The sequence below is a fragment of the Phytophthora infestans genome, genomic scaffold, assembly GCF_000142945.1.
Source record: "Phytophthora infestans T30-4 supercont1.9 genomic scaffold, whole genome shotgun sequence".
In the NCBI taxonomy this organism is placed as follows: Eukaryota; Oomycota; class Peronosporomycetes; order Peronosporales; family Peronosporaceae; genus Phytophthora; species Phytophthora infestans.
The window spans coordinates 586,677-657,245 of NW_003303750.1; the positions used below are offsets into that span (position 1 = coordinate 586,677).

Genomic DNA, 70,569 nt, shown 5'->3' on the forward strand with positions numbered 1-70,569 from the left:
TCATCGAGAAAACCATTGATCTTGTCACTTGTGGGCACCTCCTTGAACTCCCCAGTACTAGGCAGGTAAAATTCTCGGAGAGGTGTCGGACACGGTAATCCAGTAAATAACTCAACGGGGGCTCTATTACCCAGCGATGGCACTGCTGTGTGGTTGAGGCTCGATTGTACCATTGGTATCAAGTAGACCCAGTCGCGGTGAGCAATCTTGTACTCCAGGATCATTGTTCGGATCACTTGGAGGATGTCTCTGTTTACGCGCTCTACCGACCCGTTGATCCACGGGCAATAGGCAGGCGTGAACTCCTGCTGCGTTCGCAGGCGGCGTGAAAGCTCACTCACCACTTCGTTTTTGAAGTGGGAGCCTTGATCTGAAATCCAGTTCGGTGGCAGTCCAAACCGAGAATGCCAATCAAGGAACGCTTCGACTGTCACTGCACTGTCGGCTGTGTCTGCCGTGACCAGCTCACAGAAATGGGAGGCATGATCTTTAAGCACCAAGATGTACTTGGAGTCTCCAAAGCCATCACCCATCGAAAGGAAATCAAAATGTAGCAAACCATTGCGTTCACTGCATTCAAACGTTTCACCCCAAGGTCTGGGGATGATATTCCCCCCCTTTTGAATGCAGGCACAGACGACACTGGCGGACGAAAGTGGACGCTAGGGGGCGCAGGTTCTCCAGCGCAAACAAACGTCGAATATGTTCCACCATGGCGGCAATTCCGCGGTGGCCTTGTGCGCCACAATGTGCAATGATGAACAACCGCGTGATGAGGTCCTTCGCCTCTACAGGAATCCAGACCCGATTATTGAGCGCAAGAACACCAGCCTCAGTACGCTCGACGCCTTGTGGGGGTTCGTATCGGGACTGAACCAGCGAAATCTCTGAAAACGTAGGCCACACAAAATTGGCATCATCCAGAGGGCGAAACGCCGAAAATGCTCAGCTCCGTCGCCTCCGTAGTTGACTCTTGTTGAGGTGCAGTTGAAGGCGATCGAATCCTCATGATCGTGGCGGTGCCAGTAGCGTGATTTCCGGCCCACCTGCTGATCATGTCGGCCCAAACGTTCTGGGGTCCAGCGATATGTTCAATCACGTAGTTGTAGTTCATCAGTTTTAGAGCCCACCGTAACAGTTTTCCTTTCACATGCTTCTTGACATGTTCGTCCGGCGCGAAGACATGGATCAAATTACGATGGTCACAAAACAATCGAAAGCCCTGGGGTCTCAGCAGCAAGTAATCTAGTTTGTCACAGGCGAAAGCGATTGGAAACGCTTCTTTCTCGATCACTGTCCAATTGAGTTGGCTCCCAGTGAACGTCCCGCTCAAACATTCAACAAGCTGGTGCTGCTGGTCCTGGACAGGGACGTTAGGGTTGTAGCCCTTAATTTGAGTCACGATTAGCGCCCAGCCAATATCCGATGCGTCTGTTAGCAGGCACGTAGTTGCTGAATCATCAGGGAAAGCGAGCGTAGCAGATGAAGCCAGCATTGCCTTCACTCTGTCAAATGTAGCCTTCTCATTAGCGCTTAACTCGATCAAAATTCCAGCTGCCGCTCGCTTCGTACGGCGGGTTTTCGCCAAAGCTTCGTCCAGTTTGTGTTGAAGAGGAGAAACTTGACGGGCATAGTCAATGAGACTCTCGCGCATCCAGTTTGTGGCGCAAAGAAATTGCTGCAGCTCCCCAGCCGTACTTGGATATGGCATTGCACAGAGTGTTTCAATCCGGGCAGGGTCGTGACGTACACCGTTGGCATCAATAAACTTGCCGCACCACTTCACGTCCTGTTGGTATAGACTGGACTTCTTCACGCTGAGCTTCAGGCCAAACTCATCCAATAGTGAAAACAACTCCTTCAGTTTCTCCAAGTACGTGTCGATGTCTTCTGCATAAAGTAACAGATCGTCAATCCATACAAGAAGATGTTTGTAGAGCAGTGTAGCAAAGCACTTCTCCATTGTCTTCTGGAAGTAGATCGCAGCATCACCGCAGCCTTGGGGGACACGTCGAGGAGTGTAGATCTTCTCATCAGTCATATACGAAAGCCATTCCTGGCAGAACTCAGCAAGAGGTAGCTGCCAGAAACCCTTAATGAATTTGAAAAGTCCAAAGTGTTTGTTTCCACGTGGATTTTCCATTACCAAAGAAAGTATCGGCATCACGGCAGCCATAATGTCCGTTCTTGAATTAAATTCGCGGTAATCCGTAGTCTGACGCATGTCCATTAGCTCTTGAGACTTTTTGACGGGTAGTACGGGGCTTGCCCACCGGCTTGTAGGGTTCTCGTAGATCCATCCTAGTTCAACAAGCATAGTGTTAAACTCCCGTAAAAATTGGCGAACATGCGGAGGATATTTGCGGGGCTTACATTTGCATGGCTTAGCCCCCTCCTTCAAACGCACTTCGAGCGGCGGGACACGCGCAGGTGGATCGTCACGGAGTTCCAAACGCCACACATCGTACATGTGTACAATCACTCGCAACTTATCCACTTTGTCCGGTGGAAATCCATTCTTCAAGGCCCTTTCTATTAGAACCTCAACTGCAGCACGAACTTCTTCGTCACTGGCCACATGAATCGGATTTGCAGGGAGTTCGTCAGCTTCCAACTTGAAAGGGTCTCCACTAGTTTCATCATCCACGTGAGAGGCAAGTTGTTCCAATTGACGATCCACATCAATACCTAAAGACGTTAACAGATCTCGTCCAATGATAAATTCATCATCATCCACATCCATGATGAGGCACGGCACAGTTTCCGCTAGTTGTACCGGTCCAGCAGCCGTGTGAATCAAAACATGTAGCAGTGCCTTTTTCGTAGCCGCGACCGGGTGAGAACCATACGCTAGGCTGCGTACCGGTGTGTCCAAAGGAATTTCCGGCGCCGTTGGGTCAACTTCAAGCAATGATTTCCACTGCGAACGGCTAATCACGGTATGATCTGAGCCAGTATCTGGGCAACAGGGCAAATCCAAAACGCCATTAATCGTCACAGTACGGGAAGTGGACGGCATCAGCCTTTTTAATCTCTTCGTGCGAGATTTTCTTGCTTTGGACGCCTCACGAAGCTTCCCACGTAGTACGACCTTCTCTGCTTCAGTCGCTTTCGTACAATCGCTGAGCCAGTGCATTTCTTGGCATTTTGGGCATGGAGAAGGTGGCTCTTTACGCGAAGCAGGTTGTTTCTCTTTCTTCTTGTCAGTCTTCTTTTCGACCTTCCTTTCAGCATTCGTCTGCTTGAACTTCTTCTTCTCAGGCTCAGTATTAGCAGCCTTCTTCGACTGGACGGCAGCCTTCCCAGTGTCCTTCGCAGATTTGGATTGAGTGGATTTGTCCCTCACCATCAGCCGCATTCGCTTATTTTGCTGGAAATGGCGTTCATGTTGAACAGCCTTCTCGTAAACCAGCGTGTATAGCTCCTGCATGCTCCTACCAGCCTCTTTATGAGTCCACCGAACGGCATTCTTAACGTCCTCCTTCAGAACGGGAGGGGCAAGGCTTGACATGAGGCGTTTGCACTTTTCAGTCTCACCATCAATGCCAGAAAAAACCTCTTCAAGCCCATGTTCGAGGACGATTTCAGCAAAACGCTGGAAGTAGGATAACACGCGGGCGTCTACATCAGTCTCTTTGAGATCCATCTGTAGTTCCCTCGCAAACAGCGCCTTAATGTCAGGTAGATCATCATTTTTGACCTTGCCTAACAGCGCCGTAACCTCAGCGATGAGTTGGTCTTCAGTAACGTCTGCGACGTCTTTGCGGAGGCGCAGCGAACAGAACGTCGACAGGAGGTTTAAATCAAACGACTCCTTTACTCCCTGCGTCACCAGGTTATAATCTTCCCCAGAGCTCCGACAGCGGGCTCTCATCTTGGCTTCGTACTCGACGCGCCGCTTCTTCCACTTGACCAATGCCTCGTGGGAAATAGAGCTCAGTTTTGGTGGTAGAATGGGTGCAAAAATGGGTACTGGTACCACTGAAGAGTGTTGGTAGGACTCCTCATCATCATTCAAATCAGCACTAACCACACGCCTCTTCGACATGACGAGCGAGTGGTACGCTTGGTCTTTCACAGTAGGCGTCGACACTTGATCAGAGAAGACGACCGATAACCGTAGTGAAGATTGCAATTTGGCTAGCAAGTCGAGTACTACGTTGTTGGAGTAGTACGACCCACTAAAGAATTCTTTGTGGTGTTTTCCGGAAGTTGAAGCAACACCAAACACCAAGCAGGGCAGGTGGCAAGCCTGCGGGAAACTTGTAGCCTAGTGTATTGATGTAGGCTATTGCTAGCAGATTGTAGAGTGAGAGGATAAGTTAGTCGTCACCAACCCTCCATCTCCAATGAACTGTACAGCTCTGATGCTGGTGACAGCATCAAAGGTAACATGCAAGACAGCCAGAGATTCCACTTGGATCACTGGCGGTCTGTCCTACAAGATCCATGAATATTTAGCCAGGTAGAGGATACTAACTTGGACGCGCCAGAGTCAGGCACCTCTCCGTCTGTGATAAACCTGGATGCACCAGGTTGCTCACTGTCTAGTCGGCAGCTTGATGGCAGTGGAATCCGGCTTGATACCTGTGATTCACCACAATGCAACACCAACCCAAGTCAAACCACGGTTCTCCTTCGCCCATAGAGTTTGCATCCACTGATTAGACAATATAGGTTATACCGGGAATGCCGAAGAATGAGGGATGGAACAACAAATTAATGTCTCGGTACTTGTGAGCGAAACCTCAGTCCGCAATTGTACAACATTTTTTAAACTGTACTGATGCACTGTACTTTTAAAATGGTACAGTGGATCAGTACAGTATCTCATTACAGCTTGTTGATATGTCTGTACTGACACTGTATCGACTAACTATAGTGGCGAAAATACGACTTAATACCAAATGCAGTTAGCGTGTACAATATGTCTATGCAGTAAGCAATTACAGAGAGTTTGGGACATTCAATAATGGAGCTAGAACAAACACAGCAGCCACTGCAATTGCCTCACTAGATCTCAAACCCATTTGGCACCTATCAAGTCAACTGGTTTGCCGACTTAAGATTCACTGGGTTCGCAGCTTGGAAGCTATTTTAGGTAGATCATTATAAGTAAAAGACACCGTTTCTCTAATTCCAAACCCAGTAAATAGACGATTACCTTGTTAGAAAATCGATTGCAACAAATTCTAGCGCTCATCTATTTCGAAGTCGTGGATTCGAAGCCCTGTAGTCTGTCCTTGATGCGACTACTGCAGATTTTGCTCAGACGCTACTTAGACTTAAGTTATTAATAGTATGAGCATGACCTTCCGAAACATTGGCGGCCAATTCCTCCCGCCATAATGGATTCAATGACAATTATCAAAACCAAAGTCCCATGGGTAAGAAGGATACACTCACAGAGAAGCGGCGCACTGACGTGACTAACTAAGTCGTTGCACATTTGGAGGGCGGCGCCAAGAATCCTGTTAGGTCAGCTGCTTGTGAAGCTGAAGTAAGTTGTCCTGTTGCCTCTAGATTCGCAACGATGCTCGAAGAGAGTTGGCGAGAGCACTGGAAGTCCCCTGATCTATCACCGAAGACCACCATACACTGCAACTGAGATCAAGGAAGCTGTTGCATCACGGAGCGCTACCCGTTTGGTGTGTCTTTCCTGAACGATCTAAGTAGGACGACACTGCGATTTGACATCGCTAGCTCTTCCGATGCCAGCTAGACAGATGCTTGAGCTTGATTGAGCCGTGCTGTAGCGTTAACGTAGCTCGAAAACAGCGAACTGCAACAGGCTTACCAGTAACACAATACACCAAACATTATTATTAAAAAGCAACAGGCGGCTCACCAAGTCAACCCGTTTGTTAAATACCAGCAGCAATGCACACTGAAATGGAGATCGACTGCGTTGAGCATGATCATAGAGGCTGTGGCTCCTGAGTGTGGAGAACCTTGAAAATCAAAGCGGTGAGTGATAACAGAGCCTGTGATCAGCGGTGAAAAAATGGACGGCAACATGGTCGTACTACTGCTAGTTTCCGACCCATTCATCGTCTCAAAGATGGTCGGTGAAGCGGGGAAGAGCTTTCGGCTCAGGTTCACATTGGCTGCGAGCGTCGCGCCGTTAATGATGATCTTCAAGGCACCACTTTCGAGTAAGGAGTCAAAGGTCTGCCCACTACCTTGATCTTCACCGGGATGCGTCGCTTGTAGGTCGCTCGTTTTCATTACTAGGTCGCCTTACTTGCCCTCTTGGTCCTCACTACCATCTGAGTCTGAATCGGAATCAGTGTCTCTGTGGACGCGACGATATTGAGTCTTTTGCTTACTTGAGGAAGTTATCTTCATTTTAGAGCACCGTTCCTCGTCTTTTTCTATCTTCTTGACGGCATGGAAATCGCAGGTATTGTGCGAGCTCGTCTTGTGGAAGGAGCATCACTTGTCACTTTTGGCATCACTGTACTTCTTGCTACTATTATGGTGACTCTTGAAGGCGCCTATGGCTCCGTGTTAGGCTTTGGTCCGACCTTGATTTTGCTTCCCTTACTTTTTCTCACGTGTCGAGTGTTGTTGCGTAGCCTTCTCGTTGTGTGAGAAGTAGAGCACAAGTTCCCTGATGTATAGCTGCAAGTTTGCCTTGACAGGCACGCGACATTCCTCGCTTGGGGTAGCGACACAGCTGCACGTCGGGCACTTCTTGCGTTCAGGGGGGACTCCGCTAAGATGAGGACATTCTCCTGCACATATACTGTGCGCTGTATACTACACGAACCTTTGAGCAGCAGATCCATGATGAAATGAAGCAATTTCACGTCGGCTGCGATGGGAGCGATTTTGCCATCGGCTGTACGCTGATGCACCTCGATACTGACGTACATGAGCGCGCTATCAGCTATCCGTCGCGACAACTGAATCCAGCCGAGAAGAGCTACTCAGACCACGACAAGGCGCCCCTGGTAATGCGATATGCTATAATTAAATTCAGAGTGTACTTGCTCGGTGAGCAGTCGGTTGCGGCTTATACTGATCACGCATCGCTGCGGACAGCGATGAAGCGTCCTCACTTGTCGCAGCGGATGGCCCGTAGCCTATCCTTCTTCTACGAGTACAGCTTCGTTGTTCAATACAAGCTGGGCAAGAATAACATTCTCACCGACGTGCTGTCTCGTCTTCTGGCAAGCTTTTATCCCCTGTAGTATAGAATTGGTTACAAGGTGTAACATTTGATGCAGCACGGTTACGACGTACCCAGAAAGAGGTCTCCTTGAAGCGCTAGGCCATTTGGTGGCTGATGAGGACGATGGCGAATGTGCAGTCTGCGTGTCGTCAGGCATCAACCTTTACGCTGGCCACGCCCACGCTTCCGCTCGGCGACGAGATTGCAACATCGTACAATGATGGCCCTATATACAGTGTCATCTTGAAACACCTACGCGCTCGTAGTAGTGAGACACCAAGCTCCCTGGTAAAGACTACGCGTAATCAGATCGATCGATATCGACTAGACGGCAATCTGCTGACGTACAGCATCGACAGGTTCGATGGACCTCGGGTCGTCGTCCCAAACGACGCTGATCTACGTGCGCTTATTATCCACGAGTACCATGACGCCCCCACTGGAGGCCATCTCGGTGGCAAGAAGACGTACGCGGCACTGTCGAGATACTTCTATTAGCCCCACTTGTACAAGTGAGTACGCAAGTAGGTCCGCACATGTTAAACATGTCAACGGGTCAAACTGTCTTCGACATCTCAGACCCCCCCCCGTCGTTGCACCCTCTCTTGGTCGCCAGGATAGCCTGGCGCTCTTTTTCGATGGACTTCATCTTCGGGCTTCCGCCCGATATAGCCGGGCACACGGGTGTACTTAAGTTCGACGATCGTTTCAGCGAAATGGTCCATTTCGTTTCTGTGACAGCATCGATCACCGCGGAAGCGTTCGCGGCCCACTTCGTCGACGTGATTTTTCATCACCACGGTCTGCTGGAGTCTATCGTATCCGACCGCGACCCGCAATTTATACCCGCGTTCTGGTCACGCCTCTTTGAGCTCTTTAGAGATAAACTACTGATGTCGACTGCGGCACATCCGGAGACAGATTGACAAACAGAACGCGTCAGCCGAAACCTAGAAGACGTTCTCCGCAGCTACGTGACCTCGTGCACGAGCTGGGGTTCGTTCCTTCCGCTAGCCAAATTCGCACACAACAACGCCGAGCACGCCTCGACGGGCCTGACACCGTTCTTCGTGAACAATCATCGCCACACGTATCCTGACACTTCTCGCCGCGGGACATCCCACGGATGCTGGCGGCTCCACCCTTGGTGTGGGAGGATCACCTTTGATTGACATGAATGCTGATACTGCGGTCAGTCCTGCAGACAACGAGCCCGTGTCGTGGTCCCCACCGGTACGCGAACCAGTGTCTCAACGTGCACCAGTAACCTCACCGGTGTCAACAAGCCTGCCAGTGCACTCAACTTTAGCGTTAGCTTTGGGTGTAGCCAGTGTGAACGTCTTGACGCACTCCCCGTCCAAGCATATCATCGAGCCTCCTCGACGTACCACAACTCAGATAACGAGATGGACATCGCAGAACTTGATCGATCCAGGCAGCTAGGATCGAGAGTAGGACGTTACCACACCGAAAATCTCGGTGCTTCCAACCGATCGCTCGGCAGTTGCGGAATTTGTCATGCAGAGAAAACCCATGTTAAGGTTCGTCCGCGCACTGCAGAGCGCAGTGAGCAAGCAAAAGGAATGCGCAGATAAGCACGGTCGAAATAACGTGAATAGATTCAAGATAGGAGATCGCGTTCTTCTGTCGACCGAGGGAGTCCGCGTCTCTGCCGTAACCAGCCTCGGTGCCAACAAACTTGCTCCTCGCTTGGTCGGCCCTCTTTGAGTAATCAAGGCGGTGGGTGACGCTTACACCCTGGAAAGCTTCAAGATTGGCGTAGACGCCAAACACCTTTCACTGAGTCGAACGCAGCTTTGGTGGTCCAATTTCCACTCCCAGATCAAGGTTTTCTTTAGCAGTGAGAACAGCAGTTGGATCAACCCAGCATAATTCTTCGTGAGCTTGTGCAAGTAATTGGCCATGCCAAGCCACTGACGCAACTCTGTGGGGCTTGTCGGAGCTGATCAAGAACAGATAGACAAGACCTTCCCGGGATCCGCGCGCACATCAATCTTGTTCACGTACCATTCAACACCGGAATCGCCGGTGCAGAGAGGACAAATTTCTTCAGGTTTGCGTAGAACTTGTTCTCTCACATCACCTGGAAGACTTGCCTCAGGGGGTTCAAATGTACTTCTACGGCACTGAGGTTGCCTTCAGCGCGGCTGTGCACATGATGGCGTCAAAGTAATTCGGCGCGAAGTCTCGGAGCGGACGAAGCACATGGGAGACCATGCGATTAAAGGTGGGAGCGCGTTCTTCAGACCCTGTGGCATCACGAGACACTCCCGCTCAGTGTACTTACGGCGGTGAGAGGCACATCACATGCTCCCATCAGGATCTGATTGAATCAATTGGTCAGGTCGATGGCGCTGTACATAACGTTGCCAGCCATGGAGTCCAGTTTCATGTCCTTCCGAGGGATCGGAGTCTGCGCGGGGATGATGGCATCATTCAATTTGTTTAATGCGTGAACAATGCGCCATCCCCTAATAGTTTTCTTTACGCCGAATGTTGGACTTGAATGGGGCGAGGTACTCTCGCGCACATGACCTGCCTTCCGGTGGCCCTCGAAAAAGTCATCTATGATCATGGGGATGTGGCCATTGTCTGGTGACGCAGTACTTCGTACCTGGTGCAAGGTCGATATCGTGCTGGGACCCACGATCCGCCGGTATTTGGGCGGGGATCATATCCGGGAAGACGTCGGCGTACTCGCACGCGGTGTCGTATACGGGATTCTCTGACTCCCGCAAGGCCCCCCCCCCCAGGACTGCATTTGGAATCGTTCTTCACGAGAAGATTTAGGTTCAGCACGTTGCGGACGTGAACGCTCATTATCCGTTGCGACTGCGTTTGCTGACTCATTTACCGAGATTGCCTCGGTGATCAAGCACACTTGATCGACGTCTCCAGCTTTGAGGTCCCGAAGAAAGCTCTTCCAGGACAAGCCTGGAATGCGTGTGATCGCCACCGCTTCGCGCGGCGGATCGCGACTTTGATCTTGCGCGACCGACTCGAACCACCTTCCACTACTCGAGCGCGCAGACCGATTCCATCGGTAGGCTATCGCTGGACGTGGAGTCTCGACGAGGCTTCAGGCGCCGTCTCCTCGACTTTTCTTCGTCTTCCTTGAGCTCACGCTCGAGTCTGAATTACAGCTATTCGACGATTCATCACCCCGTCCTCTATGCGCGGGACACCGTACTCGACCGAGCCGGGGACACGCGGGGGACCCTGCTTAGCCGCAGCATCGTTTGACGGGAGCCTAACCTACTCGACCGACGAATCGTTCGGCGGGAACCTCTGCCCGACCGCATTCTCGTATTGTGGGAGTCTATGCTCAACCTCTTTATCATCTTCCTCGCGACACCGCGAGGGCCCTTTGTCCAACAACGTTGCACAAGCCATACAGAGAGGGCCATCGCCCGCTCTGTGCACTGCCTGCGTCGGTGCTGTTTTGTCCACGACTGTGACGTGGGGTCAGTCTCTGGGCGCCACCTGGTGGCATTAGTGTGTGCTTGGAGCACGGGGGGGGGGGGGGCTTGAAGGTTAGGCTGCCACCGAAGGGCCTGGTCCTTCGTTAAAGCCAGTAGGACGCCCCGCACCTACTGGTCCTGGTTTTTTTTTTTTAATGAGCGATCGAGAAATATTTCGCATCGGCGTGTACGACGACGGGCGCTGGCGCGCGATGACCTTTCTTCCCACAGCGAAAGCAAATGAGGGAACGATTGCATCGCCCACCGCTACAGCAATAAATCCCGCGACGTCGATCACTCGACACGTTGAATGGGTCGATCTCCCTGGACTCGGCGGGGTAGACTCTCGGGCTTATGCAGGTATGGCTGTGGCGACGCAGCGACTATGTAATCCTCGCGAATCGCGAGTGCAAACACCTCCTCGAGATAGGAGGGTTCAGCTCTGGTAAGACAATAACGGGTCATACCCTCGCGTATGCCTAACACGAGTACGTGGCCTTGCGAGGCCTTTTCGATTGGCTTGGTCACGATGCATGGGACCAGATGTCACGTCTTCTGAACATAATCACGCATGGACATCTTTCCTTACCGAAGAGCGAAGAACGCTGCACGAACGCGAGGTGCAAGTCACTCTGGTGAGTTTCCAGAGTTGGGAATCTTCAAGGTCAACAGACAGGTTGCCAAGGGTCTATTATTTGGCCTTCCCGTCTAACCGGGAGAGGAGGAAGTTCGGCTTGGCGGACGACACCTCGATGAGTCGCGAGGTGATAGCGATGATGGTCTCGCGGAACCACCGTTTAGTGGGAGTCGGTTTCCGCAGGCGTCAGAATACGTCGACGTCTGTAACTTGATGACGTCATTCTAGGATGGAGGCGAGGGAGTTGACACCCGCCGATTCGCATCGGCGAGCTCGCGTTTCATGAACTCTTGTGCTACAAGACGCTGCTGGTCGGGCGTCGCTGGGCTCGGCAACGATGCGACAGCGACATCGCCGGACACCGCCACGAGGCGGTTAGGCGCTTCCCACTCCACGCGAGTAAGATGGGGAAATGCAGCGTGCTCCAGGGTCGCCCTGGATATCTGGACCTGGCTCATCGTAGCCTTGGTCGTTGGAAGGACAACTAAGTGCTAGTAGGTGTAACGTGGTGAGAGTTACCGTCACTAGCTTACACTGTAGTGTGGAGGAAGCTCGCAATAGTAAAACCAAGTCTTAGGTTTGTGTCAAATTTAACTCTGATATATTTAGGACCAGGGCGGCTACCCCTGGCCTTGTGTGAGCCACTCAAATACATGTCTACACCTGATTGGTCAATAAGTGAGTCTAACTCCTCAATATCAATCAATCAGATGATGACAGCTTGACACACGCTACCCGTGTGCCACTTCACCTACTTCGGTAATTACTCCAAAAATATCTACCTACTTATGTAATTGAAGTTGGACCCATTCCAGTATTGCCGCAACCCAACTGTGACAAAGCCCTGACGCCTAGGTACATGGTCTCCCATTAACCATGCTTCTAGATGGGTGTGAGCGGGTACACATCGTACGATCACTGACGTTCGCCATCCGCAGAAATCGTCTTTTACCAGGGCCCGAGATCACACAATGGATCCAGAGCGTCTTCGACGGTTTTGACCTCAGAAGGCGTTTTACAAACTCGGCGGCTTCCACGGTCGAGTTCCGTTTTCGATTGATCCACCGTACGTGCTCTCCGTACAGTGATCGCCGACCTGACAGCTAAATGCATATCGCATCCGGCCGACAATTGCGCTGCATCGGCCAAGTCCAGCCCAATAGATGGCTCCATGAAGGCTATGCTGAGGACCACGTCCTGATCCGTCATTTCACAAACGCACACATCGAAGAGGTACATAAGCGATCCATCCAAAGTCGTGGTATGTCCTTTTGTCACATACACGCTTTCTGTAATACCAGCACATTCGTGCCGTTGACTCTCGTCTGCAGTACCGGTTTTCCCGTCGCACCGGCCCGCTTCTCCGCATGGCACTACGGTTTTGCGACAGATATGCCGATCCCAAAACAGTATACCTGGGATTCGCGCTGAAGTATTGTCCAGTCACCGAACCTGTCTGACGAAGCTCTCGGTACCGGTTGCGGCCGATCCTGCGAACAGGCCTCCCAGAACCAAGCACTTCTCGCCGACCAGGGTCTGATAGCGTACGAAGGCTAGCTTTACATTGCTTATCCAAGATTACGTGCGATCTTCGTCGCCGGCCTTCCTTGGTATCTCTCAGAGCTCAGATAAGCCAGAGTCAAGAACGCGCGGAGCGATTACCAACGTTCCCGCTGCTGTGGCAGCTCTAGCCATCGTTGATGGGAATTGCGAGATCCCGATTGTCTGGATCGTGCCCGGTGTGATCTGAGACAATCGATTCCAGATCGACATCCTGCCGCTTGGTCGTTGGGGCTGGTGCCGTGATTAGCGTCTCCTACGCAGTGCGTTGCTAATTCAAGAGACATTTCGTCGCCGCGTCGAAGAACACCTCCAATTAATCCGCATTGTCGCCCGATTTGCTGATTATTGAGAGTATACATGATTTGGCTCCTCGCTCGACACACGATCAATCTGGCTTGCAGCATTGCGGCCCCTGAGGGGCCAAGCGGCATGCGGTCGACGCCTTTAGAGCTTTCAGGTCCAACCATCGAGGGAGTTAAAGGTAGCTTGAATTCTGCGACGATCCGGCCGTCCAATAGGATCGAGGGAGGCGTGGAAACGAGGCCGCCGGCTTGAGCTCGGTCTTGACTGCCCCCCCTAATGGCCGACCCTGTAATGGGTCTACTTTAAGCCCACTTCTTTGGCTTACACGTTAGCGCACCTGAATGAGGAAGCGTAAGTTGCGGTCACTTAGATTAACTACTTTTTCAAAAGTATTTATTTACTTAAATAGGAGAGAAAACCCGATTTCCGGTAAAAATGAGAACTGTTTATGTTTTTTTTCTAATCTAATTCTCTAAACGAATGGTTCACATAATCCTACTATTCCAATTGGTTGAAGATATTGACTTTCAACCAATGAATGCCCTAAGTGTATGCAGACCAGCAGGTAACCATTGGTGTATCTCACACCAACGTGGAAAACCTCTTTCGTGACCAAGTGGCTATGTTTTGTCGCTTGCGTGTAACCCCATCACCCCCCCCCCCGTTAAGCCAAGACTCTCTAGTCCTAACAGATCATTCAAAGACTATTGACGAGGGCGTCAAAACGTTTGAAAACCCTGAGATCATTTCGCAATGAGCTCACCGAGGAAGATGCCTGCACAAGAGTCTGCTACGTATGTGCCTGCACCTGCAGGCACGAACACGTCAGTGTCCGCGCAAGCGAGCACGCCCGCGACAGAAAGAAATCTTTCTGTCACTCAATACACGCCAGGTTATTTTGAGCACCTACGTTTTGATCTGTAGCTCAGTCAGTTTTACGAGTTGGTTGATGCTGTTTAGAATTGTTTCTATCGCCAAACGCAGTTTGGGACATATTTTAACGTGTGATATCGCCGTTTAGAGATGGGCTAGTATACAAGTGACCGTTTTGGTCGTTGCGACCACTAATACGACCACCCGTACCCACACAAAAACAAGAAAGACCGAATGATGATATATGTAACGGGGCTACATGGAGTGTTACACACTGGGGCACGGAGTACCCGGAGAGCTAGCAAGGTCTCTAAGTGCGTTGGCTGAAAGCCACACGTCATGCATTTGATTAGTTTTAGCTATGCTTGATATTAAACAGATACATTGGCTTGGCCGCAATAATAGTAAATAAAACAAATATGGTTTTGAAGCATAAAGCTAAAGTATTAACTTTGAGCCCTCGTTGTGGGCTGTAAGTGTCCTACGTATAAGGAACTTAGTATTAGTGGCTTTTTGAGTCAAATGTATTCCTCTGACGCTAAAGCCCGCTGCAAGTAACAAACTGTCTAACAAGGTATAACACAAAATAAAAGACCAGCAGAACGCTTGAGTTGGGCACATACTCGCCGTTTATGCCAGCAATACATGCCAAACTCAACACGGGCTGTATGACGTTCTCTGGGAAAACCTACTAGACTGTATGAAAATTGATGAATGCCGTCTAAGAATCATGTGAAAGTGAAGAAGTGGGTGGGTGCAAAAACCACCAGGGCTATTACAACGATGACGTCATAGTACAAATATACAAGCTTCTTGTATGCCCCAACAAATTTTGTCCTTAAAAGCAATATCGTCAAATTCCAATTGGCTTTGTCCCTTTAAGAGCAGCAATAAATGTGCTGCTCTGACCCCCTCCCCTCTCCCCCTCTTAGACATGTTCCTTTTGTTTTTGCTGATACGTGCCGCAGTTAAATGACATTTATGTCGAGACTTTTTGCAGCGGAGCTGCCGTAGCTTTAGCGTCAGAGGAAGACATTCGACTCAAAGAGTCACTAATACTAAGCTCCTTATCCAAAGGAACTTTCATCCCACGACCAGGGCTCAAGGTAAATACCTTAACTTTTATGCTTCAAGACCAGAAGTCTTTTATTTACTATAATTGCGGTCAAGCCAATGTATCTGTTTAACTATATAGCATAGTTAAACCTAATCAAATGCATAACGTGTGGCTTTCAGCCACCGTCCTGAGAGACCTTGTTAAGTTTCCGAGTACTCCGTACCCCAGTGTGTTCCATACCATGTGACCCCGTTACACGCCCCCCCCCCCACTAAGTTGAGAACATTCCGTTCTCGAACCTTCCGCAGCCAGGACACGTCTTGTCAAGGCGGCGGAGGTTTATACACCTCACACCAGCGTGCACAGCTCCGCGAGCTCTCAAACGCCTACGCATCGCTGATGCCCCCCGTTTCGGCGTCGGCCCACGGCTCAATGTTCGAAGCGCACCGCGCGTCTTGTTTTCAAGCGGTCTCAGACCTAACCGATGCTCCGCGCCCTCTCGAAGAACTGCAAAGTGCTTAGAGCTATGTTCTTGACTCATCCGAGTCGTCGACAACAGCTCAACGGCTGAACACTCTCTTAACAAGTGATTGGTCGGTGGTTCGATCCCACCAGGGAATCGCCCTCTCGATCTATGAACGATTGTCCACGCTTGGACAGGCTTAAGTGGCAACTCCCTTTTAGCTCAATGGTTGAGCGTTGGCTTTGAGAGCCACAACCACAAGTGGTTCGAGCCCACCATGGTACAGCCCTCTCGTTCCATGAGCTGTTGTCCTATAATGGACAAGCGTAAGGGCAACACCCTTTTAACTCAGTGGTCGAACGTTGGCTTTGGAAGCCACCGGTCGGTGGTTTTATTCCACCCGGGCGCAGACCTCTTATACCATGATTAGTCCTTACTCAATAAACGTGTGGGCATCGCCCTTATAGCTGAATGGTAGAGCTCCGGCCTGGAAAGCCAAAGGCCAGTGGCTCGATCCCCGTCCGGGACACATGTTACAGCGCATCCACATTTGGATCATTCTGATCGAGCATGTTGTTTTAAAACAACAATGCATCTATCGGGACGCCTGTGACTGAACCTTGTTCAGCACAACATGAAGCACCTGCTTCCTTCGGTATGTCCCCAACAGCACGACGTCTCTCCACCTCCTTCTCCCGCTGCGGGCACCGCTCATACGTACGAGCTGGCTGCTGCAGCCACTGGTCAGAGCCTGAGCTCAACTACTGACCTGTTCGCTCTCTACTCTAGTGGGAGGCACCCAGCGCCTGGCGACGCTGTCTCACGCCATGGTGGCGCTTCGGCACAGGATGTGCCCGGTCGTAAGCGTCCACGACGTCAGGGCAATCTTGCCGGAGGATAATCTCAAACTCCCACGAGTTCTGTGAGTGAGGGTAGCCCCTCCACTTTACAAAGTACCGGGTACGACCCTGGCATCTACGCCGCGCCACAAGGTATTCCAGGTGATAGTGGAGCTCACCATGCTCGAGCGGGAGGAGGACCTGCCCCAGCTGGGCTCTCGCGGGGAGAGTCAGCACCTGCCAGAACGGCGTCTGTGTCCATACGACGCCGGAGTCCACGACGCGAACATTCACATTCACCGCCCATCGGTCGATCTCGACGAGATGCTCCACCTTGTTGATAGGTTACAGCCACCACTGTCGACTTACAGCCAGGTATCGGACCTTGAGCGTCCAGGCGCTCGGCTGAACGTTCAGCTTGCCTTGCTCTTGTATCATGAGCACTTCGCTCCGCGGCCTGTTTCTCTGCCACATGCTGTTGATCAGCCTGATGTGGGTCCACCACTTGCTGTCATTCAGCCTCCCGTGGATCTACCACCTGTTGCCCTGCAGCTGTCCGTGGCCCAGCCACCGTTGGCGCAAACGCCTCCGCGCTCACCTGAGCAGGGTCTTGAAACGGCTTAAGCAAGCCAACATAGAAGACCGGATGCGTGCGCATCTTCTTCGGAAGGTTGAGCGTATACGCTAGACGCTTTCTGGCCACGACCTTGAGCGGTCCTATGAGCCGAGTTCTCAACTTCGTCTTGAAGACTAGACACTGCATGAGTTGGTAGGTTTTTCGCGTTTAATAAAACTTGGTCACCGACCTCAAACCTCTCAACATTGCTTCTGCCCTTGGCATCTGCATGTTCCTTCTGCATGTCTTGGTTTCAGTCATAGTGTCGCGTACTTGACGCATTACGCTCAGTCTCAAAGAGACAGAGTAATCGACTTGCTTGCGAACCGCAACAGAGCTGACATCAGCTAGCCGCTCGGCTTTCCCTCCCCTATAAAGACCTGAGCCACTGCGTGGCGGCGTCAGTGGGACGCGAGGGTTCACCGAGCCGTTCACATAGAACGGAGTGTAGCCTGTCGAGGCGTGCACTGCATTATATAAAGCGAACGCAACGAGTGGGAAGCATCTGGCTCCAGCGATTTGGCGTCTCAGCGCATACGCTTCGAAGGATATCCTCCACAACGCGATTCACGCGTTCGGTTTGACCATCGGTCTGCTGATGGTCCGCTGTGGACATGTCCAAACGAGTGCCGAGCACTCGTAACAGGGACGTCTAGAGCTTTGCGGTGACGCGCGGGTCTCGATCCGAGACAATTGCCTCGGGCAAGCTATGTTGGCAAAAGGCGCGGTCTAAAAACAGCAAATCTGTACCCTCACCATCAATGGTGTCCGGCACCGCCGCTAAATAAGCCATCTCGCTCAATAGGTCTACAAAGATCACAATACCCGTGTTTCTCGCCTTATCCTTGGGAAGGCCAAACACAAAGCTCATACTCATGGACTGCCAACATCCCTTGGGGACAGGCAAACTCGCCAATGGCGCTGCCGTGCTCGGCGCGGACTTTGTCCGTTGACACGTCTCACACGTGCGTACATAGGTTCCAGTCCACTTATACATCTTGGGCCATCAGTACTTCGAGCTCACCGAGCCATAGGTCTTCTCCCGACCTAAGTGCCCGCCCACGGGCGTATCATGAACCTCATAGAGGATTCGATACTTACCGTCCCTGCCTCGTGCTTCGCACGGAAGAATGCGTCAATGACGTTACACTGCTCTCTTGGCAAAGACCATTGCCTTGCTACGCAGTATTTGGTTCCAGGAACCGGGTCAATCGCATGACACACGCCTCGATCCGGAGTCAGGCCCATCAGTGAGTCTTTCGAGACAACGTCTCCATATTCCTTTACCACAGGGTAGAAGGGATCCGCGTAGGATCTTTTAGGATCGCCTATCCACTTCTTGCGCCCAGCGCCTTCTTGGTGTCCTCTAGGGCCGCGTCGTCCACGACGGATGAGGAGTTCAACTTCTCCTCAGGTTCCGGCAGATCCACCTCGGCTAACCCGCCTGCCCTCAAGGCTTCGCCAAACTCGGCAATGGACATCTCGTTCAGCCCTAGCAGAGCATCTACAGCGGGCAGTGTGTGAAGGCTAATGTTTCCTTCGACCTCCCCCGTCACTCCATTGACGAGTGTGTACAGCTGTTCACAGCAATCACGTGAAGCCTCACCGCTCGTACCCCGTCTGACGTCGAAGACGTCACAGACGCCCTGCGTCTTCTTCTTCTCTCCCTCCGCGACCGAGCCCAGCCGGATAAGGGCAATGTGGCGACATCTCCATCACCACCACCGAATGCAGCAGCGCCATCACTCCTTGAAGAGGAGACAGTGTCTCGCAAGACACTCGGCTGAGAGCCAAGAGGTCCTTGGTCCTCACACATTGAACTAAGTGTCACTTCACCTCCATCTCCTGGGCCGCGTCCACGATGCCTCGACTCGCAGTCGACCGCGGCCCTCGGGCCACGCAGCGGTACAGATCCGTACCACTCAGTGGATTTCGCGCCACTCCGCGTTCGTCCTCACCAGGACCCAGCAGCTGGTCACTGACATGACCTGCACCGCTCAGCGGATCCCATGCCGCACCGCGTACGCTCTCAGGGCAAACAGCAACCTCGTTGCTAACAATTTCGGGCATACCAAAGTTCAGCACTACGACCGCATCGGCTTCGTGCTCGCTTCAAAAGCGCTTCTGTTTGGCTGGGCCACGGACAGCTGCAGGGCAACAGGTGGTAGAGCCACGGGAGGCTGAATGACAGCAAGTGGTGGACCCACATCAGGCTGATCAACAGCATGTGGCAGAGAAACAGGCCGCGGAGCGAAGTGCTCATGATACAGGAGCAAGGCAAGCTGAACGTTCAGCCGAGCGCCTGGACGCTCAAGGTCCGATACCTGGCTGTAAGTCGACAGTGGTGGCTGTAACCTATCAACAAGGTGGAGCATCTCGTCGAGATCGACCGATGGGCGGTGAATGTGAATGTTCGCGTCGTGGACTCCGGCGTCGTATGGACACAGACGCCGTTCTGGCAGGTGCTGACCCTCCCCGCGAGAGCCCAGCTGGGGCAGGTCCTCCTCCCGCTCGAGCATGGTGAGCTCCACTATCACCTGGAATACCTTGTGGCGCGGCGTAGATGCCAGGGTCGTACCCGGTACTTTGTAAAGTGGAGGGGCTACCCTCACTCACAGAACTCGTGGGAGTTTGAGATTATCCTCCGGCAAGATTGCCCTGACGTCGTGGACGCTTACGACCGGGCACATCCTGTGCCGAAGCGCCACCATGGCGTGAGACAGCGTCGCCAGGCGCTGGGTGCCTCCCACTAGAGTAGAGAGCGAACAGGTCAGTAGTTGAGCTCAGGCTCTGACCAGTGGCTGCAGCAGCCAGCTCGTACGTATGAGCGGTGCCCGCAGCGGGAGAAGGAGGTGGAGAGACGTCGTGCTGTTGGGGACATATCCCGAAGGAAGCAGGTGCTTCATGTTGTGCTGAACAAGGTTCAGTCACAGGCGTCCCGATAGATGCATTGTTGTTTTAAAACAACATGCTCGATCAGAATGATCCAAATGTGGATGCGCTGTAACATGTGTCCCGGATGGGGATCGAGCCACTGGTCTTTGGCTTTCCAGGCCGGAGCTCTACCATTCAGCTATAAGGGCGATGCCCACACGTTTATTGAGTAAGGAGAAGCGCTTTTGAAGCGAGCACGAAGCCGATGCGGGCGTAGTGCTTAAAGCTGTACCCTCACCATCAATGGTGTCCGGCACCGCCGCTAAATGAGCAATCTTGCTCAATCGGTCTACAAAGACCACAATACGCGTGTTTTCCGCCTTATCCTCAGGAAGGCCAAACTCAAAGTCCATACTCATGGACTGCCAGCATTCCTTGGGGACAGGCAAACTCGCCAACGGCGCTGCCGTGCTCGGCGCGGACTTCGTTCGTTGACACGTACCACACACGTGTGTACATAGGTGCCAACCCACGTTTACATCTTGGGCCACCAGTACATCGAGCTCACCGAGCCATAGGTCTTCTCCCGACCTAAGTGCCCGCCTACGAGCGTATCAGGAACCTTAAAGAGGATTCGATACTTCAGGTTTTCATCCTGAGGAACGACTACACGAGGGTTATCCTCAGAGTCGGTGCTGTAGTAGAGCAGGCCGCCATCGAGCGAGTATCGATGCAGCCTCGCGCGTAATCGCCCAGACAATTCCTTGTCAGCGTCTTTAAACGCTTCGCTCCCAAGAGCTCATTGCAGCGCTACGTACATGTTGTACTGTGCATACGCTCTGCGTATCAAGTCAGGCACTGACGATGTCAAAGTCGTGACATGGGCTAATTCGTGGTCCGGCCTGCGCGATAGCGCATCGGCCACTACATTAAGCCGCCTTGTACTTCACCTCGAATTTAAGTTGTACTCGACAAAGAAGGAAAGTTATCTTGCCATTCTCTGAGAGAGATGAGGCGCATGTGTCGCAGTGCGTTGCAAAGCATGATCAGTAAAGATAACAAAAGGCTTAGATGTACCGTGAATTTGACTAGAGCATACTTCATTGTAGGTAGCTCTTTGTCATGAACGGGATAGTTCTTCTCTGCAGCTTTGAGCTGGTGAGACTTAACCGAAATCACGCGCTCACGCCCTTCGACATCTGCTTGAAGTAAAGCGCAGCCGATTTCAAAATCGGAGGTGTCACAGACGACGCTAAACGAACGATCCGGGTCCGGTAGCGCAAGGATCGGAGCCTGGAGGAGGCCCTCCTTCACAGCCTGAAAGGCTCCGTCGTGCTCGACGTTCCAGCACCATGGTGCATCCGGCTTAAGGAATCGGATAATGATCGGACCATCTCTGCGTAGCTCGCGCTGTACTTGTGCAAGTAGTTGGCTAAGCCTAACCACTTGCGTAAGTCTTATTGGCTCTTGGGAACCGACCAGGCCACGATGGCCTTGACTTTGGCAGGATCCGCCCGTAAGCCACGCTTCCCAAAAAGGCACCCGAGGAAAGGTACCTCCTCCTCTCCAAAGACGCACTTGTCCAAGTTGGCATACAATTTATTAGTGCGCAAGCACTCCAGCACCGCTCGCAAGTGGTCAATGTGGTTCTCCACGTCTGACTTGCCGATGTAAGCACGGACGAGGTGTCCTTTGCCGAGTTTGGCGAAGCCTTGAAGGCAGGCGAGCTAGCCGAGGTGGTCCTGCTGGGACCTGAGGATGAGTTGAACTCCCCATCCGTCGTAGATGAGACCGTCCTAGATGACACCAAGAAGGCGCTGAGCGCAAGAAGTGGATCGGCGAGCCTAAAAGGTCCTTGGGATCATTTCTACCCTGTATGAGATTGACCTGGTTCCTGGAACCAAATACTGCGTAACGAGGCAATGGCCTTTGCCAAGAGAGCAGTGTGGCGTCATTGACGCATTCTTCCGTGTAAAACACGCGGCAGGGATGGTGCGTGAGAGTGAGTCTCCGCACTCGACACACACGTTCTGTGTCAGAAAGCCGAACTGCAAGTGGCGCATTGTTCATGTCTTAACAAGCTAAATGCGGCGACCATCCCGGCGCAAACGTCGATTTCTCGCAAGGACGTTCTATGGTAGGCTGTACGTTGTACAGCGCACTCAGCTTGGTCGATGGTGACTACCAATTTCTCATGAGAGAGAGCGACATTCTGCTGACAGCGGTGAGTACTCCAAGCGGTATGCTCTGGGAGTGGCTGATCATGCCCCAGAGGCTGTCGAACGCACCAGCAACGTTCAATCGTCTTGTGACGCAGTTGTTAAGGCAGCCCTAGCAGAGCATCTACAGCGGGCAGAGTGTCAAGGCTGATGTCGCCTTCGACCCCCCCCCCGTCACTCCATTGAAGAGTGTGGTTAGCTGTTCACAGCAACCACATGGAGCTCGTCACGTAAGACACCTCGTCCGACGTCGAAGACGTCACAGACGCCCTGCTTCTTCTTCTTCTCTCGCTCCGCGACCGAGCCCGGCCGGATGAGGGCGGTGTGGCGACATCTCCATCACCACCACCGGGTGCAGCAGCACCATCACTCCTCGAAGAGAAGACAGTGTCTGGCAAGACACTCGACTGAGATACAAGAGGTCCTTGACCCTCGCACAGTGAGCTAGGTGTCACTTCATCTGCATCTCCTGGGCCGCGCCCACGATGCCTCGACTCGCAGTCGACCGCGGCCCTCGGGTCATGCAGCGATAGACCATCGCCCAGATCCGTACCACTGAGTGGATCACGTGCCACTCCGCGTTCGGCCTCACCATGACCCAGCAGCTGGTCACTGACATGACCTGCACCGCTCAGTGGATAACGTGCCGCACCACGTACGCCCTCAGGGCGAACAGCAACCTCGTTGCTAACAATTTCTGACATACCAATGTCCAGCACTACGGCCGCCTCGACCTCGTGCTCGCGCCAAAAGCGCTTCTTCTTCCTAGTAGAGGTGGGTTCATGACTCACCAAAGCTCCATTAGGAGCAGGGTGCGACACACCCAGCGTTTTCGACTTCCAGTCGATCCATGGCTCATGGCTTTCTACCATGCCATGCCAAGGATGAGGCCATATCTCGCATCTAGATCTAAGACCAAACAGCGTTACACGCTATCGAAGTTCTCAAACTTCACTCCAAGGTCGACAGAGGCCTTTGACACAGTTATCAGTGTCCCCGTCGCGACACGGACAGAGATCGTATCTCTCGTTGACACTTCCAGTGCCTCAGCATACAGCTGACTCCCTTCCAGGGTGGAGCAACGGGCATAGCTGCCTGAGGCTCCCGAGTCGATCAGAACTCTCCATGGCTTTTCAAAGCCCTTCACGCTCGCTTGAAAGACCAGCAAGCCCGGCTTGCACACACTCTTCTCGTAAGAGAGCTCAGCTCTCTTCGGGGCTGCGCCACGTTGCCCTCTACCTCCTCGAGGCACTTCAGACCTCAGTTCTTCCCCAGTAGGCCGCCTCGCACCTACTGGGAGCTGTCGTTTCCCGGCGATGGCCCGGAGGGTTGGCTCGCCGGAGCCTCGCGCTTCTTGCGCAGAGGACAATAGGCCCTCAAGTGCTTCTGCGATTGCACACAGAGCATCGGCGGCTGCCGCGCTGCTCCACAGCAAGAAGCTCCGCTTCTTCGTCTTCAGCATAACTGAGGCTCATAGGCTCCGGGCCGCTCAAAGAGCTCGCGCTACCAGCGCTCCAAGCAGGTCGAGCCGAGCTGAGGTTGTGCTCGACATTCAATGCGTCATCCACCGCCTCTTTGAAAGAGTTAGGGTGTACACGGAATACTTCCGTTCGAGCTGCGCTCACACGAAGTCGTACCAAGAACACAGTCACGCTGATCAGTTCCGGAAGCGGGTCTGCCGCCATTCCGACGATAAGAGCTCTCAACTCTTGGACATAGTCCAATAACTCCGTCTTATCTGTCGGGTAGCAAGGAACTTCGACCGGATACGGTACGCCTGAATAGGCGGTGCGAACACGCGCGACAGCTGTTGCCTAAGCTGATCCCAAGTGGGTTTCCCAGCGTTAACAGACGTGCTGCACGTTAGTGCCCATTTGCGAGCGCAGTCTCCAAGCCTGGAGATAGTCAGCGCTACGCGCTGATGCTCAGACTGGAGCAGGGTCGATCCCACGGTCATCTTGACCTCACGGGTCCAGAGAAGGAGATTCTCTCCATCCTTCCCCGTTTTTACGCTCACCATGAGCGGTGTTAGTCTCATAGACCCTTCACGCGTCATCGACGCCGCTGCCGTTGTGGCGCTCATCCTCTCTTGGACGTGCTCCAAGAGCGCGTTCTCGTAGCGTGAGAACGATTCCAGCCTGGCGGTGACCGCCTCTGGACCTTGCGATGCAAGTTGGGCCACGCCCTCCGGGCCAAGCAAGGACATAAGCTTATTAAGCGCGTCCTGCCGCGCCGGGGGCAAATTCGCGAACACGGGGTGCTCCATCCTCGCAGAGGATATTGTCAAACGACTCAGGAGCAGGATTGAATTGAAGGGCTGCCATAGCTTTAGCATCAGAGGAAGACGTTCGACTTCAAGAGTCACTAATACTAAGTTCCTTATCCAAAGAAACTTTCAGCCCACGACCAGGGCTCAAAGTTAATACCTAAACTTTCATGCTTCAAACCCAGAAGTCTTTTTTTACTATTATTGCGGCCAAGCCAATGTATCTGTTTAACTTTCTAGCATAGTTAAACATAATCAAATGCATAGCGTGTGGCTTTCAGCCACCGTACTGAGAAACCTTGTTAGCTCTCCAACTTGTGTACTGAGAGTCTCTCTGGGTACTCCGTACCCCTGTGTGCTACACTTTTTTTATCCAGTCGTGTCACCTGAATAGTTTGTCAAGCACGCTTAAGTTTTTACCCTTAAGTTCTGATCAAGGTCTTAACGTTGAATGCGACACCGCTACGGTCGGAAACCCATTAAATGGGTACAAATTTAGAGGCTTCTTTTCATTTTAAAATTAAAAAGTCATTTTAAAATTAAAAAAAAAACATTTTAAAATAAAAAAAGTCCAATAAACCCTTGGCTTTAAAATGATGGGTGGGTGGGTTACCCAAAAACCAAATAAGCAAAGATCCAAGTCGAGAACACCGATGTCGAGAGAGCTGGAGCTAGCGCTTCTTGTAGTCAATGACGGCACCCTGTCGGTGCTGCGAATCATGGAAGACATGTCTGGACGGGATTTGCTGAAGGCGATCCAGGAAGACATCGACTACAAGGACACTCTAAGACTTTTCGTGGCACAAAAATCAGACAAGTCATGGCAAACTTTAACCATGCGTGATGCGCAACGAATGAGAAAGAAGGAGCCTGTGCCGTTTGTGAAGGAACTTCTAGTAGATGAGAACGAGATGGACCCACGCTGGCCACTGGTTGATTATCACTTCCCAAGCCTCGACGCAATGCAAGATAGCGTTCACATTTTAGTAGCGAAGCCCGGATACGTCTCCGTTGCTCCTGAGTGGAAGCCTGAGACCATGTGGGGGTCTTCACTTGAAACTGGTACATTGCCTTTTGTCGGACGAGGTCGTGCTGCTAAGAAGCTACAGAGTATTCACTATTCTAACTTCACCGGGGCTCGCGACAGATCGGGAAGAACGACGTGGCAAATTCCACTGGTAGACAACGTGTATGGAACAGGTAAAACAGAGCTGGGAAGGAAGTATATCGACCAATGCAGGCAAGCCCTGAGTAACGAGAAGCCTCAAGATCCTGAAAATCAGCAGGAGCTCACCAGCCGGGAGCCAACGCAGCACCGTCAACCCAGTCAGCATGAGTTTCTAAAGCAACTGTGTTCGTGTCGAACGGTTCTTGTTCGAGGGACACCGCGGCAGTTTGTAGTGCCACCCGATTTACTAAAGGCAAAAATGAATGAAGCTCTGGCTACGGCAATTAGTGAACTGCTCCAACCAGGGACGATGCCTGCTACGAACGCGAGCGATGCGGCGTATGATTTTGCGACGGAGTTGGTGCGTGTGCTGGGGCCTTTGTTTGTTGTGCTGGATAACGTCGGTGAGGCATTCGAAGACCCACGTGGAGATGTGGTATCACGAGAGCGTTTCATGGACGCTTGCAAGAATGTGCTGGTGTCGTGGACGCAGGTCCCTCAGCTGCATCTTCTGGTGCTCGGTTATGCAGATTTTCTCCATGACGTTGTTCCCGATGCCAGTTTGAACTCCTACATGATCGTGCGATTGCCGATGCAGTGGATGACTGTGAATGCAATCAAAGAAATCTTGTGCAAGACACGAGTTTCAAGTGCCGATACCCGAACACTCAGTGCTCGCTGGAAATTATCGACTGATGAAGATTTGGAGGACGCAGCCACGCGCTTGTTTGCAGCCTCATCAGGTCATCTTCAAAAGATTATCAAATTTATCTCGGGCTACCCAACGTTTGCCTCTTTTTGTAATTTCGTGGATAGTGGAGGCGACTTCAACACGAAGGCAATCGACTTTGACCACCTGTACGAGCGTGTGCTCTGGTGGCAATCGACACTGAAGAAATGGTTTGGATGGAGCTCGTCTAAGAAATCGCGCATCAATCTTACTCACTCTGTCACGGACCCCAACGGAGATCAAGTGTCTGCGAGAACTGTTGTGTTTGAGTGTCATCTATTATGGGAGGGAACAGTAGAGGACGCGCATATTAGCGCACACCGTGTGGTTATGAACATTGTGGTTGGTGTGCTTCGTCCACTACGCGAATATCTCATAGGACTTGATACTGTGCGGGTGTTTGTGACTTCTCGTCCGGAAGTGGTCCAGTGGATGTGTCTTAAGAGAATGAGCCAGTTATTTACCAAAGAAACCACCCCAAGACAGGAATTACCGCAGTTTTTCGGAGAGGCTACGGTTTTTGACGAGTTTGTGGGAGTACAAGTTTCGTCCCAAGTGAAGACGTTGCCTAATCTCTGGCTGGGCAGCTACTACGTGGACAACTCGAGGCCATTTTATAGCGAATCATTTCGGCCCAAAGGACTGGCCGGCATTGGTGCGGCATTTAGAGTGCAGACTTGAGGATGCTGACGAACAACGCTGGTCCTGGTTCAGAGGGCTAAAACTTACTATTGTCCCTGATGTGATAGTGCTGGCGCGTACGAGTCCTTCTGAGCAGGAATTATCTCCGAAAGTCCGGATGTTGAGATTGGGCCTGGCCGTTGCAACTCCCGTTGGATATTCTACCATTATCAAGGAATGCGAAAAGTTCGAGAATCTTTTGGCGAAATTTGACGACATGGAGGTATCAGCCGATTCGGTAACGAGCATACTCGTAATTTGTGCAACTGCGTTCACCGATGAAACGCCCGACGACGTGAGAAGCCAAGCATTTGAGGAGTTTGAGGTTCCTGTTGAGACCGGCTTTACGCATATAAGCCAAGTCCTGGTCCTGAATTTGACCACACCAGCGAGGAGAGCAGCGTTTTTCGGCTTTGATGACAATTCGATGCTGGCAAAAATAGTGGAGACGATGGTGGAGCGATCGAAAATAGTACCACTTTTTTGTGGTAGCTATTTTTTGCGGCTCCTCGGAGAAAAGCAACATGATACATTTAATAGTTTTTTTTAAAAGAGCGCGTAAGAAGAGAAATACTTGTCGGTTTATATGTTCGGGCAAGTTTATACCTCGAAGTACTATATTTTGCCTCAGTGTTGTCAAGAATGTTGCACACTACTTTTTTCTCCGTAATGCTGGATATCTGGAGTATGTGAGAGCTACACTAGGAGATATTAAACCTTGCGTTGTACCTGTATTTAATGATGGAGCGTGGTAGGTCCTGTAACGGGGGGGGGTCACGAAAAAAAATCAGCAACACTCACGTCCTCGTTCGCTTTGAAGGTCTAATTTTAATCATTAGTCCATACGAGAAGCAAGGAGCAAGTTTAAATGATCTATAAGAAAAACATTTGGCAGTAGTCTTCTGCTGACTATTATTCTATAATTGTAATCCAATTTTTTCTAGCTTTGCTTTGTATCACATGTTCGATTTGAGCACTTAACATGTAAAATAAAAATCGAAGGCGGGATCAGGCAGCATAAGCTCTGCTTATTCAGATAAAGAAAAAGTATTCTAGTTAGGCTCGCATGGTGTATTGATTGTTGTTTAACGAAGCGATGCACACTGGCAGAATATGTATGGCAACAGATAAGCTTTAAATAAAAAGCTACAACTCCATCGCATTTTTAAATGCGTAATTTTTGCTGGGAGTCTTATTTTTTACTGCTTGAGAAAGAACATTGAATGGTTCTAAAAAAACTTTCACAGTGTTCTGTCTTCGAGGCAAACAAAACGAGATGATTGCATCAGTGTGCACCCGGTAGTGTCTTGAATACGTATAGTTATAGTGAGGGAAAGCTCATGGTTTTCTTCTTTGCAGATGTCAAAAAGCGCTTTTGCAGGGCCTTGAGTTCTTCTACTTGTGCACGTAACTGAAAATTCTCGCGCTTCAACTCGACGTGGATGGCGAAAATCCCTGCTTCTGAGGCGTCTGCCTTGCGTTGTGCCACTTCATTTGCCAGCTGTTGTTGCAACCTAGCGGTATGGGATTGCAAAGTTCGATTTTCCGATTCTAGCTTAGCAAAGCGCTCCTCTGTGTCCTGCAATTGCGCAAGTAAGGTTTTCTGTTGCAGCTGTAACTTCGTCGATGAAGACAACGGTCGTTCTTTGGGTGATTTCGTCTCCAAGCTCTGACGTGCAGTAGTTAACTCCTCAGACATCGACTGCTGTTGTGTTTGAGTTGCAGCAAGTTGCGCTTGTAGAGCTCTAATCTGGTCTCGTTGGGACGCAGCTTCACTCGTTACGCGGGCAAAGTCCATTCGTACCTCGTTGAGTTGCGTCTCTGTTAACCGGCGCGCAGTATCAGCATTGACACAAGTCTGGCGACTTAGTTCTAGCTCGGCTTCAAGGTGTTGATTTGATTTCTCTTCTTCAATGAACGCTTCAGTATGTGGCTGGTTCTGTTTGGCTCGAATCGGACTAGCAGGTGGCAGAGTCTTTGTCGCCTCCGTGATAGTGGCCTCAAGCTGGACACGTTCCTCATTCCACGTTTGCCGCTCGTATTTGAGTCGATCTCGTGCTTCACGTAAAGCCACATCCATCGTTATCATGTCATTTTTCAGTTTGCTGGTTGTAGCGTTGAGTGTCTCTACAGCAAGGGCTTGTTCTGCCATCTTCGCTCTGGCAGCTTCTTCAACTTCTCTTAGTTTGCGTATATGCTCTTCCTTAAGGCGTTCAATTTCATCTTCTAGCTCAGAAGAAAGGTTTGATCGTGGCAATCCTTGGCCAAGGTGTAGTGTACCCTTTGGCAAAAAATGACAATTTGAGCAGATGTCGGCAACAAATTTGGCACTAAAATCGAACCTTTTGCAACTGTGACACTTGCTCACGCAACTCGACATTCTCATCGAGTGTCTTCTGCAGTAGTTCGAGCGTTCGCACATGCTTCGAGCGCAGCTTCTCGGACACATTATCTAAGATCATCATCTTGACGCTGTAGTGCCAAAAAAACAATAGTGAGCTGACAATTGATTTTGCTCCGGCCACCGAGCTATTTTCAGAGAGCTACGAAGTGCTTTCACAACATTAAACTACGTCTTTCATAGGTATTATTAATAATACTATATTTTAATCACTCGAGTTACTTTACTACACGGATGCACACTCTGCCTAATGTACAACCTTACTACTCTTCACTCTTTACTTGTTTGCATTCAACGACACGTGATCGACGCAGTAGTAGCCATATTTCTGATAGGAGCGGCGGGTACACCCCTCCAATTTGCATCTGTTGCCACCGCCATGAGCCCAGCACAGTCCTCCTTGCGTCGATACCTTCTCGCAGTTGGGTATCACGCAGATACGACCGCCACCGTGCGACCAGCAGTGGCCGTAGCGCTTAGACTTGCGTGTGCACCCCTCCGTCGCGCACGTCTTGAAGCCTCCGTGCTGGAAGCAGAGCTTGTACAGTTTGGCACGGTTCGGACAGCCCTCGATCTTGCAGCGCGAGCCTCCGCCGTGACGTACGCAACAGCCTCGAGACACCGCAATGTTCTTGCATCCTTCCACTTGACACGGTGGGTTGCGGTTCTTTCGGACGCGTTTCCGAGTCGTTTTCGCATTGGGTTTGGCCTTGTCATCCGCCAAAGTCTTTTCAACCGCAGCTTCTGGCTGATTAGCAGGTTCTTCGTCACTGGAGTCGCCACTACTACAGCTACTGGCACTGCTAGCCTCGCACAGGGCTGCTAACGATAGCTTCGGTACTACCGTCTTCATATTGACTTTCATCTTCTCCAACGGCGCAATGCACGAGCTCAAAAGTAGAAGTGAAGACGACGTCGTGGTGGCTTCGGGGCTCTGAGCTAGCGCCATTAAGCGCTGGAACGATGGAGGAGACGTAGGTGGCGTCAGCGTTTGTTGCTTCATGTCCTCCGATGACCGCGGGTTCAGCAGGAACGAGATGTCGGACTTAACGCTCATAGTTGCAACGAGGAATTTCACTTGAGCTCGAGAGTGCCAATTGAGTTATGATAAAGGCGTCAAAGGCGTCATTGTTAGAGAGGCCGAAAGGTGTCAAGCCACATTGGCACGCGCCTCTCCTGGATCGCGTTGATCCCGATGGTGCAACCACGCGCACCGGTCAACAAATCTGCCCAAGTCTTTCCTTTCTGACCGAATAACAGCCAGTAAAATCGTGCTAATTGTGGTGGTGACCGCTGGGCAGCACGCACGCCGCCAATCACAGGCTTTCGGTGGTTCATGGCACACGCCGGCACGAGGACGCGCTCTCTGTGTGGGACTCACACCATGATGGAAACGCTCTCAACTGCCGACGCCGATTGATCTAGCGAACCACCTCGAAGCTGCAGCGATGCCACTAGAGCCAGGCTCACTTCAACTTGCCATTTTCACAAGTCACACATAAATCTTATCATAGAGAATATGACCTATCATAGAGCAATTTCTCTCTAATTTACAAAAATTGCAAGCACCACTGACAGTAAATCAAAGCAATGGGCAAGAAGAGTAAGAAAGGAGCCGCCGAGGGCAAACCATCCTCATCCGGCGGCAGCAAGAAGGTGAATCAGAAGAACAAGACGCAAAAGGTTGCAGCTCTGCCAAAATCTCAACAGAAGCAGCAGCAAAACCATGGAAAAGGCAAGAACAAAGGCAAGCCTAAAGCTCTGACGCCGGCTGAGCGACTGGCTGAGATGCGTCGCAAGATCGATGGCGGCAAATTCCGCATGCTCAACGAGCAGCTCTATACAACCACGGGAGATGACGCCTACTCCACGTTCCAGGACGACCCGGAGCTCTTCGACGTGTATCATCAGGGCTTCCGCGAGATGGCGGACAAGTGGCCCACCAATCCACTGGACACCTTCATCGATTATGTGAAGTAAGTTACATGCCAGCTTTGAAGAGCTTAATTCATGGAGTTCCTGACGCTTATATGGATGCTGTAGACGCCATCCGAAGGCTGTGGTTGCTGATTTCGGCTGTGGAGATGCCAGATTGGCTGAAAGTGTGCCGAATAAAGTGCACTCGTTCGACTTGGTGTCCAGGAAACCAATTGTGACGGCGTGTAACATCGCCGATGTAAGTGCAACTAGGGTATTGAGTTGCTTGTTGATGGATACAGGACTGATAATTTCTCTTTACAGGTTCCGCTGAAGGATAGCAGCGTTGATATTGCCGTCTACTGCTTGGCACTGATGGGAACGAGTGTTCGCGAATACGTGCGTGAAGTGTACCGTGTGCTGAAGCCTGGTGGCGTGCTGAAAGTTGCTGAAGTGAAGAGCCGCTTCGAGAGCGAATCACTCGGAGGGATTGACGGCTTCGTGCAGACTTTGCGTAAAATGGGCTTTGACTGCAAACACAAGGACGAACGCAACAAGATGTTCGTGCTGTTCGAGCTTGTCAAATCCACACGCAAGCCTCAAAACGTGGCGCCGATCGAATTCAAGGCGTGCGAGTATAAACGGCGATAGAAACATTTCTTCAAGTTCGTGATAAATAGAAACGATACAGCTAATTCTACTGTGCCAGTTCTTGTAGCAGTGTCTGTGACTCTTCTGAGTCGGATTTATCGGCACTGTAATCCGTATCTGAGGCAATGAAGTCCTCAAGTTCGACGTCTGGTTGCGGGGGAAATGGCCACGTGCAGACCCATTTCTTGGGTTTAACGAAGGCGATATGGTCGATATCAACGCCGTGATTGGCTAATATGGAGCATAGTGCCAATACGTTTTCTAATCGAGGCTTGAAGTGGCCACTATGGGGCTCAACGGCAATAATGATACCATTCTTGATGATAATCTTGCCAGCTGCCAGGATTGGCGCACCTGACACGAAGCTCGAGTGGTGGAAGCGACCTTTGCGCTTACGGCCGAGGTACATGCGGCCTGAGAGGTCAATAACGAAAATCCACTTGCTGAGCTCGTCAGTGTTCACGATTCTTTCTGATGTTGCGTATTGTACTCGCACGATTTCGTCCTCTTTGTTTGATACGAACTTGAGTTCGTAGCTCTTGCGCTGCTCGGCATTGCAGTATTCCACTTTTGTCGTACGCAATTGCTGCTGAGTGCATTCGGGAAGATCCACGTTTTTGCCGTTCCCGTGATCGAGCCAGTGGAAAAATGATGCGTCTGAGCTGCTGTCTTCCTCCTCTGCCGTCTCGAGTTTCCAGGCTTTGTGGAAGGCTCGCAAGTGGAAGCCGTAGCGGTGCTGTTCGTCTAGCGCCTCGAGCCAGAAATCCTTGTGTAGCATGGAGGGGCGGCATGAGAGGTGTTCGCTCTCTCCGCTCATGTTGCGCAGTCTGCAGCGCTTCATGCCATGCGTCACTTGGCCCATGCGAGAGCGCAGTTGTTGCCAGCGGGCAGCTGCGTGGGGTGGAGTGCTCGCGCACGTCTTCTTCATGCACTGCACGAGCTCGATCGCGTCCGCTGTGGCGTCAGGTATTAAGTGCACGCCTCGGTCCACTTCGATTATCATGGTTAGAATTGGTAAGGTTGTGGTTGAAATGGAAAATGGAAAGTGAAAGTTGGCGATAGTTTGATTGACCTCCGTAGGTGCATTCTTCGCAAACAACGACAGGAGGGAAGATCCACTAGTTTTTTGCCATGTGCTGATACATCTGCGCAGTAAAATAGATGTCGCCCCAGCTGAAACTTGAAGGGTTCTTAAGATGTAGGAATGGTGTGGCAGCAACTTCAACTGAGACAGGTGGACAGAATATCCAGTGAGGGTGGGTGGTTTTAGAGCAAAATTCGCCGGATGCAGGACATGCAGGACGATGGAAAAGCCTCGTTTATATTCCAAGTAAGACCGAGCTCCCACTTGTCTCACTTCTGAAGAATTTGAAGAACGAGGGGGCATGCTCAGGGCTGATAGACGTAGCGATCGCAACCGACGGCGCCGGCGATGGCTCGCAATTGCCTTAGTGTTGCAGGAGGAGGAGGAAAGAAACCGTCGAACGCAGCAGTCTCGCTTAAGACTGGACTGGAATCTGGAGATGGAACGGCTCTTGTACGAGGGAGAGTTTAAACGTACGTACCGAATGTCGTCTGCCTCTTTTGAGCGACTGTGTGGCTTGCTCGTTGAGTTAGATCGCCCTGCACGCGCTTGGACGAATCGAAGTCCTGTAAGCGTGGAGAACAAGCTTCAGATGACGATCCGCTTCCTCTGTGGAGGCATGGTTGACGATTTACGGAGGGCTGGCGGTGTTGATCGATCCTACTGCTATCGAATAATCAAGGATGTGATGCGCGCAATTATCGGGGTTCCAGCGCTGCAAATATCATTTCCCACGGCTCCAACCGATCGAGAATCTGCAGCGGCTGCTTTTTCGGCTAGGAGCAACGAACAAGTCATGAATGGCTGCGTGGCCGCTATGGACGGATGGCTTTGTAATATTCAGGCACCATCCGATAATGATGCTGGCAGCGCAGCGGGGGCGCGCCGGTATTTCAGTGGCCACTACATGCGTCCCGGAATTAACGTACAGGCATGCTGTGATGCCTTCAGCCGCTTCGTCTTTGTGGAAGCATCACATCCCGGTGGAGTGAACGACTCGAGAGCTTACGATGACAGCGGGCTTCCTCGCGTGATTGAAACCTTGGAGCGGGGCTTGTACGTTGTTGCTGATGCTGCGTATACAGCCACGAACCACCTCTTGACACCATTTACAGCGCTTCAACCGGATGAGATATACAAGGACTCCTTTAACTATCATCTATCCCAGATCCGCATTCGCATCGAAATGGCATTCGGGTTGTTAGCTCGCAAATGGGGCATATTTCATCGCCCACTGCAACTTCGTTTGGCTACGGCTACGCTAGTGATCAAATGTGCAGCAACTCTACACAATTTCTGCATTAACGAGCGTCTGGAAGGTACGCGAGACCCAGTTTTTGAGGAGCTTCGCAAGATGCAACGCGATCAACGATGCTCTCTTAGGTCTTTGCTTACATTTGACCACGACGACACTATTGAAAGACCGACAACTAGCTTCGTTCGAGATGGATTAGTTGAAAAACTCCGTAGACGACACTTGCTACGAGCAAACTAGAACATTTGCATGTTCCCATCACTAACTTAGTTTTTATCCATCTCCGCCATCCAACGTTGAACGAGTCCATTGACCTTTTGCTCGAGCGTTTGCAACATTTCGTCACTGGCATTGCTCTCCTTGAGCATTTTCAATGTTGCTAAAGCACTTTGAACCGCAGTAGATGCCCTGGTTACTGAATTGTAGCCTGACGCTCGCTCCTCCAGCTCTTCTTTATGCTCGGACTCCAGCATGTTTACGATGCGATCGACTGGGCTAAGAAGACGGCGCTTCTTTCCACTGGAACTTCCGCTGCTTGACGATGAATCGACGTCACTCTCCACGGATCCAGGCAACGTGGACATTTGAGCCCTCTTTGCAATTCGACCTCTCACCCCTTCCAATTGATTCGGCCGCAGTTGAAGCCAATCGTGCAGATAGAGAAGGTCGATGCGACCCTGGCAATAACTGAAGAAATCCTGCTCGTTATGTCCCGAAAGTTTCGACTTACCACGAGCTACCGTGTAGCGTGCAGTAAGCTTCTTCCACATATCCAACAGCTTAGCGCTTGAGTGGTTGACGGCTTGTGAGGGCTGGATACCCTGATATTGTGGCCGCTCCTTCTGCTCCAAACCATTGTAATTCTCCCTGTCCTCGTTGTAAGCCCGAGCTACATCCAACCAATACTGGCTGTTTTCGTTGATGGAGTGCTTGTCGACGTTCGCTCTGTCTTGGTTTCGGTCCGCCTCAAACATGCGATCAACAAATTGGGGGCTAAACAAAACATTTATCAATCGAAAAGCATCATGCCGCTCCACGCGAGGCTCACGCTGCGACGTCTCCGGGTTATCTGCCTTAGTTTCTCCTTCCTTGCTAGGCCCTATGAGCGCGGAGAACTCCCCTTCCGCTTTATTCGAACGATACTTGCACAGTAGGTCGATGTAGCCGGCCTTGTTGTCCACGGCGGACGAGCGGCGTTGCGGGTTAAGCTTCAGCTTAACACACGCGGAGCGCAACTGCTTCGAGAGGTATGGCTCGAGAAGTGCACGCAAAGCCCCATCCTCGCCGTCTGCAGGGAACACATTGACGAGATCGATAATGACCTTGTCCATCCGCTTGAACTCTTGGAAGTCAGTTTGGAGACTGCGAAAATCGAGCCGCCTCGACGAGGCCCTCGTCCTGCCTGCGGGGAGATGTGCAGTCTGCAGGATGCCGAATGTTCCGGCATCCCACCTGTTTTAACAGGATGTCCCACTCCAGTTCCCGCCGGACGGCAGGACAAATCCGCGGCGCTGATTGGTGGAGAGGCCAAGATCCTGCTGGATCCGGCGGATCTAGCACTAAAACCACCCACCCTGATTGTAGACGCCGCAAAACGTGCCTTTTAGCGCTCGTCGACGACGCCGAGGAAACGGTTCAAAGGCAAATTGCACCAGCATATTGCTGCCAATAATGCACACAATGCATTGTTCAGCGCCAGAGCAGCGAGCACGCTGTTCGCACTCCAGACGAGGCCGCGGAAACTGTCACCATCCGGAGTATGCGAAGGTGTCAGCTCAATGCGGCCTGGCCAGCGGTCGTTGACTCGTCATGCATCACCGTCGATGTCGGTCGATGCGTGTGCAACGCACAATGCACAGTGCATGTACATGTATTGTCAATTCCGCCCCAATTTGCCGAAGCGGGACGATTCGGAGAAAGGCGCGAAGCGAACGGCGAATCGACGCTGCGTTGTTAGAGGTCAAAATTAAGAAAACCTTTTTTATTATCTAATAAGATACCAGAAACACGTTGAAGTTAAAGTGACAGCGCATCTCGCACTGAAGACTCCGCGCACTTGTCGTGAATGAAGATGGCGAGTCAGAGGATTATTCTGTATTAGCGCCAAAACGCATTCTGTATGCTAGGCTACACGATTATTGGGCTGGTCGTGTCTCTCAGACGCCCGCGGAAATTTCGAATAGAACGCACAATATCTGGTGCTGCCACAACGCTCACAATGTTGGATTTCTTAAAAGAAAATAAATCCTGCACGCGGTATTCGCTGTTCTCGCTGGTCGTAAGACCAGGAAAGACGTTATCGAAGTGGTCACATCAGCACCTCCGAGCAAATTCAAAGAAACGTTTCTTACCTTTGCTGTGACAGCTTCAATACCGGTAAACGCCATTTGCGATTAAGATGACGGCGAAAGCCGGGCTTGTAGTACAAGTTGTGCATCTGGCTACAAATAGGATGAGAATGTTTTGTTTTTCTTTTGTTCAAGAACAATTGCAATTATACACGTATGCATAACAAACACTGCCAGCTATACACCGTCGCCTGTGACGTCACCCCTCGCTCCAATCTTTCGCTTGTTTTGTATTTTTTGCGTTTTTTATCGCACTGCCCGCCGAGTCTATTGGTCGTCGAATTCAAAGATACCCGTGTCACCTGTATCCGACACATTGCCATACGATCCACGACGCTCCGACCGTCGTCTCTGATCTACTGGCATTTGCATGTCGTATCCCGGCATCCGATAGCGTTCGTCCCGGTTCGCTGGCTCCTCTCCTTCCTCTGACGTAATGCTGAGTCTTTCCAACAGTTCAGCACTCACCGCATTGCTTGACGACTCGTCGGACGCGTAGTATTGCCTTGACGGTTGTGTTTCTGCCGCGCCACGCGCGTTAAAAGACCTGTACGACGAGTCATTACCTGCTTGCTGTGAAGTTCCTTGGCCAGATGCATCCGTCTGCATCCTCTCTCTTAGTGCTGACATTGCAGCGAGCGCTGGACTCTTGGATAGATCAAAGTCGTCATGTTCAGCCAGATACGGATCCAGTGTGGGTGTCCAGGAGCCTCTTGCGGGATTTCTCCTTAAAAATCCAATATCTCCTGGACACGAACTAGCAAACTACGATAAAACCATTAGAATAATTTATAAAACCCAACGAAAATTGTGCTGCCTGTACCTGAATGACGGCTGGCACCCGAGCGGGCGGCGAGTCTTCCTCTATGGTCTCGGCAGGCGGTCCCAACGCCAGATCTGGCATATTATCCAGCTGAAGGAAGTTTGGCTCGGGCATGGAGCCTACTCGCGGCGCTCTGGGCGGCTGAAGCTCGCCGGATCTTGTGCCGCTTGTGTTCGTCATAAAGCGAGATAAGTGGACGTGGTGCATGTCGGCGGGAAGCGAGTGCGACACCATCGCGGCGCCGTTGGGGCTACGAGTCACAGGAGAGCCGCGCTGGCTTCCGCTGCTCCCGATAGGAATGGGCCGCGTTGAGGACATAGCTGCTTGTGTTGCACGTAGAGCTGGGAGCTAAGTGTCGTACCCCCTCGGTGTTGAGGCAATTGGATTGACTCATTTTGGCTTGGTGTTTGTATGCCTTACAATAAGGTTGTTAAAATACCGGTTTTTGCTATTTAGTCATTAGTCATTCTGTGTGTCATCAAATTTAAATTTGCATGAGAAAAATGCTACCAAATCTAATAAAAGAAGAAACAATTAAACAAGTATGCACCACGTCTCGTCGGAGCGGCGTCTGGACGTGCTGGATGGTTCGGATGTAGACCAGGATGACAACGCTGGTGTATATAGTCGCGTATCAACTCCTGACGGCCGTTTGGACGGACCAAACGCGTCGCAACGGCTTCGATCGTCGTCTTCTTCTTCGGAATCTTCTTCGCACAGTTCTTCCACGTCTTCTAGAGATGAGAATCAAGCTTCACGATCACCCAGTGGGGTTCAATTACTTTCTGCTCAAGGGTCAGCTTCATGGCAAGCTCATATGGACCCTCGTGTGGACTTAAAGCTGCTGAGTAACCATTTTCGAGACGAGAGGATGGAAATCTCTTATCAGCTTTATTCTTCCACAGTAGACTTCCCAGTGGCGCGGAGACTCATGTTGGCTCTTGTGGCCTTCGAAGGAGCGGCGTATTTCCTCTTTCGCAGGTTCAAAGACACGTGTATCGCGCCCTCAGGCAACGACTACGCCTGGGTGGATCTCCTCAGCTCTTTGCTAAATGAAGACCCTGTATCGGCCTTTAACCATACGGAGACAAGCTGTGTGTCATTTATTGAACCCATGTCTAAGGACGAAGGCCTCACGTGGCTATTGTGGATTTTTGCTCCTTTTGCAGTGATTTATGGCATGTTGCCTTTGAAATACTTTGAAGGAAGTATGAGGCTTCGGATCGGAGTGTATTATATCCGACGGCATTGGAAAGTTATTGCCTCTTTGATAATTTTGAGTTGGTCAGTGGGTCTGGCAGTATTTGTGCATCACGAACTCGTTGGGATGAGGAAAAACTTGGAGCAAAGTCTAGCAAATGGGATGGTTTGTGCATCCGATACAGTGATGCCTACGTCATGGTACGACACGTCCGAATGGGGGAAAATATCAGGAGTGGACGGCCAGATGACGTTGCTGTCGTGGCTGCAGCTGTATGATAGTAAACTGGCGTATTCCTTACTCATGGGTCTATTAGCGGTACTGGCCGCGTTTACCGGTATCGTCGCCGTGGCCATGAAGCTGGATTTCACCCACGTCTTACTACTAGCCGTAGCCGAGTGGATAACGACGTTGATGTTGTGTTTTTTGGGTGCCACGCCGTTGATTTCATCCAGCAGACGTGTCATGAGCAACGAGGCGTTCTTGTTCTTCCTATGCGTGTTTCTACCTACCTGTTTTACTCTGACGGCAACATATTCGGAAGATCGTGCGGCTCGTATGGCGTATGCCTCGAAAGTGCGTGCGGAACGTATCAACACGACGTTGAAGCTGGATTTATCGGTAAAACAGATTGGGTTGGAGAACCGTAACGCGATGACCCGAGACGAAAAGGAGGTGTTGGAGAGAGCATTGGGTGCATCAGGTGACATGGAACTGTTTATGACAGTTTCTATTCCATTTGCAGACTTGAAATTGAAGGAAATACTGGCTAAAACACCCAATGGAGAGGTGCTAGTGGGTGAATATCATCAGACGGACGTCGTGGTCAAGCGGTTGGCACAGTCGTGTTTAACCGCTGGGGGTCTGGCTGCATTTAAGAGCAAAGTGGAGTTGCTGGCATGTCTCCGACATCCGAATATTGTGCTGTTCATCGGCGCTACATTCGACAATTTGTCAAATGTTGGGCTCGTGATGGAATACCTTGAACGTGGCGATGTGTTGTCGTTGCTGCGTAGCCCCATCGCCTTGGCGTGGAGTGATCCGCTACTGAAGATCGCTACGGATGTGGCCCAAGGTGTGTCCTACCTGCACAACTGTGACCCGCCATTGGTGCATCGTGACCTCAAGTCTTCCAACTTGTTGTGTACACGCACGTATTCATGCAAAGTCTCGGATTTTGGCGAGTCAAAGAGGCAAATGTTGCCTGGAAAACTGTTCAGTACGATTGTAGGAACACCCTACTGGTTAGCGCCCGAGATTCTCCGTGAGGAACGGTATGATACACAAGTGGACTGCTATAGTTTTGGAGTGATCCTGGTGGAGCTCGAGACGCGACGTGAGCCCTACCATGACCTTCCAAAGGACTATACGACAATTGACATTATGATGGGAGTATCACGTGGTGACTTGCGCCCTATCGTCCCTCCATCGTGTTCACCATGTAGACGTGAACTTATTGTGCGCTGTTTGGATGCTGATCCGAAACGCCGTCCTAAGATGACGGAGATCCTCTACGCGCTGCAACATGAGGTGCGCCAAGAGCTGCTGGACCAGAATTCTACGGACGTCATTACCGATAAGCGCCGCATGGTTCTCATGCAGCAACACCAACGGCTCAATCGTCGAGGACTTCAAGATCTCTTGCGGACTCATAACGATACCTAGAATCCTTACTCTGATAACTTATCAGTGATAAGTAGCTTTGTGGTAGAACTGTAACCTGAATGCATTTGACGCTTCCAAGTTGAACACAACGTGTCGAATTGCGAGGTTTTTTTACTGTACAGTGAAGACACAGCATTGGCCTGTCCAAACTGGGCTCTTCCTGCTCTTCCTGACGATGGTCCGACTCGATGTTGCTGCAACGTGTCGTTGCTACATGTACAGTATTGTAGCGTCGGCATTACGGTTACTCCATGGAGCTCGTTGCTTCGCTGAGAAATGATAAGGTTGCTCAATTGCAAGCTACACTTAATGAAGGCTACGATCGTGTATCTCTTAGCTAACTTGGCTGCAGTGTAATGAAATTCGTAGTATGTTCCGGAATCTGGCTCGGAATCTGTGGGCAGCTTTTTAAGCGGCAACTTTTTCTACTTGGATTCAAACTTGCATGAATGGAATTTGCGTGTTTGTTTGCTTAAAACTGCATGCAACTACCAATTGGTTGCACGCCAATTACGTGGTCTCGACAAAACGCTTACTACTAACTGCCGGCCTCCGTCTGGGTCGGTGAATAATTTAAATACGCCGCATACGCTCGCCACCCTTCGCGACAATTTGAACACAAGCGCTGATGTAGAGGGTGGCAACGAGAACAGTCGAAAAAATCGGGCGCTGGGCGTGACCGTCGTCACACATCTACTACGCTAGGTACCGCGAGTCACGGTGGGTTGAATGGCAACAGTTGCCAAATTACTCGAACGCACCGCTCAGCGCCTCCATCCACAGATGCATTTCGTCCTGCGACCTTGCCTTGCACATGAGCGTCTTGGTAATTTTACCAGCGCACGTCGAGACGGAAAACTCGCAAGTGATTTCACTGATCTTCTCTGCGTGGGTCACATACGCGCGACTGAGGGGCACAGCCCACGCGTCCTCCGTATCGTAAACCGTAAACATGTTGCCCTGCATGACGCAGAAACGCGCTCGCTTGGACTTGCGGTCGCCCACTTCGAGCCATCCGCTCTTGTCCACGATGTTGCATTGCAAGTCCAGCTCGGAATCCGAATAGCCCACTGAAAGCGTCGACGACGCGGTGCTAGTGGTGCTGGTGTTCAGCGACTCCTGACGTTTAGCCAGAGCCGCCGCCTCGTTCAATCGGTCCACCCACTGTCGACACAACGTCTCGTTTTTGGCGCGGACGTCAATGATCTTGCCACTCACGGCATACACTTTGAAGGCAATCTTGGATTTCTGCGAAGTTTCTACGTGTGCAACACGCACGGCACCGGCGGGGGTGGACTCGCTTTTCGTCGTGAAAAGATTGTCACCTTGGATCGGCATTAAGGACGATTCCGACACGAACTGGTCCGTGGGGAACGTGTCGTAATACGTGAGTAGAGCGCCGTCAAGCACAAAGTGTTGGTTGCGCCACTTGGAGAAGCGACCGGATTTCTTCCAGAGCCATCCGTGGAACTTCTCGCCCGCCGTCTTACGGCCGAAATGCATGGCCGAGCCCTGCGTACTCTGAACCAGCATCTCAATGTCCACGTTGAGTCCCGAAATGTTTAAGCCGCTGCCGCTGCGTCCACCTGCGCGGCGGGACGAATTGCTGCGGTGATTCATGTCACTGTCTCGACTCGATCTGGTATCGGCCGCGTTGGGGAGCCTGTGAGTGTAGTAGTACCTGTGTTACTGCAAATGCTCGAAGCGGTTTCTTCCGACTGAGCAATTCGCTGAGCGTTCCTCGACTTCTTGTGCGCTCCGCGGCCTCTGCCAAACTGTGCAATCGTCGGATGCTGCTCCACTTGCCGTAGAAGTCAGTTCACCAACTGGCTTTGGCCTGCTCTCTTGCCACCAGTTTTTGCAATTTGCGCACCGCGAAACTAGTTAAAAAAAGGGTGTTCGCCAATCGGAGCCCGAGCGTTTTGTTTCACAAAAGTATGGCAAAGTCTCTGCTTGGGCTTTTGGTCTCGAGCAATTCAAGCAACGGCAACAAGCAAACTTGCTTCGTCTGTCTGGTGGCGTTGTTTGCTGCTTCTGGTCTTGGGCTTGCGACACTGAACCCACAAATTTGTGATTCGGATCGCGTAACTACGGCTGGTTCGTGGCCACCGTCTGCAGGGGAGTTGGCCATCGACGCTGGGTCGGTGCCATCGTTACCAGCACAAACCACCGTGTCGGCGCTCACTGCCCAAAGTGCTGCTGCCTTTGGTGCATCCAGCTGGGACAGCCGATGTCACTCGGGAAGAACGGCCCTATACAAAGCACGTAGGCGCGAGTAACGAGTCGACGCACTCGGCGTATTTTCCCTGGGTCGGGAAGTCCTCGCGATGGCGATTTCTCTGGGGTTAATCAAACACAGTAAAAAGTCCCGTGCACAGTAAAAGAGAGTCGGACGCGTGAGGACGGACTTCCTGCGCAGAGACCATAGGCGTGGACCGATCGTCTCCTTAGGAGACGATCGGTCCCAGTCTGTAGGGAGAGGAGACTCTCCTACAGACTGGGATCGGTCACGCCCTCTCCGGTTGGCCCAACCGTTGGGAACGGACCTGGATTGGCGATTCTTGGAGGTTACATCGCCTGGTGGAATGAAATGCTGCGCGTAAGTAGCAAAACGCTTCGACTGTAGCCATCCGAACATCTTCCTACATGTCTACACATGACTTGCAACAGCGTTCGTTGCAAGTTGTTCGTTCATTTACATTTTGTATTGACGTGCCACACCCATTTTATTTCCCTTTCGGAATATTTCACAATTATTTTTAACTCAAAATATAATAGTGGTATTGGACCAAAAAAAAACATCCTCACTTCTGATTACCTTATGTAGCCATTTCGATTAAGTTCTTTTAACTTCAGGAACAGGTTCAACAGGTGTCAAGATTGACTCACCTCGATCCTCACAAGAATAGCAAAGTCTCCAACTCCACATACTCACTCCACGTGGCGTGTTACTTCCAAGTGAGCTCGACCGCAACCGCGTCAGCTCCGAGATACCACGTGGAGTGTCACCTGGGAGGACCATGGTGAGGCAGCGGCGCGGGGTTTTGGGCAGCACAAACCTGCCAGCGCTCAGCCACAATTCGAACGCTCGCGTCGATGTAAATCATCTGTCTCGACATCCGATCCAAAGAGACACACAAACCATGGCAAGTCAGAACACGAAAGTGGTTGGGCGAGTTGACAATGATGCGATGGACAGACGCCACCTCAAACGCGAGAAGTTCAAGTTGCCTTCGATATCTTCGAGCGCAACCGATGGAACGGCAATTCTACAGTAACGGGACAGTGCAGAACCAAACGCAAACTCTCGCCACGAGTGGCTCAGCTCGATGAACACGAACAGGCAAAGGTAAGCTGCTCGATTTGCTCTTGAGAAGAAGACGTCGACTGACTTAAGTGCTGTCCGTCGACGCTGGTAAGCACAAACTCGCGGCTTCAATTGACTCTTTTGAATTCACATCTAAATGTTACAAAAATGAACATTGGTATTCCAGTCCGATTGGGTTCGGATCCAGGAGATCCGTGCTACTAGCAGCGCTAAATTCGCGGGATCCGGGAGGATCCGGATTCATCACTTGCAAGCAACTTGTCGAAGGGTTGCAAACACCCAACTTTGGGCTTGATGAAAGACTAGCGCGTGCGTTGGTAACTGAGTTTGACGATCAGATGATGCTAAGGTGCCTTATCGAAGCTTCGTTAAGCACCTTCAACTATCTGAAGAACGGCCCAGCCAAGCTGGACAAGATCCAACAATTTTTTTATCAAGAGAGCTACGTTAACCGCGTCCGAACACACGCTGCGCAACTTATTGAAAAGGTAGCAGTCGTGCCCTTGGAGCCAGCTAGCCAATCAACAGAAGTACCCGTGGTACTTGCCAATATTGCCCAGAGTAGAGGCAAAACAGTCGAGCAATGCAACGGTGCGTATCTCGTTGCAAGGTCTGATGCCAGCTATCTGGGTTAGCTGAAGCGTCTATTCTCTTAGACGTAGATCGGCTGTCTTTTGAGTTTGACAAGGTCCGCGAGCAACGGCGAGCGGAAGCCAAGTTTGACAACTTTTTGTTGATTTTCAGTAAACAGGATCGACGTAAAACATGGAGTCTGCGCTGGCATTTTTCTGCATCTTGGCAATCGGAGAACCGAGCATCCCCTTTGGTCGACGTTGCGCAATGCGCACTCCTGCAGCATTACCCACAGGGTGATGTCAGCAACCAAGAATCAAATTTAATCAGCCCATTTGGTTGTGTTCAAACTCACCTCTTCAAAAGCTTGCTCGAAGTGGGCATGGCGATGCAACGCCTTCACAGCTAGACGCATTGATTCGTGCTCCTCAATGAGCTTCTGTTGGTGCTGAGAGAACGTCTCTATCCTATCGATATGAGCTAATAAGATCCTCGTCTACTCGATCCTAAACACCTTAAAATAAACGGCACCAGGTTTTATCACTCAGGTATTGTCCAGGTATACCGGCAGGTATTGTCCAGATAGAGTTTTTACGGTTTAACCCCCCAAACCCGAGAGCCTGTATGAGACACGATTCCGCGAAAAGCTTAACGTGTCTAAGACACGTTAAGCTTTTATACATGACGTTGGTATAGGACCATACAAATTGTCGGTCAAGAAGGGGTAGGCATATTTCCCATCTTCCCGCACAGCAGTACATAGCTATGCGTGTGCCTTGAACTTGGTTTTTCTAGAAAATTAGAAGACACAGGTTTGATGGGTGTCACACAAATCAGCATAGAGGATTGCAGGTGGAATTCTGCGCCACCCATATCTCGGTCATTCGAAAATTTTCACCGCTGCCGCTCAGATGTCCGGGTTCAGAGGCCGATGGCGAGAGCTTCTGAAGGAAGGATGGAAATCAAAGGCCCCTACGGGCCTGTCAAACGACTACACGTACTTTATGCCGGGGAAGACGAAGAAGGACGTACGTGGCGTGGACTTTTTCGTTGGAGAGGCTGCGTTGATGGCATATTTGGACCGTATCGCCTTGGGTAAGTAGTATCGCCTTTCAAGGTCTTTGTGTGGACTTTAACACGTGTGCTTTGCTAGAGGAGATGAAGAAAGCTACCGCGGCGAAGCAACAAGCAAAAGCAGCAGCGACTCAGCCTACTCCGGAAAGTGGACAGCCTGAAACCGATGTGCCTGATAGACAAGATGGTGCGTTTGATCTTATTGTGTATGTACATGTTATGACTCTAACGCTACCGTGTATATAGTTGCTGACCGAACTGTCAGTCCAGATCCAGACACGACGAAGACTGTTTGTCCGAACATTCAGGCTACCTCTCCACACCTGGCAGAGAGTGATTTGGGCAATTCAGTTGGTGATGAAAACGGTAAGCAGGTCGAATACATTGCTTGTACCTGTGAGCTACTGCTAACGCTAACACACCACTCCCTTATAGGTACAGACGAGTATCCCAATTGTAGTTTACATGCTGAATTCGATGCTGCTGCTACATCTGGCTCAGAGTATGCCTGCTCTGAGCCTGATAGCGACGGAGAAAGCACGATGCCAGGTGAAGAAGGGCAACCGGCCGCCATACCACCTGAAGAAGTGCAACCAAGCGTCAGCGTTGCATATTGAATCAGAACGATGATGGGTAAGCTTATGGTGTATATACACGTTAAGGGTACACGTTATGGATTCTTATAGTGTATGTGGATGTAGATGACCCAAACATTATCGCGCCTATAGATAATCCAGCAGATTTTGCAGCACTGGATTCCGATGGTGACAATGAGAATATGTCCATTTACGATGATGATGAGGACTTAGGCCTCGAAGAAGCCGACGCCGTCGTGGAGGATTCAGCTGCTACTCCTGACTTACTTTTCGAGCCATCTCTACTTGAATCAGTTGGCGGAGTTGGAGCACTTGCGCGCGGTAGTGTACACAAGGATGTTCTAAAAGACATGAAGCTCAATGGATGGAATGGACCTGATACCCAATGCCTTTTCCCTACATGGACGAGCCGTACGAGACTCGGACTGATGCATGGCTTACGGAGGACTATCCCAATATTTACAGCGGGGATCACGGGCCTACTGAAGAAGCCCTTTCCGCTGCTTCGACCGCGTTGGGGTCATTCTTCTTGTTTGCACCTCCCCATCTTTGGGAAGACATTGCCGGAGCTAGTGACGACTATTTCCTTCACAATTTGGATAAGCGTGTTGGCGCTCAGCGTGCAAAGCAACAAGCCCGCCACCGGAAGGACAACAATTTTGAAGTGAAATCGCAAGAACAAATCAAGGAGAATTTATTGGCAACACCTGACATATCTGGAAGAGAGTTTTGTATTTTTATTGGCCTACTCATTGCCAGAACAATTGCGCCGAACAAGGAGAAATTTGACCACCACTGGAAGACTACCGACGAAGGCGCAATTCCGCGTGGGTGCTTCGGCCATTATATGAAGCGAGATCGGTTTGCTCATCTTTCCCGCAACATGCATTTCAGTCGCAATGATGCTCCTGAGGCAGCGACGGACCGCGCGTGGAAGCTGCGGCCAGTAATCATCGTACTGCAACATACTTTCCAGCGCAGCTTTGCACCGCCACCGGTCATGGCGTTTGATGAAGCGATGCTTCCTTCAAGATCGGCTTTCAATCGCATGAGAGTGTACATGAAAGATAAGCCTCACAAATGGGGGGACTAAGCTCTTCATGCTGTGCTGTTCTGAGACGGCTTATTGCATCCGGTACGTTTGTGACGCGCCTTCGGGCGCGTTTTTTTTTGGCTATAAAGTTGTCTTAACGTGTCTGCTACATGCTAACGATTTCTTTACCGTGTCTGATACAGTTTCGAGGTTTACTGTGGTAAACGCCAAATGCAAGACGACAGCACTCCACCTGACGAGAAATCCGGCCCTGCTGCAGTGGTGCGAAATCTCCAGCATGTATTTGGCCCCACTGGACCCTCCGACTTTCGACTGGTTGTAACATATCGGTTTTACACCTCCGTGGTGCTTGCAATGCAACTGCTTACGATGTCTTTCTACATCGTTGGAACGATTATGATGAACAAGCAAGGCTTGTGCGAGGCCATTCTACCAGCAAAGCAGAAGAATGGCCGACGAGCGTCGAACAAGCGGCCAGCACATATCGAAAGAGGGACGTACGAAGTGGCGACATCCGTTCATGTTCCTGCAATGAAAGCAATCCGGTGGTACGACAAGCAAGGGGTGCACGTATTAGCAACTGGTGGAAGTGCGCAACAGGACAGAATTGTCCGACGAGACCCTTTTACGGCTTCGTAAGCGGAAGTAATGGCACCAAGAGTGGTAAAAGATTACCAGACCTTTATGGGCGGCGTGGATGTGCATGACCAGTTGCGTCTTCAAAGGTAAGTTGTCTTATCGTGTATAGACAGCTTTACCATTTCCGCTAATCGTGTCTGTTACATGCACCCCGTAGATACTCGTTGCAGTTGGCAAGACGCTACAGAAAGTATTACAAATCGCTGTTCCTAGGCCTTATTGATCTGGCAATTATCAATGCATTTATTGTCTTCAATTGCCGGCGGGTTAGAGATGGTGAACGAAAGCTATCACACGTGCAATATCTCAAACAGCTTCACCTAGAGTTGTGCCAGCTTCAACCTGAAGACTGGCAGCAGCTGCTACGCCGCCGACGGCTCCAGGCGACACCGACAAAAGCTCGAGAAGTCGCCAGACATGTGCCTGTTCAGACCGACGAGTGGCGTAAAGGGAGCGCCACACAAGCTCGAAAACGCCGTCAGCGCGCCTGTAAAGTGTGCTCAGTGCTCAAAGCCGATGGAGAGTTGCGTGGGGGTGAGACTACCTTCTTTTGCGGTGAATGCAGGCTGAAACCGTCTTCTAAAAATGCTCTAGCAGATCGGGTCTTCCTTTGCAACAAAGTGAAGCACTCCGTGAACGGTGTTCCAGCATCGTGCTTCGAGATCTGGCATAAACATTGGAAGAACGGCACATTGATCCCTCAGACACGGAACAAACGCAAGATTCGTGCCCGTAAGCCGAAGATACCTACCGATGAGACTGCAGGTGATGCTGAGAACTCCGAGAAGTCGGGCGGTGAATCTGGAAGTGACGGATCATCACGCCAGAAGCGATCCCGCAGAAGTGATGACGTAGTTTAGGCAGGCTCCGGCTCTGATTTTTGACTTGCATTAAATATACTGCACAGTTCACGTATTCCCAGCTGGTTTGTTTTTTCTAAATATCGACAAATAAATCAGGCTTGTACTGTATCGTCTTTGCGTACAGAAGACACAATAATAGATATACCATGTATTAGGAAGACACTTTAGGCGGGGAAGACACGATACCAAAGTTTGGGGTTGGGGGTATGGACCGGCTTTAGTACAGACACGTTAAAATATATATGGAGTATAATATAGGTGACCATCTTGCGGATAAACCTTAACGTGTGTAGGTATGTGTGAGATGGTGAGCACCAAATGGCCTCGGGCTTGGGGAGTTAAATTACTCTCATTTTCTTCTTTTGATTCCTAGCCACCAGTTAGGGAGACACGTGGCAGCCCCCCCCCCCTCCCACGCACCGAGGATAGCACGCACGCACAAGACTGCCCAGATCAAGGCGAAGATGGCAGAGCAAGAGCGTGTGGCCGAGGAAGCTCATCAGGCTAACCTCGCTCTCTTGCGTGCGGCGCGTACGCGCTTAGAGAGAGCACACGCCAGAGAAATCATGGAGACATCTCGCCCTAGTCCAACTGAAGTAGCAGAGGACAGCAATGCTCAAGAGCGAGTGGAGGAGGCAACAGAAGACGTCTCAGATGAAGGAGGAGATGGTGAGGAAGGGCAGGGAGGTGTGGACACGTCGAGTGAAGCAAAGAAGACTACGGGCGATGAAGAGGACGATTCGGTGGAAGATGAAGAGGATGCAGAGGAGGAGAAGGTCGCTTCGGGCGAAGGGGAAGAGGGTGAACTGGAAGAAGATGAAGTGGAGACGGAACCAACGAGAAAGCGTCGTCAAGGAAAGCAAAGAACCGTCTCCGATGTCAAAGAAGAAGAGCTGGTTCAGGTCCCTGTATTTAAGGCGCATCATGATTCGTGGGCCTCGCTGGAGCAGTCTCTCAAGGAATACATGGAGGCGACGCGCCAAAAAAACGTGGTGAAAGAGGTGATCAATGTAGCCCGCAGGAATGCTGATCTTCGGCGCCAAGTGAGGTACCAAGGGCTTCCTGACTCAGAGTTGCCTCTCGTCCCTGCAGAGATGGAACCTTATCAGCGCAAGTTTATCTGTACGCATCGGTGGTCCGAGCGTGACAGATCAACGGGAAAGCGGACGTCACACAAGCTGAGTACTACCGATTGTCCGTTTCAGATGCTGGCTCAAGCTACCAAGCGTAGTGACGGTCAATGGGGCGTTGTGATGAAGCGTGAAGTGTACGCCCATAATCATCGTGTCTCCGAAGACATTTACAGGTCTTATCCAGGTATTCGCCAGGTTCCGGCGGACTCACCTTTGATGTCAGGTATTGAGCTGCTGGTTGAATCTGAAGCCGGGACAACAAACGTGTACAACTACATTCGAGAGAACTCAAAGCACCGAGTCTCCATGGATGATGTGCACAATCTACTTCGCCGGCTGCGTAAGCAAGGTAAATGTTTGGTTTGATTACATGTCTTGTCTTCTTGTTCCCCTCTAACTTGATGCATTCGCAGGTGTGGAGTTGTCTGATAACGATGCCGTGGCTGAGATGATTATGGACTTCAACAGAGAGTCATCGGCAAATGTTTCTTCGGTGCACGAAAGTGCACGTGGTGTCTACTCTATGGATGATCCTGCCTGGAGTTCGCGAAGTTGGGTCTTTCCTTACTACCTTTCCAGTCAACAAGAATGGTGAGGGAAGGTCAATTCAGTGGCGCGTCGACGGAGATTACGTGCCAGATTGAGTGCGATTCCGGCTAGTCGAATCGCTTGTTGATGATGCGTTGGATAAGTTGAGGGGCGGATTGGCGCTAGATGAAGAAATTGAGTTGGACAGTGACGGTGAGCGAATGGGCAGCATTGAGAGTTACGTGGTGTCAATTGAAAAAGTTGGTCAGTTCACCAGAGAGCAACTGGAAGCTATGAAATCCTTGTGGGGGCTACAAGATACTTGTCTCAATGCTGTTCTTTGCTGTACCTGGTTAAATAGCACTGTTAAACCCGCGGTCAGTGACCCCGCTTCAGCGGGTATTATAATGGGAAAGATACTGGAGTGTTGGCCGTATACACCGCTGGTTGGGTTCGGATTCGACCTGACGTACAACAATCTCTTTTGCTTTCAAGATTCCGCTTGGCTAAACGATAATGCCATGCGTGCTTTTGCGGTTTGTCTCGCACGGTACAAGAACAATTGTACAGTCGTCATTCCGCCTCCCAAAAAAGCCAAAGATGCCAAGAATGTAACCCAACCAAAGGCCACCAAAAGTCGTATCTCTACAAGCACGCTCGACAAAGTTGGTGAAAGTGTTGCCTCGCACCAATTCGTGCTTCTTCCTATCAATTTTGGTGGCACGCATTGGGGATGCCTCGTGGTTGACCGAGACACCAATGTTATCAAGATGTACGACAGCATGGGCGGTAAGAGAAACAAGAAACGGTTGCAGAAGATGGCTGAAGAAATCCGTACTGGGCCTCTACGTGACGATTCCTACGAAGCTTTGGAAGTAACCGAGCCGATGCAAACGGACAGTGACAGTTGCGGTGTGTTTGTGTGCCGGTTTTTCTGGACTTGCGTGAGCAGCGAATCCCCCAGCGATGTGTCCCCAGCTGGTATTACGAAGCTGAGGTGGGAGATGCTGCACGCAGTCATGAAGTTGAGGCCGCGCTAGGTATTCGTGCATATCCGTCAGTGCAACATGCATGCAAACACTAACGATTTTGATACATGGTCAATTCTTGGGCAAAACCTGGACAATGACTGTATGGTGCAGAAGTCGATAATGGTGCATTCGTGGTACGCCACCATGAGCGTGAACGCCGACACACCGCAGCGGCCATCACTCTAGAATTTTTTGAAGTAGCGCACACATGAGTATCCCAGGTTTTAAAACCTGTAAAATACCTGGGTAAACGGTGAAGAAAACGATTGGTTGCGGTGAGCTCCGACGTCGACTGCCTACGATCATTTCCACTTTAGCCTAAGTCGTGCACACATGAGTATCCCAGGTTCTATACCTGGAAAATACCTGATTTGGGCATTTAAGCTCCCGAATGTAAATTACCAAATCTAATTCCGTTCTCTATAAGGAAACCTGGGCGAAACCTGGCCCCCTAGCTGGACTATCCATGGAGAATCAGATTTCTGAGTATTTTTTCAATCTGGAAAACCTGGACGCTAAGGTCGTCCTAAAATAAATCAAGAATTCTAAGCAGCGATTTATAAGCTTTCGCCACCTTTTTATTTTTTAAGCATACCGTGAGATGTGGGATTCAAAAACATTATAAAAAGTCAGTAAATTATCTTTGAAACTATTTTCTTATAAATGATAGCTAAACTTTTTGTATGTGAATGCTGCCGGGGCGTAGCGCCGCTGCAAATTATAGGAACGCATATCATACTGCTAGAAGGCAATGAGCGTGCAGAGGAAGTAGAAAGACTGCCTTGAGCACAAGGAAGTTAGTTTTGACATGATTAAAATTAAATGTACCACGCCATGGCATCATTCGCTTCTTGTCCTCCAGCTCTGTGGAACTTGCAGCTCTCTGGACAGCGTACTTAATGCTCTCGCTGTAACCATCGTACCCATTGTGTTCGGCGTCATTCACCAACAGGATCAGCGGTAGCAGCAAGCGTGACTTCTAAAACTCCTCCCAACACGTTGTGGTGGATCCGCTGTTCTAGTTTTCGCTCGCGCCGATCTGATCTTTGGTCGTACCCGTGTCGAAAGTATACCTCTTGTACAGATCGCGTAGCATCATTGCGGCAAACAGTTAGGTCAGCAAGTCCGTTGCCATCTCGCCCGTCGGCACGTACTTCGGCACAATAATGGCCTTCAGAGACAAGTCCTTGATAAACCTCTACTTAGTATCAATGTGATTTGTTTTGCAGGATCTGGACTTGTTTAATAGCCGCTTGGTTGAACAGGTTTGTTCCAAGACGAGGATGTCAGGCTTATTAAAGAGCTTAAACAGCCCAAGTAGTTCTCGTGCAGCATGAGCCGCAGCAACAAACTCTGATTGCATGGCCGAAAGAGCCACGGCCGGCTGTTTCTTGCAGATCCAGCCCAGTCGGCGTTGTTGTAGCTATCCAGCAGCAGCGCATTGTATGCTGATCCGGTACACCGGCAAGTCGCATCAGCGCACTTTTCGTATCAGGTGATTCGATTGGAAATAATACATTCGCTTTTGGCCGGCGCATGCGTGTGTCGCATCGACTTGTGCGCTGCTTACGCGATGTCAGGGGTAGTGGTGTGAAGGTTCAGGCGCTGAACCTTTGTGAACCTCCCGTTACCTCTGCATCCGGAGGTACCCCTGAAAGGTATCTGAATCCCTTCAAACCTACTTCAACTACCTTCTACATCCTCAATGGTACATCGGCGTTAAACTATGCACATACTATATTCAAGTGTTTTGTTCAAGCTGTGTGTTATCTGAGAAGGCGATCATCATTTTCCGATACCTATGGAGGCACAGCAGCACTCGCGGCGCGAGTCGCGCGGCCATCACACGCCACGTCCTCTCCGTACGCCAGCGCCTCGGCGTGTGCTTTCTTACGATGACGAAGTGCCTACTGCAGTGCCAGCTTCCGTCTCGGCTCAACCATCGAGGTCGTTCTCTCGACAATCGCACCAGTCCCAGCAACAACTCTCGCTGCAAACGCGGCCACAGCAGCTCTGGCAAGCGCAACCTCTCCATCTCTGGCAAGCACACCAGCCACAGGTGCAGGAGCGGCTCACCCAGCATCCACAGCAATTCTGGCAAGACCGACAGTCACAGACGCAGCACTGGCAGCATCAGACACAGGAACAATTCTGGCAATACCAGTCGCCACAGCAACCCCAGCACCCATGCATCCGCCCTCCTGTTCTCGAAAACGAAGGTGCCGTCATTGACGTCCAGGTACTGCAACAGCGTGCTGAAAGTGAATCGGGATTAGTGCTCTTTACTACGAAGCGTCAGAAGAGGAGAGATGTTTGGCATTTCGCTCGGCTCATTCGAAGCGAGGCGTGCAGACAAATTGAGCGTAATGATTTGAATAACGATCATGCCGAGCTCGCGTATTGTTTACTTTGCAGTGCAAAAGTTAAGTTTCGTGTTGGTCAGTCGAAGTTGCCGCAGCATATGGAAATCTACCATTCTGAAGAGCTAAAGGTGTACAACACCAAAGCGGAGCAGCGAAATCAGAGCACAGGCCAAGCTCCTCTTCATAATGGAAAAAGGCAGCTGCGTACCATTTCAGCGGAGCAACAGAAACGCGTAAATCTTCTTCTTGCTGAGTGGATCGCACGGCACTTTCGGCCGATGAAGATTGTGGAAGATGCTGGATTTGTCGTATTTATTCGATACATTACCGAAGATATTTGTGGAATCAAAATAAGGCTTCCTGAGCGAACTAAGATCGCACAACAAATAGTGTCTTTGGCTGTGGAGTATCGAAAACGAGTACGACATGCCATTGTGAAGGGATGTTGGTATTTTTCAATGACCTGTGATATTTGGATTTCCAGCAACACGAAAAGCTACATTTCGTTGACTATACATTACGTGGACGATGAATTTTGCCCTCAGAATTGGACTCTGGAAGTTAAAGAGCTGGCCGGCATTCATGATGGAAACGCCATTGCAGACGCGATTGAACAAATTATGGAGGAATGGCAGTTGTCTAAGCTCTACTGTGTCCGGTTTTTGAGAGATGGAGGCACAAACATGGTTGCTGCTGGTGAACTATTACATGTCGAGCACATGTCATGCCTAGCACACTGCCTGCACCTAGTCGTTGGAGGGGCAATGATTAAGAAGAAACGGGCGAGTGGTGTCGCCGATGAGCCAGATTGGGCTGCTGAAGTTGCTGCCGAAAGCAGTGAACCAGTTGTGGAACATGAGGAAGAAGCTTCACTGACTGTGGATGACAGGAACCAAATCGAGGGGTTCCGCGAAGTTGCAATCGATGACGTGGAGCAGTTCTTAAACGACACAATTGAGTTGGTTCACCGTAATGAGATGGATAGGGTACGTGAAATTGTTCAGCGCTTCCGGACGCTTGCTGTGTACTTTAGAAAGTCAGCAAAGGGCTGTAACCGATTAAATGCTCTTCAAATTGAACATTTCAGCGTCAAAGATCACGAAGTTAAGAAGCCTATTGTCGACTGCGCCACAAGATGGAATAGTTGCTGGCAAATGCTCCAAAGAATGATAGAGTTGGAAGGAGCTCTAGTGAAGTTTTTCACGTACCTGAAAAATCCTGAAGGTATCCGAGAGTTCAAAGATGTGGCAAGAAAATTATATCGTCCAACTGCCGAGGAATGGCTCACTATAAAGTGCTTGCGAGCTCTGCTGGGGCCGTTTGCCGTTGCCTCAGAAACACTAGGTGGACAAACTTATCCTACGATGCCGCTGGTTCTCCCTGTGTTATCCGGTATTCGAAAGCATTTGGAGAAGACGGATCTCTTTGCCAGTCTTGCGGCAGAAGCCGGTGACGAAGCGTACGTGGCTCAAACGGTGTTAATGGTGAACGACTGCAGAAAGGGAATGCTAACATTGTACGTTAAAAGATTCGAGGACTTGGAGAAAAGCGAGCTTAGGTGGGTTGCGTACTTGGATCCGCGTGTAGGAAAGTGGATGTCTCACTTAAGTCCTATCGACAAGCCAAATGCAAGCAACGAACTTGTACAGGCAATGGTGCAGCTGGCAAACGAAACGCTACCACCTGAACGAACGGATCCCCGTCACCAAACACCCATCGAAGAAGCGGAGCAGCAGCAACGGAATGACATGATCCATCATCTCTTCGGGCCGAATATTTCTCGAATCGCAGCCACAGATTTAGAAACAGAGTGCAAAAGGGAGTTCACTCGCTATTTAGAGTGCATTGTTACCGTGAAAATGACCTGAATCCCTTCACGTGGTGGAAGGCGAATGGAGATGACTACCCCAACTTGCGCAGACTAGCGAGGAAGTGGCTGGGGACCGTGGCGACAAGCGTTCCGTCAGAACGTGCTTTTTCGACAAGTGGAAACGTCATAACGGTGAAGAGAAGCTCGCTGAAGGCTACCATGGTCCGAGATCTTGTTTTCATTGCAGAAAATTGGAAGTGTATCGATCGCCTTAAGTGTGGAGGGTATAGTGAGTAAAAATCTTATGATATTTAATATAGGATATTAGCAAACAATCGCGTCACTGTCGTCTTCCCAGTACCAGGTTTCCCTACAACGCTGTAGTTGAACCCCATCAAGTTTTTCTTCCGTTGCGTGGCCGATAATTGCTGTAAGGCCATTGCATTCTTAAATAAATTTACAGCAGCTTGCTTCACTTTCTTCAGGCCCACCAACTTCAGTAGATTTTCCATAGATTCCGAGCGACAGCCATATTGAATCTTCAAAGACTCCATTTATCCTCCACAGACGCTGGCCCAGAGATAATCGAACCGGATCCAGTTAATACACTAGCCGTTGACTGGATATGCTGCGCTTCGTCTTCATTCAGCCATTAAGTAGCAGCTCCTGGGTAAAGTTTAGCGAAAATATCCAGCAATTTGTGCTAAATATCCGACGTTTTCGCTCGACTTGATCGAAAAGCCAATCGGGCAATAGCCACTATGACTAGCGGATGCGCGTATCCACTTTCCTCTTCACAAACTCGAGTCACGTATATCTCCAGTTTCAGACGTACTTCAGCGGTATCTTGCTTCCGAACAGATAAAAGCTCCAGTGCGAGGAACAAATCTCCATCTCGTCGCCATGAGTGACGCGGGAGCCACAAGGTCGAATAAGTCTCCATTCGGTGAAACTTCAGTCACCATAGCCACGTAGTCGTCTTACTCCAGCACCACAGCTCTCTGCAAGCCGGACAGCAACCTCCACATCAGTCGTGGCGGCGTCGAATCTGGACATCGCGCTAGACTCGAGTGCGTTGAGCAAGAAGTACTGGGCCACGGAGACCAACAAAAACGGCGACAACGCCAAGGTGCACCTGATCCACTTTACCTTGAACGCCGCATCCAGCGTGAACATCATTCTATTTACGGCACGGACACGAAAGAGTGCGCTCCTCATCTGGCGTACATTGGTAATGGTGGTATGCAGGTCCTGTGGGAGGCAGCACGTCGGGCGGCGACCTGACGGAGCACGATGTACGCGAAGGAGTTGGACGCGTCGAACGGCAAGCCATCAGCGACATGGTGACAGTGGACAAGTCGGTGGTGTCCAACCTCGTGTCGCTGTTGGAGACGTCAGCGAATGCTGGAATGCTCGTACATGTCTTCATGCTAAACCTGTTGAGAGTTTTATTGAAAATAGACGGCATAGAATTTTTAAGTATAAACTACCGCGGAGGTTCACGGAGGTTCCGAGGTGCTTCAGCTGAACTTTACCGCCCGCGAACGCACCAGTCGTAATCAGAGGTTCAACTGAACGTTCACACTACTAGTCAGGGGGAGTGCACCTTGCCAACCAGATTAGCGGTCCCACGATTGACTGAAACATCCTGAAAGATGTACCACCCGCCGTTCTTTTGTTCGGCAGTGGTGTATTGCCACCCGGGGCCTAATTCTCGCTCTCTGGCGACTTCGGCGTCATGACGGCATGTGCGTTCTTCAGACCAAACTTATCGAGAAGCTCGTCGATTGCAGCCTCTTGGTCCAGGATGTACTTGATCTCAGCTGCGTACCTTACTCGCATGCCCAGGAACTTACTCACCATACCCAAATCCTTGATTTGTAGAGTCGCAAGCAGGCTGAACAACGCGTCCACATCATCTTCGTTTGTTTCAGTAACGAATTGGTCGTCAACGTACACGCCCACCGCTGTCGTAGCTTAGTTATTGGAGTTATAGTACACGTATGTATGCGTCATATCTTTCACCAAGCCTCCGTGGATGATTTCATCATGCAGCGTCTTGGCTCACAGACGTCCATCTTGTTTCATTTCTTATAGCCTCTGGCGAAAACGCAGGGAGACTGCCTTCTTGTGGGTACCACCGTCTTCGTACAGCTTGTTCGAATTCACATGCGCGGCGGGATGCGTAGATAACGACAATGTCTGGCTCCGTCTTGACTTTTGCCTAGGCGTTCGGTAAGCCGCTGTGCCGAGCCCCCCTCCTCCCTCTCAGAGTAATGGCAGCACCAATGTCACTTTGCTGTCAGACTTGTTTTTGTTCTACCCCCCTTCCCGGCGCTTGCTGCGCGTCTTTCTCTTCTTTCTCGGTGTGCTCGTCGATGACTCCTTCCGTTGCCCACGCTCGTTCGACCGACCGCCGATTGCTTGGCTGGCATGCGACGCAGTACACGACGTAGCATCCGTATCTTTTAAGGCGTTCATACCCGGATCTCGTGGTCGGCATCTCTGACAAGTCCCGAAGTTTTTATCCAGTTGCCATCGTCATTATGTCGCAGCAACAGCGGCTTCATTTAGTGAGGGCCCTATCTGCTGTGCGCAGCGTGTACGAGAAGGTCGTGGGATAGCCGCTCACGGTGCATTTTGTGATGTCTGATGCGGACAAGGGACAACAAAACGCAGTCAGTGAGGCTTTGCAGATGAATTTCGCTAGTGCACATAATGTGCTACTTTTACGTAGCTACAAAGGTATATATAAGGGCTAAAGGCCTCGAGCCTCCTCTGTTTGCGATGGTGCTGTAGGACATGCATGATCTTCACTTCGCTCTCAGCGACGCTGAGTAAGGGAAGGGCGAGAAAGACCTACTTGCTGAGTGGGCTTCCTGGCCGGGGTTGGCAGCATTCTTGAAGTATTTCAAAGCAATGTGGACGACAGGGAAATTCTGGTTGTGGCAGATGTACTACACCCTCTCCGGCTATGCGCACGCTTTGAGTATCACGAAAAATTGGTGAAAACAGGAGCTAAGCTGGTGTTCCCTGGTATTCCAGAGAGGCATAAAGTCACCGCAGAGTATTGCTTAGCTTCGCTCGTCTATCACTACGCATATCTAAAGAAAACACTGTCTCCTGGACACCAACTATTTGAGACTCCACTGCTCCAATACACTGGCCTGCGACATCAACTGCTGAATCGAGTAAAATCAGTGATGGAAGCGGAAAATCTCGAATTCGCCTAACCGGAATACCCCACGCGTGTCACTATTGTTTGAGATGAAATGGCTCAAGCAGAGCTTGGTCGATGCGTTATCGAACATTGAACATACCCGAGTTGCAGCCGTAAAGTATATTATAGACGAACTGGAAGCTAGAACAATTGGTGAGGTACGATGGCCTCAATGATGCTATCAGGTGCTGTCTGTAAAAAACTGGAGTACATGATTTCGTACAACGTCTTACAGCTCCAGTACAACAACCACCTGATGTGACTACTGATATTCAATACGACGAGCGCATGGTGACCCATTTCTGGGGTGGCCAATGCCGGTTTTCAGTTGCCGGACTGCTCCACACGTCAGACGGGATTCTGCGGAGATGCAAAAATGGTATGAAGCAAAAACACTTTTTCGTCTACTTGACGACCGAAATATGCCCGACAGAAAGCAGCAGAGGCGCTTGAGTGATCTTTGGTTCGTGATGAAGAAACCGGAGCACGGCGCCGCATCAAAACATCCGCTCCAGCACTGTCAAAGTATCAAAGATACCACTCGCGTTTACCTGGTGTGCGTAGATAATGCTGCTGTTGAGTCCACAACCGAGCGATCCCGTAAAAGGCGTCGATGGTATCTCAGCTGGTCTACCATTTGTAAGCTCCTTTGACAAACGAAGAAGGCGATGCGTAAAAATGCTTGCGAATAGACACATATTGTACGGCGTTCTTAGTATAAATCGTATAAACTATGATATGTCAGAGAGAATCCAGCTGGCCGACGAATGTCCACCGAATTCTGTCTAAGAATCATTCATACACTAGCGTGAACGGCTGCACTTCCTCTGCATCTCCGGCGAATGCGACCTCGCGTATCTTTGCCTTTAAAGAGACCATAATCTCATTGTTGCGCAAGTGAGACGCAGCGTAGTTATGGACAAACCTCGGCACCGCGAGAGGTGATAAGGATTCATCATCAAGGTTAAATCGCCTAGAAAAACGCAACGCGTGGCTTCCTTCATTGCAGCGGTGAGGCGAGCTCGAGCTGGGGAGGGCGCTGGTGATGTGTGCGCGCCTACTCCATCCTAGTTTATCAGATTAAGGTGGTGGCAGGTGACAGTCTTTCCACGCCAAGAACACGAGTAGGGAGGTACGACTGCAGCGTATGTCGGGCAGCTGCAGGCCAATAGACGAACACGCATCGCCGATGCGTGGCTGCATAGTCCGCATGATACAAGATGGATATTCGTCACCTTGAGCACCTTCAGCGATTCCAGCAGCATTTCCGCACTATGACCGGGGTGGTGGTAGTCCCAAGGATCCTGGAGGGCGGTTGCTTGGGAGGTTATGTTGGAGGAAGGGGGATTCTTAGTGCTGGGTGGATCGTCAAATGAGCGAGTGGCGGTCCGGCACTACTACCGACAATCAATTCTGAAAGAAATAATTGACTGAAACGATAGTAGATATTTGCATTGGATTGGCTGTAGGCAGTTTAAGGGATGAGGTCATGTATTTAGGTGGTATAGATAGGCTGACCAGTGGTTTCAGCTGTTTGGTGGGTGGCTAGAGAGAAATGTTAGTGATAAAATAGTTGTTTGAGCGCTACAAGTGATGAAAAATGTCAGTTTCGCTCATGTTTCTAAGAACTTAACCATATTTAAGGCAGCAGGTGTCCAATTAAGGCATTAAAGACATGACTGCAATGCGCAAAGAGAACTCTATGTTTTGGATGATCTAGACCGTCCAATCGTGATTTACTGCATTTTAATCGGCCCCTGCTGTATCCCTCAAGCTAAAGCTGTCGAATCAGTTTCGTGCATCTTATTCACTTGCTTTTTGAGAGAGAAGAAAATCTCAAAATCGGTGTCTGGATTTTAGAACTGAAACCCCGAAACTAATACAGGTAGTTTAGTGTATAAAGCTGTATGGGGAATCAACTCTTAATAGCTTATGCATGTTGGACATCTCAACAGTCTGCCGGGTATCCGGCTGGTCTTCTCCACCCCTTTCTCGCGAAAAAATTGCTCCGGTTTAGAAGTTTGTCACTTCATGCTTATTGATAGTCTACCGCTCTGCGGATTTCTTTTGCAGAGGCTACCCTTCTCAAAGCCCCGCTTTGCATTAGCAGCAGGATTTTAACATTCACATCATTTGATAAAGGTTTTAAGTAGTAACCAATTAAATCGAATGATCAGACATCGTGTTAAAATTGGCTGAAAGGGGAAGTGAACGAAAATGATCACATGTACGAAAAAAATCGTCGGACAATGAAGCCACTTTGTGGCTTAGAGTCGGACACTGTGACGGGGTCACACAGCACCTTGCGCTAGAGGAAGTTATCTTCCGAGAGTATACAAACTCTCAGTGAACGGCAGTTCACAGGTCCCCTCTTTAATTAAAGAGAGCGAAGTGACCTAAATAAGGTAGATTGTAAACTGAGTATATTTATAGGTAGGTTAAGTTTGAGGTTAATACAAACTATCAGTTACCTATAGAAATGCAATGTCATTTAACCAATGGTTGGTTTTGAATGACCTTGGTACCTTGTACCAAATATCCCGGAGTATGACATGTCATACTCCTGAAGTGTGAAGTGTCACACTTCATGTAACCAGGGTACACTTAGTGCTACGTACCCCGTTACATCCTCCCCCACTTAGGTTCGGTTTACCGACCAATCAGAATGAAGAGATGTTCGTCACAAACTCTCATTCTCAAAGTCGAAAACCATCGACTCGGCCGCGCGAGCGCGGCGGAGGCTCACTTTACAGTTAGAGCCTCGAGCAGCAACCTGTGCGCTCTTCGTCAAGGTCTCCACTTCGACCGTTAACATGCCTCGTGGCACTGCTTAGAGCGGTGCTAAGACACGCTCCAAGGCTGCAGCCGGTAAGGCGCAGGCCAAGAGCACTAAGCCTCACGGCAAAGGCTCTGCACTCAAGGAGGCTACTCAGGTGGCCTCCGAGGCGATCGGATCCTCGGGTGACGCGGCTGCGGACAAGCGCGCAAGCAGGCGCCGCAGTCCGTCGCCCTCGTCTTCAGACAATCGTCCGAACCCTCGGTTCGTAGAACATGAGTTCAACTCGGGCAGTGAGGACGATGCCGAGTCCGAGAGCACCCATGATGCTCCTGCGGGCTCTGTGGGAGGGCACAGCCCAGTGCCCAGTGAGCACAAAGAAGACAGCGTGCAGTCGTCCGCTAGTGATCACGGTGATCACAGTCCCAGGACCTCTGTGCGCTCTGAGAGTCCGGCCGTTAAGGCTAAGGGCACTCCCAAAGCCGGTGGCGATGAGGAAGGGAGTCCTCGCAAACGTCTCTCGCTTGCCGAGGGTCTTGCGCGCGCTAAGGCCTCTAAAGCCGAAGGCGCCAAGCCCTCAAAGAAGCGTACCGCCTCTAAGTCTCCACTCCGCGAGGAGAAGGAGACTCGACGCTCCTATCAGAGTCTCTTCGGCTCCTCGGATGAAGAGGAGGAGAAGGAGGAAGAAGAGGAAGAGGAGGGTGCCACTGTTGAGCCCCGGGAGGTCTCGAATGACCTCGACCAGCAGCAGGAGGATTTCCAAGCTGCCCAGCGTGTGCGTGGGGGTTCGGTGGCGGCACCCGTCAGCCAGGGAGCTGCCATCAACTCAAGAGGGTATTGGCCTCCCGAGGAGAGCTCTGGGGCTGACCTCTTCTTAGAGCTTCTCGTCGCTCCTCGTGGTCTTGTGGGCGGCGACACTTCTAGGGGCATCTATGAACGAGCCCTTGTTCAGAAAGAACAGTTGTTCGTCGACAACTTGGAGGCTGCTCGGTGTGTGCTTCTCGCGCAACACCGCATTCCCCTTAAGGACTTCACGACTTGTCGTAAGAAGCCCGAGACCCGGGGTGGTCTCTATCCTGTTTGGGGATACCCCTGGGTTATGCCCGAGAACTGTCCCACATGGAGTTCTTGTGAGGACATGTTCTGGGCGTGGGTGGAGACTCTCAAGTACTCGCCCACGGAGTTATGGGAACTCCATGAAGATCAGCAGCTGTCCCACATCCTGGACCAGCGTGATCTTCGTGTGAGGTTTGCCCACTTGATCAGCAAGCGTATGCTGCCAAGGGACATCCTGAAGCGCGCGGCTTCTAGCGCTCACGATGAGCGCGGGTACGGTATGTATTCATCATCCGTACCCCGTTCGGGCAAGAAGCCCCGGACTACTTATGAAGCTGCCGCCGCTTCTGTTCCCAGATTGCGACAGCCTTCGGGCAGTCAATCAGGAGCCGTTCAATCGGCTCCCACGAGTTCTCGGAGTGGGCATAACCCCTCCACTTCACGAGGAGCTGTCGCTTCCCGCGACACCGTTGCTCCTGGAGGATCCGCTCCACGTGGAAGTGGACTTCTCCATTCCGGTCAAGCAGGGGCGGAGGTGCCCTCGTACGAGTACGAGTACTCGGCGCCTCCCGAGAGCCACTCTCGTCCGAGTGCTCCGACACAGGACCCTGAGGTTGACCGCCTCCGTCAACGTGTCCTCGTGCTTGAGATTGCACTTGGCCTTGGGACTGGCGGTAATGCTGCCGCCCAGGCCGGGAATCAGGGCGAGCTCGCTCGTCTTGCGGGTCGCCTGGACCTGGTGGAGCGAGAGGTCGCGAGCCTGCACCTGCGGGTGGATCGCCGGGCCTCTTCGTCCGATCTGGACGAGGCCTTTCGCATGATCCGACGGATCGAGGCTTTGTTGCCACGTCCGGAGCCGCCTGCGGCACACTCCCAGACGTACGCGTATGGTGCGTACCCGGCGTACTCAGCGTACTCGGCGTATGGCGCCGGGGTCCGTTCGTATGGAGCCCCTCCGGCGTACGGTCTTGACCGCAGCCTTGCCGTCCCGACCGAGGCTTGGGTGCCTGCTCCGACGCCCTCGTCGACGACTGTGACCGGCCCTCGCTTCGAGGAGCTGGGTCAAGGGGGGTCTGCGAGTCAGCAACCCCCTGCGGGTCAAAGTACCGCTTAAGACGTCCGACATAGAACGTCGGGTGCGTCGTCATTGACTTTGGAAGGTCGATGGTGTACGACGCACCATGTCTGGCCAGGACTGCAAAAGGTCCGATGAAGCGGTGCTTCAGCTTGTTGCTGCCGACAGAGCTAACAGTGTCTAGAGGTAGGTTCCTCGTGTCTAGTAACACTAAGTAACCAATCTCAAATATACTTAAGTTTCCTCTTCCTTGTTTGTCCGAGTACTCCTTTTGTTTATCTTGGGCCGCTGCCATGGCATCGCGGGCCCTGCTGACAATGTTCAGCTTGGTATCCATAAAGGATTCCACCTGTTTCCGCAGCGAAACTGGCCTCACATCCGAGACCTGGGAGGAAAGGGCTTTCCGAGCCTCTCCCCCACTTAGAATAGAGGAGTCAGTGTTTCCTCGAAGAGTGAGAGGCACTCTGGGGTGGCGGAAGCCGCTCAAGTAGAACGGCGTGAACCCCGTGGACGCGTGCACCGCGTTGTTGAGCGCAAACTCAACAACTGGAAGCTGCGTCGACCACGTACGTGGCGCTGCCGCGCACACACTGCGCAGAGTGTCCTCGAGCACTCGATTGACGCGCTCTGTTTGGCCGTCTGTCTGCGGATGATCCGCAGTGGACATCTGCAGACGAGTTCCCAGTAAAGGGAACAGCGTTTTCCAAAACGCAGCAGTGAACCGCGGGTCTCGGTCCGAGACAATCGTCTCCGGGAGACCGTGATAGCGGAACACGCCATCGACGAACAACCTTGCGGTTTGTTCGCCCGTCACAGTGACGGGAACTGGAGCAAGATGTACCATCTTGCTCAGCCGACACACGAACACCAAAATTCCGGTGTTGCCGTGTCCGTCGGCGGGAAGCCCAAAGATGAAGTCAAGACTCATCGACTTCCAACAATCAGCCGGTACGGGCAGGCTCTGTAGTGGAGCCGAAGAGTGCCCTGCGGGTTTAACCCGCTGACATGTTTCACATGTCTTGACGTACCGGGCGACCCACTTGTACATGTGGGTCCACCAGAAGGACTGAGAGACCGACAGAAAGGTCTTCTCGCGGCCCAAGTGGCCGCTGGAGGGCGCGTCATGCGCCTCCGCGAGGATGTCGAACTTCAGATCCTCGTCGTTGGGTACAACCACCCGTGGAGGATCAGTGGGCTCCACCCGATAATAGAGGAGGCCCTCCTTCAACTCATATCGGTGGAGCCGTGAGCGCTGTCGCGACGAGAGCCAGTCGGACTTCGCGCTCGTTCCGGCCTTAAGGAACTTGACGATAGGCGCGACAGCCTCATCGTCCCGATACGCCATGCGTATCCGATCATATAGATCCGTTGTCACCCGCGTGATGTGGGCCAACTCATAGTCGGGACGCCTAGAGAGGGCGTCCGCAAGCACGTTGAGCTTGCCCGGCTTGTACTCGACGCGGAAGTTATATTCCGCGAAGAAGGACAGCCACCTCGCCATCCGTTGGGAGAGGTGAGGCGAGTTAGTCGCCGTCCTCAAGGACGCGTGGTCTGTGTAGATCACAAAGGGCGTAGAGCCCAGAAGGTGAACACGGAACTTCACAAGGGCATATTTCATTGCCAGGAGCTCCTTGTCATGGACAGGGTAGTTCCGCTCGGCGGCTTTGAGCTGCCTGGACTGGAATGAGATGACTCGTTCCTGTCCAGCCGTGTCGTCCTGCAGCAATGCACACCCGATGGCGTAATCGGAGGCATCGCAGACGGCGCTAAACGGCTTCGTCTCGTCCGGCAGAGCCAGGACAGGGGCCTCTTGGAGACTGGCCTTGATGCTGTCAAAAGCATCCTGGTGCTCTTGCTCCCAGCGCCAGTCGACGTCCTTCTGAAGGAGGCTCGACAAAGGCTTAGCGAAGCCCGCGTACCCAGCGCTGTACTTGTGAAGGTAGTTGGCCAAACCCAACCACTTTCGAAGATCCTTCTGGGATCGGGGCGTCGGCCATGCTGCTATGGCCTTGACCTTGTCTGGGTCAGCCCGAACGCCCACGTTGCTTACGAAGCAACCGAGAACTTTGATCTCTGGTGACGCGAAAACGCACTTGTCGATGTTGGCGTAGAGCTTGTTCGCTCGCATCACGTCCAACACTCGACGGAGGTGTCCTAGATGCACCTCCATGGCCGTCTTGCCTCCCTCGGCACGGCTATGGACGAAAATGTCGTCGAAGTACGTCTGTACGAAGGTACGCAAAGGGCGGAACAATTGCGTCACCAGGCGATTGAACGTCGCCGGGGCGTTAGACAAGCCCTGCGGCATGACGAGCCACTCCCAAAGCATGCCGCTTGGAGTGCTTACCGCGGTGAGCGGGATGTCACTCTCTCGCATCAGGATTTGGTAGTATCCGTCTACCAAATCCAGCGCACTGTACAGTACGCTCCCGGCCATGTTGTTCAACAACACATCCTTTCGTGGGATCGGTGTTTGGGCCGGCACCGTTGCGTTGTTCAGCTTGTTATAAGCGTGAACCAGACGCCACTTTCCGTTCGGCTTACGAACGCAGAAAGTCGGCGTCGAGTGCGGGGATTTCGACTCCCGCACCATGCCTGCCTTCGCTTTCGCGGCGAAGAAGGCATCAATGACCTCGCACTGTTCGCGCGGGAGAGGCCATTGCCTCGTGACACAATACTTTGTGCCGGGCACGAGATCAATCTCGTGCCGTACGCCTCGATCCGGTGGGAGTTGGGTCGGTGGGTGTTTATTCACCACGTCCGCATACTCCGTCACCAAAGGATACACCGGATCCTTGGGGTTCTTGAGAATCTCAGAACCCAAGCGCGCCTGACGCTGCTTGTTCATGTCTTCCAGGACGTTCTCGTCCAAGACAGAGGAGGAGTTCAGCTCCTCCTGAGTGGTCTCAGGTCTCATGAGTACCATCTCAGCGATCTCTCCAGCCTTGAGGTTGGCCAGGAAAGACTCAGCCGTCATTTCCTCGAGGTTCAGTATCTCCGCAACCTCTGGCAACGGCTCCAAGTGGACACCAGATGCCTTGACGGGTAAACCCGTCTCGCTATCGAAGATGTGATAACACTCTTCCACCGGCCTTGTCGGAGGAGCCCGGGCCCTGGACTCCGAGTCGCTTGAAGCGACGTCGATCGGAACGAAGTTCGGATCCGACTTGAGGCGGCGGCGGTGTCTTTGCCGACGGCGTCTGTGACGGGGAGCTTTGCTGCCCACGTCTAGGGATGTCGTCGCTACGACATCCGAGGCACTCGTGGCCTCGTGTGATACTGTTGTACCCACACAGGAAGCGTGTTCAACGCCTTCCTCTTCAGTTAAGGTCTGGGCGACCGCGTGTGGCACTATGTTACCCACACAGGAAGCGTATCCGACGTCTTCCTCTTCAGTTAAGGTCTGGGCGACCGTGTGTGGGAACCCTGTTACCCACCTTGAACACACTATTGTCAGTGTTCATGACAGCTGCAGCTGTCTGCGTATCTAAGTTACCCGCCTGTGGACCTAAGTTACCCACTTGGCCGGCGCCTCTTCTGGGCGCGGCCACCATCAAAACATCCTCGGAGTCGTCATATACGTCGACGACTCCCAAGCATCTGCCGGATGCTTTGGTACCCTGGCAGCCCTCGCGGGCGCCCCGGGTCCTGACAGAGGTGGGAACATGACTCACCAATGCTCTGTCGGACTGCGCAGGGCGGCTGGCACCGATTGCCTTGCCTCGCCAGTCGATCCAGGGCTCGTGCTTCTCAAGCCAGGGCATGCCCAGGATCATATCATATGGATCCATATCGAGAACAGTGAACTGTTCGAGGCTGTCAAAGTCTTCAAACTTGACAGCCAGATCCACATGGACGTTGGGGACAGTGACGACCTTCCCGTCGGCCAGTCGCACTGACACCGTCCCGTTGCCCTTGCTTTCTCGCAAAGCTTCGGACAACTTGTTGCTGTTACGAGCAACCGTCTGGCGGCGTGCGAAATTCTTCGACGCCCCAGAGTCAATCAAGATTCTAAAGGGGTGATCGTACCCCCGTACACATCCGTGTACTACGAGCAACCCGCCGCTGCTCTTCGCCGATTCGAGAGTGCGAAGACTCTCAGGGGCTAAGTCCCCGTGGTACGCGCCACCCGCGCACCCATCACGAAGACTTAGTTCTTCCCCAGTAGGGCGCCCCGCCCCTACTGGTTCCCTGCGTTCCCCTGTCCCCGGGATCCTGGCTTCTGCCAGCGACCCTTGAGGACGGGCTTGGGGAAGGACCGTCTGCGGAGTCTTTCCGCGGGACAGTCGCGCTTGAAGTGGCCCATCTTCCCATAGCCGAAGCAGCGGATGTCACGCTGTTCGGCGGACCCGAGTTCCATGGGAACTGGTCCGTTGGGGCTTGTTCGACCGGGAGCCGACAAGGAACTCCCAGGCCACGCTGAGGCCGGCGTACGCGCCTGGCGATGGCTGTATTCTTCTTGAAGAGCCACTTGAATCGCCTCTTCAAGGGTGCTTGCCTGCACCCGGAACAGCTGAGTGCGTGCGGGGCCCACTCGAAGGCCGTCCATGAACACAGTCATCTTGATGTGTTCATTGAGTGGGTTTCCCTCTAGGGACGCCGTGAGCTCCCGTATCTCTTGCACATACTCGTGCAGTTCGCGTCTTCCTTGTTTACACGCGAGGAAGCGCGAACGCTGGCGGTACTCGTAGTTCGCCGGGAGGAACGCGGCTCGGAGCTGTTCGCACAGCTGAGCCCAGGATGTGAAACATCCAGGGGATGTCGCTTCCCGAGTGTACACCCAACTCTTAGCACGACCGCTAAGGTTGGAGAGTGCAAAAGCAACACGCAGTTGCTCGGTCGAGATCAGAGCCGCGTCCATCGCGAGCTCTACTTCTCGGACCCAGAAGTGAAGGTTCTCGCCTTCCTTCCCTTCATACGGCTTTACCTTCAGCCGTATTGGCTTCGGGTGAGGCGGGTTTGCTTCCGCCGCCGGAGCCTGCAGGTTCTCCCGCACATGCGCGATGAGGCCCTGCTCGTACGCGTCGAATGCATTGACGCGCTCGAGCTGCTCAGCCGGTGTTGATACCACCAGGCTCTGCAGGGCCTCCATCCCGAAGATGCCTGCCATCTTCCGAACCGACTCGAACTGAGAGTCGTTCATATGGGAGAAGTCGTTCCTATCCATGGCAACGAACTTCGGAGGTTCAGGTAGTCTACCCGCGATGGCGTGGATTGACTACAAGTGCTACCAAGTGTGACGGGGTCACACAGCACCTTGCGCTAGAGGAAGTTATCTTCCGAGAGTATACAAACTCTCAGTGAACGGCAGTTCACAGGTCCCCTCTTTAATTAAAGAGAGCGAAGTGACCTAAATATGGTAGATTGTAAACTGAGTATATTTATAGGTAGGTTAAGTTTGAGGTTAATACAAACTATCAGCTACCTATAGAAATGCAATGTCATTTAACCAATGGTTGGTTTTGAATGACCTTGGTACCTTGTACCAAATATCCCGGAGTATGACATGTCATACTCCTGAAGTGTGAAGTGTCACACTTCATGTAACCAGGGTACACTTAGTGCTACGTACCCCGTTACAGACACAGTGTATGACATTTTCTATAAAAAAAAAGTTCTGTTATGTATCGGGATGGGTGCAATCGCGATCCCCACAGAAAACGTCGGACAAAAGTCTAGCCAATAATTGGCGAGGTTGATGCAAGAGATAAAAAATAGCTCACCAAACCCCGGTAGGTAGCAGCTCGTACTGTACAGGTAGGAGCTATTAATATATTGCATGGCTACACGAAATGCACTTCAGCTACACACTTCTGCAGAATTAGTTTCAAAGGAACTTGCTAGTAAAGCCACATGCCCCCTTTTTAGTTTTAGGCTTGCCGAATTATTTTCCCTACCAAATATGTACTCTGTCGTAGTGCCTTAATTTACCTCGATCTGTGTATCACGGCAGATTGGATCGCCAACTACGCAATGAATCACGAGCTCAGCGTGGTTGTCGAAGAGCACACATATGGGCAGTGATCAGCTACGCAGTGAAGGGCTTTGGCTACACAGGTGCAAGTAATTGTATTTAAGGTTGGCTATATTGTGCTGTTTTTCCTCAGCTATATGTGAATATTATGGAAACACTTGCCGGACGATATGTTTATCTTATTCGGGTGTGCACTCTGACCTTAGCTTCACTCTCAACCGGCTCATGTGGTCGCATGCGACTAAATAGAGGATTATCATTGGGTAAAAACCAATGAAGGGCTATGTGGTCGCATGCAGCGTTGGAAAAAAATAGGCTGATGTGCGAGCTTTTCATCGCCTGCGGTGACATCGCCGCATAAAGCGGTTAGGCACTGCATGAGGACGGAGCCAATTAAATCACTTTCCGCTTCAACATGATCAGTTGAAGCTGCACTTTCCAAATCCCAACTTTAACCATGTTTCCGTCCAACGCGAAGGGAGAGCTCTGTGCTGTTGTTCTGCCTGCGCTTGCTGCCACTATCGCCGACGAGGGGCGTTCGAGTGGCAGCGAAATGAATGTAGCGACATCGCATCAACTGGGTTGCACATGCTGAACATTTGCTATTAGAAGCAGAGCTCAAGCAGTATTACCGCATGAGCTACGCGAGTTTCGAAAGACTTCTTTCTTGGGTCGGCCCAGGACTTTCCATAAATCCTCTTCAATCATCGCGGCGTGCTCTAGGTGAGCCCCCTATTTCACCTGCTGGAATGCTACAAGCGTGTATCAGTTGGCTGGCTGGTGGTAGCTATCACCACATACGTGTAATTACGGGTACAAGTCGGGCCGGTTTTTATCGTGTAGTACATGCTGCTCTACGAAATACCAATAATTGCAAGCAACTAGCAATGAAATTCCCTCGTAGTAATGATGATTTGGAGTCAAGTGCAGCAGGTGTCAGATCTTTCAGCACGGGAGGTGCAATACCGGGTTGTATTGGAGCTATAGATGGGTGGCTGTGCCCCATACGAGTGCCTCGCAGCTCTGAACGTGGACGCGTGATTGCCTTCTTCTCTGGACACTTCCAAATATAGAATCTAAACGTGCAGTCGTGTGCCGACCACACATGTCAATTTACCGCGATGGCTCGCCGCGCTCCCGGTGGTCGGAATGACTCTGTGGCTTTCTTGCAGTGGTCACTAAG

General features: G+C 51.3%; 8 protein-coding genes and 1 non-coding gene across 9 annotated transcripts; 5 read left to right on the forward strand and 4 right to left on the reverse strand.

Moving 5' to 3' along the window:
- Positions 1 to 15,766: 15,766 nt before the first annotated feature.
- PITG_26261 lies at positions 15,767 to 15,839 on the forward strand. Its single transcript has one exon. It is a non-coding gene; the product is annotated as a tRNA-Ser (tRNA).
- A 9,183-nt stretch (positions 15,840 to 25,022) lies between these two features.
- On the forward strand, positions 25,023 to 26,948 carry PITG_05793 (crinkler (CRN) family protein, putative; the record flags this gene model as incomplete). The annotated part of the gene is made up of 1 exon (XM_002997995.1): positions 25,023 to 26,948. The coding sequence occupies one exon, from the start codon at positions 25,023 to 25,025 to the stop codon at positions 26,946 to 26,948; it is 1,926 nt and encodes a 641-aa protein (XP_002998041.1).
- A 1,321-nt stretch (positions 26,949 to 28,269) lies between these two features.
- PITG_05794 (uncharacterized protein) lies at positions 28,270 to 29,413 on the reverse strand (the record flags this gene model as incomplete). The annotated part of the gene is made up of 2 exons (XM_002997996.1): positions 28,270 to 29,229; positions 29,291 to 29,413. 2 exons carry the CDS (start codon positions 29,411 to 29,413, stop codon positions 28,270 to 28,272), a joined length of 1,083 nt encoding a protein of 360 aa, XP_002998042.1.
- Positions 29,414 to 29,640: 227 nt separating this feature from the next.
- Positions 29,641 to 30,298, reverse strand: PITG_05795 (uncharacterized protein; the record flags this gene model as incomplete). Its single annotated transcript, XM_002997997.1, has 3 exons — positions 29,641 to 29,701; positions 29,742 to 30,131; positions 30,177 to 30,298. The coding sequence occupies 3 exons, from the start codon at positions 30,296 to 30,298 to the stop codon at positions 29,641 to 29,643; spliced, it is 573 nt and encodes a 190-aa protein (XP_002998043.1).
- A 641-nt stretch (positions 30,299 to 30,939) lies between these two features.
- PITG_05796 (ribosomal RNA-processing protein, putative) lies at positions 30,940 to 31,917 on the forward strand (the record flags this gene model as incomplete). The annotated part of the gene is made up of 3 exons (XM_002997998.1): positions 30,940 to 31,325; positions 31,393 to 31,525; positions 31,591 to 31,917. The coding sequence occupies 3 exons, from the start codon at positions 30,940 to 30,942 to the stop codon at positions 31,915 to 31,917; spliced, it is 846 nt and encodes a 281-aa protein (XP_002998044.1).
- Positions 31,918 to 36,871: 4,954 nt separating this feature from the next.
- Positions 36,872 to 37,808, reverse strand: PITG_05797 (uncharacterized protein; the record flags this gene model as incomplete). Its single annotated transcript, XM_002997999.1, has 3 exons — positions 36,872 to 37,151; positions 37,233 to 37,369; positions 37,428 to 37,808. The coding sequence occupies 3 exons, from the start codon at positions 37,743 to 37,745 to the stop codon at positions 36,872 to 36,874; spliced, it is 735 nt and encodes a 244-aa protein (XP_002998045.1).
- A 163-nt stretch (positions 37,809 to 37,971) lies between these two features.
- PITG_05798 (protein kinase, putative) lies at positions 37,972 to 40,293 on the forward strand (the record flags this gene model as incomplete). The annotated part of the gene is made up of 1 exon (XM_002998000.1): positions 37,972 to 40,293. One exon carries the CDS (start codon positions 37,972 to 37,974, stop codon positions 40,291 to 40,293), a length of 2,322 nt encoding a protein of 773 aa, XP_002998046.1.
- A 747-nt stretch (positions 40,294 to 41,040) lies between these two features.
- PITG_05799 (uncharacterized protein) lies at positions 41,041 to 41,945 on the reverse strand (the record flags this gene model as incomplete). Its single annotated transcript, XM_002998001.1, has 1 exon — positions 41,041 to 41,945. The coding sequence occupies one exon, from the start codon at positions 41,911 to 41,913 to the stop codon at positions 41,041 to 41,043; it is 873 nt and encodes a 290-aa protein (XP_002998047.1).
- Positions 41,946 to 50,374: 8,429 nt separating this feature from the next.
- PITG_05803 (cysteine protease family C48, putative) lies at positions 50,375 to 51,121 on the forward strand (the record flags this gene model as incomplete). Its single annotated transcript, XM_002998002.1, has 2 exons — positions 50,375 to 50,458; positions 50,507 to 51,121. 2 exons carry the CDS (start codon positions 50,375 to 50,377, stop codon positions 51,119 to 51,121), a joined length of 699 nt encoding a protein of 232 aa, XP_002998048.1.
- Between the last annotated feature and the right edge of the window lie 19,448 nt (positions 51,122 to 70,569).